The sequence below is a fragment of the Humulus lupulus genome, chromosome 8 (genome assembly GCF_963169125.1).
Source record: "Humulus lupulus chromosome 8, drHumLupu1.1, whole genome shotgun sequence".
NCBI lineage: Eukaryota > Viridiplantae > Streptophyta > Magnoliopsida > Rosales > Cannabaceae > Humulus > Humulus lupulus.
In genome coordinates, this window is record NC_084800.1 from 20,744,433 (window position 1) to 20,815,658 (window position 71,226).

At 33.7% G+C, this 71,226-nt stretch overlaps 9 protein-coding genes and 1 long non-coding RNA gene across 12 annotated transcripts in view; 6 read left to right on the forward strand and 4 right to left on the reverse strand.

The window, feature by feature from the left end:
• The window catches only part of LOC133795896 (kinesin-like protein KIN-13B), a 5,033-nt gene extending 892 nt beyond the window's left edge, over positions 1-4,141 (reverse strand). The window contains exons 1-11 of the mRNA XM_062233362.1: positions 3,649-4,141; positions 3,235-3,426; positions 2,565-2,753; positions 2,259-2,360; positions 1,984-2,061; positions 1,803-1,884; positions 1,431-1,590; positions 1,053-1,355; positions 607-825; positions 165-501; positions 7-72 (exon numbers count right to left, since the gene is read on the reverse strand). Coding sequence (XP_062089346.1) covers positions 7-72; positions 165-501; positions 607-825; positions 1,053-1,355; positions 1,431-1,590; positions 1,803-1,884; positions 1,984-2,061; positions 2,259-2,360; positions 2,565-2,753; positions 3,235-3,426; positions 3,649-3,810 — 1,890 coding nt within the window. The 5' untranslated portion in view covers positions 3,811-4,141. The remainder of the gene's footprint in view (positions 1-6; positions 73-164; positions 502-606; positions 826-1,052; positions 1,356-1,430; positions 1,591-1,802; positions 1,885-1,983; positions 2,062-2,258; positions 2,361-2,564; positions 2,754-3,234; positions 3,427-3,648) is intronic.
• An 8,762-nt stretch (positions 4,142-12,903) lies between these two features.
• Positions 12,904-14,193, forward strand: LOC133795902 (pyridoxal 5'-phosphate synthase-like subunit PDX1.2). Its single transcript, XM_062233368.1, has one exon. The coding sequence runs from the start codon at positions 13,105-13,107 to the stop codon at positions 14,008-14,010; it is 906 nt and encodes a 301-aa protein (XP_062089352.1). The 5' UTR covers positions 12,904-13,104; the 3' UTR covers positions 14,011-14,193.
• Positions 14,194-14,952: 759 nt separating this feature from the next.
• LOC133795901 (mitochondrial arginine transporter BAC2) lies at positions 14,953-17,748 on the reverse strand. Its single transcript, XM_062233366.1, has 2 exons — positions 16,759-17,748; positions 14,953-15,837 (listed from the first exon to the last, which is right to left on the reverse strand). The coding sequence occupies exons 1-2, from the start codon at positions 16,993-16,995 to the stop codon at positions 15,106-15,108; spliced, it is 969 nt and encodes a 322-aa protein (XP_062089350.1). The 5' UTR covers positions 16,996-17,748; the 3' UTR covers positions 14,953-15,105.
• Positions 17,749-31,219: 13,471 nt separating this feature from the next.
• Positions 31,220-32,777, forward strand: LOC133795908 (uncharacterized). Its single transcript, XM_062233375.1, has 2 exons — positions 31,220-31,572; positions 32,379-32,777. Exons 1-2 carry the CDS (start codon positions 31,315-31,317, stop codon positions 32,565-32,567), a joined length of 447 nt encoding a protein of 148 aa, XP_062089359.1. The 5' UTR covers positions 31,220-31,314; the 3' UTR covers positions 32,568-32,777.
• Positions 32,778-33,231: 454 nt separating this feature from the next.
• On the reverse strand, positions 33,232-34,805 carry LOC133795909 (uncharacterized). Its single transcript, XM_062233377.1, has 4 exons — positions 34,651-34,805; positions 34,467-34,522; positions 33,622-33,663; positions 33,232-33,524 (listed from the first exon to the last, which is right to left on the reverse strand). Exons 1-4 carry the CDS (start codon positions 34,664-34,666, stop codon positions 33,444-33,446), a joined length of 195 nt encoding a protein of 64 aa, XP_062089361.1. The 5' UTR covers positions 34,667-34,805; the 3' UTR covers positions 33,232-33,443.
• Positions 34,806-38,024: 3,219 nt separating this feature from the next.
• Positions 38,025-40,487, forward strand: LOC133795122 (uncharacterized). Its single transcript, XM_062232571.1, has 2 exons — positions 38,025-38,472; positions 38,521-40,487. Exons 1-2 carry the CDS (start codon positions 38,025-38,027, stop codon positions 40,485-40,487), a joined length of 2,415 nt encoding a protein of 804 aa, XP_062088555.1.
• Positions 40,488-40,759: 272 nt separating this feature from the next.
• On the reverse strand, positions 40,760-43,070 carry LOC133793549 (uncharacterized). Its single transcript, XM_062230875.1, has 4 exons — positions 42,520-43,070; positions 41,704-42,441; positions 41,123-41,625; positions 40,760-41,026 (listed from the first exon to the last, which is right to left on the reverse strand). Exons 1-4 carry the CDS (start codon positions 43,030-43,032, stop codon positions 40,885-40,887), a joined length of 1,896 nt encoding a protein of 631 aa, XP_062086859.1. The 5' UTR covers positions 43,033-43,070; the 3' UTR covers positions 40,760-40,884.
• Positions 43,071-45,026: 1,956 nt separating this feature from the next.
• On the forward strand, positions 45,027-48,161 carry LOC133795915 (G-type lectin S-receptor-like serine/threonine-protein kinase CES101). The gene is made up of 6 exons (XM_062233383.1): positions 45,027-46,267; positions 46,359-46,639; positions 46,721-46,931; positions 47,031-47,268; positions 47,374-47,524; positions 47,615-48,161. The coding sequence occupies exons 1-6, from the start codon at positions 45,103-45,105 to the stop codon at positions 47,921-47,923; spliced, it is 2,355 nt and encodes a 784-aa protein (XP_062089367.1). The 5' UTR covers positions 45,027-45,102; the 3' UTR covers positions 47,924-48,161.
• Positions 48,162-49,627: 1,466 nt separating this feature from the next.
• Positions 49,628-50,734, forward strand: LOC133793550 (uncharacterized). The gene is made up of 3 exons (XR_009874871.1): positions 49,628-50,040; positions 50,212-50,417; positions 50,518-50,734. It is a non-coding gene; the product is annotated as an uncharacterized LOC133793550 (long non-coding RNA).
• A 17,875-nt stretch (positions 50,735-68,609) lies between these two features.
• LOC133795921 (uncharacterized) overlaps positions 68,610-71,226 on the forward strand; it is a 3,366-nt gene continuing 749 nt past the window's right edge. Inside the window, exons 1-6 of one of the 3 annotated variants that reach the window (XM_062233393.1) lie at positions 68,610-69,099; positions 69,186-69,318; positions 70,101-70,207; positions 70,342-70,486; positions 70,597-70,746; positions 70,976-71,226. The exon at positions 70,976-71,226 is cut by the window's right edge and continues 749 nt beyond it. In XM_062233393.1, coding sequence (XP_062089377.1) covers positions 69,059-69,099; positions 69,186-69,318; positions 70,101-70,207; positions 70,342-70,486; positions 70,597-70,746; positions 70,976-71,226 — 827 coding nt within the window. In that variant the 5' untranslated portion in view covers positions 68,610-69,058. Of the gene's footprint in view, positions 69,100-69,185; positions 69,319-70,100; positions 70,208-70,341; positions 70,487-70,596; positions 70,747-70,969 lie in introns of all 3 variants that reach the window. The other 2 variants (XM_062233391.1, XM_062233392.1) reach the window with 2 other exon arrangements.

The following is a 71,226-nucleotide window of genomic DNA, read 5'->3' on the forward strand; positions in this document are numbered from 1 at the left end:
ATATACCTCTTTAACAATATTCATTGTATCCTCCACTTGCTTCCTGTGAGCATTAACAAGGTCTTCCTCTTCCTGCAACGAGTGACAAAATCATGTTAAAAAGGCTTGTTATTGCTTTGATCACTGATGACGAATGAGAACAATCAATATTTTCCCATAGTCACCTGTAAGAGGACATTCAAATCATCGTCTGAATGTGAGCTTTTGGAATCAACCTTTGGCATTTCTTTCCATTTTGGCTGACCATTGGGTCTCCGTAATTTTTCTTCTGCATTTGAAAACCCATACGATTCTGGCTTCCCGTTCTTTTTCCATAATGATTTTGGCGGCTCATAAGTTTCTTCTGGAGCATCAAAATCATCACTGTCAGCTTGTTCATCCTCAAATGTAGAGGAAGTTTGTAAAGCAGAAGATAGGGGCACTGTTGTTGACTCCTTAAGGTTCAAGGTTGGAGGTAACACATCCTTCTTTGGGTTGCTCCCCTTTGAGAGGCTCTTCACTCTGGATTATTTTTTTTCATAATAATAAACATTAAAAGGTCAGATATGACATGCGAGTAAAATCAATACAAGAACCAAAATGATCAAGGTGATTTATTTTTTTTACCTATCTGCATATCTGAGTGTATTGAGAGTATGTTCGCATGATCCTGAACTTGGTGATATGCACGACACCATCACAGTGCGTGAATTACCCATGAAAGAATCCCTAAGAACTTCAGTTAATTTACTGCCTCTGAATGGAATGTGACCCTGGTCATTGTCAAGAGCTCTTATGCATTCTTTCAATGCAAGCAAACTCTTATTGATTTCAGCACCTTCCATTCTGCATCATATTTTTTAAACAACTCGTATTATAAGTAGACTACAGACAAAGAAAGAAAAGATATTAAGGGATAACGTGACAATTGGAAATCACAGTACTCCAGATCATTAAATACGATTACAAGTGATTCAAGGGCACTAGACAGACATACAAATATTAAACATACCATCCTATTCCTTGAGATGTTTTATTAAAGTACAAAATAATAGCAGTGATAGGGATAATACCTTGTCTGTTTATCATTATCTGTAGTGTCAGCACCACGTTCACTTCCAGCAAGGTCAATGAATGAGAGCTTGCCAACAAGACGGGGAGGCTTTGATTCACTGCCATCAGCTGATCTCTTTATAGCAAGCTGAAGTATGGCATGTGAACGAGAGGATTCTTCATTTGCACCAGTTGTACCAGTACTTCTGGTGGCACTTCCTCTCTCAATGAGCTCCTTTATTGTCTCTACATCAGACACCCTGTATTCTTGCAAGCCCACAATGCAAACTTGCTGCTTTCCATCCTCTCTCATACAAAGTTTTCTGGTGGAAATAGTGTTCTACCTTTAGGGCCAATCTTAATTAAAATTTTAAAAAATCAATGACAAAAAGGCTTACTTTCGTTCATTGAGGAGATCAAAAAGCTTTCCCCCGTATATTTCAAAAAAGCTCACAAACAATTGAAATCCATGGTTGCGGTATGTGTGATGCATCAACCTCAAGATATCTCGTGATGCCTTAAGAGGCAATGGTTTCATCGTGTAAGTCTTTCCACTACCTGAAAGGGATCCAAAGAAGAAACCAGAATATAATGTGAGCACAATTGAATTCATTATGGAACTCAAAGATGGTATAAAAAAGCTACATCCAACTAATAAAGACAATAAAGATCTCTAACTTTCAGTAGAAAAATAAATATATATATACAAACAAATATTCACAGGTAAAAAAGTTTTGTCACGTGTGTGCATCAAACTGATTTGGAATTACCTGTTTGTCCATAAGCAAAACAAGTTGCCTTTGTGCGTTGAAAAATTATTGGAACAATAGGCTCCACAGTCTCACGGTATACCTAGAAGTAAACAAACAGCATATTAGAATGTTAACATATCCGTACATCTAAATTCCATATAATGTTCATTACTATAATTATCTAAAAGTAGGATATTACCTCGTCATTTGATACCTCCTCATTCAGCACTGCATCAAAAACAAATTCATGCTTTTCTACATATTCTGTAAGGTCAACCTGCAGAAAATTGAGAAACATGTAAAGCCATGGACTATTAAGGTGTACAATACAAAAATAAAAATGAACATAGAATTTGAAAAATATCAAATTCTGAATATAGTTCCAAATTCTGAATTTAGTTTTCATAATCTTCTCACAAAAATTAACATACCAAATACACTATCATTGCAAATCCACCAGCATGCAACATTTACCTTGAGCTTAGTCTCATGAACTGTTAGAGAATTAGAATATGTATCTATGATATCTTCCTCATTCTTAGCCAGCTCCTTTTTGTTAAGTGGTCTCTTCCGAACCTGTAACCACAGCATTAGTGTATTAGATGTCGAAATAACAGTGGGACATATAATCTTTCGTATCCAAATTAACCCATATCATAAGGCAGATTAGAATACAGAATTTGGAAACCGCCTCTTCTTACAAGGAAAGCAATCCATTTAGATTGGAATCACATCTCTCATTTATGTTAGGAACTTAGTCGAAGAACAGAAAGGACATACCACAACTTTGATCTTTGCTACAGCACTGGCTTTCTCCTTGTCTACAGCAAGACTTTTCAGGAGGTTGTTTTCTGGCAAACCACGAGCTCTGCCTGTTTGCTTGGTAAGGTATGGTTCAGAGTCATCAAAACTTCGGCCTCGAACAGGATGATACAGAGAATTACCATCATACAAACCAGAGACTGGCATCTACCAATTACATATAAGAGGATGTAAGCAGAAAATATAACCTTAATATGCACTTCCTATTTTAGAGGGAGGGGTAAATAAACTCACTATTCATGATTAACTTAGGAAGACATAAACATATGTGCATGAAGAAATGAAACTTTTCCTAGTCAACGATTAGACATAATGATGATGAGAAAGAATCTTACACTTTGAGTAGGAAAAGCATACAAGCACTTGAGTCCAAGAACGGAGACCATTTAAATTTTTAAAGATATAATACTAGTTACGACCTTTCTTAATGGATTGAACAAATTACAATGCAAGTTATTAATCATAGATATTTCAATTAAAATCAACTCAAAATATTTATCGACAGAACTACAGAATCAGTTCATCAAATCAAATGTTTGAGTTCATGCATTACATATACAGAAATATTTAAATCAAACCCAGAAAGCAAAATGCAGTATTTCCCAGTTAATGAAATGCAAGAGACCACCTCAGGAAGAAGCTCGGTGTCAAAAGAATGCAGATCCAATAGTCCAGGACTAAACTCATTGGGCGAGTCATCACCGTTCTTCCTCCTCGGAGGGGTAGATGGCTCCATGTAAAAGTCATTGAAGCCCCTCTGGGCATTCCGATACATTCTAGACCCTTGTGCTCCACCAACACTACCATAGAAACCAAAATCCTGCTTCCAATTTGACCATCAAAGTAGCACAGTCAAACAGCTGAGATACCAATTACAGACTCAGATCTCAAGATCAAAAAACCCTTTGTGTAACTGTAAACCCATTTCCACACCAAAAAATCTCTATCTATCCTCAAAATACGTTCTTTCACTAATACGGATTTTCTGGGTAACTAAACACAGTAGCAAAATAAAAAGAGTGCCCAAAAAAAACACTTTTACCTGAAGTGGAGGATTAGCACTCGAAGACTGGAGATGTTGTAGACCAGCTGACTGAAGCCATCTCCCATTAGAAGAAGACTCCAAGAAGTTGTCTGAGTATTGACGCTGGTGGTGCACCCCAGTAGTACCAGATCTCTGCCCTTGTCTACCCATACCGTTCATATCCTTCTCTGAAGAAAACCCAACTCAAATCTCGACCGATCCGACTCTCTCTGAGAATCTTGGATCGGAAACCTTATACCTTCTCTCTCTTTCACTCAACGGCAACAAATCGCTCTCAGATATTATCAATGCAACAAAAAATGTAAAATCAAAGAGCTAAAGCCTCCTTCAGATTGAAGTTGACCCCATTTCTCATACAGAAAATTTTTCAAAAATTATAAAAGAAACGAAAAAGCAGAAGCAGTAATAGAGGCTCAGCTTGATGATTGAGTAAACCCAAAGATATAGGAAGAAGAGATAGAAAGAGAAAGAAAAAGAGGAGGAGGAGAAGCTTTGAATTTTTGAAGAAAGCTAGGCACGTGCGAGTGTGTGGTTTAAATGGGAGGAGGAGGAGGAGTAAATAAACGACGACGTGTCGTATGGGATGGGCCCTCCTTCTTCTAGCATTTGAACTCGGCCCATTTATTTATGCTTTCCCAACGTCTCACGTGGTGGGGTCACATTGGATATTGCCTATTCACACATATATATCATTATTTTTTTTAATTAATTGCGCGCTTGGACTTCATATTCAAATTTCGATCGCCACGTGTCATGATAAGATAAGTTAAAATGTATGAGACACGAGTTTATGGATCGGACGGTGGAGTTTGAATAATATTACAATCACAGCGGCTGTATCGGCGAAAGGCCAAACCAGGTTGCGGCACCCACCTCTGTGGCACTATACATTTTTGTGCACTCCACAAAAAATACGAGAAAAAAAAAGTTAATTTTTATATTCACGGGCATAAAACTCCACAAGTAAGTAAAAAAAAAAAGTTAAAAATATACAAATCTCATCCAATATTATAAACATAATACCATAAATAAAAATACTCTCAGTTTTTTTTTTTTAAAAATCATGTAAAAATATTTTTATAAAATATAAATGACAAATAGATTAAAATTATAAAAAAAAAATATCAAAACATATTAAAACTAGTTACTAATGCGGTATAAAAAAAATATTACAAATATACGGTAAAAAAAACTCTCATATAAATGCAAACAAAAAAAATATGCCGTATAAAACTGTCATATTCTTGTAAGTTTTAAAAAAAATCACATATTTTGTATAATTTCCCTGTATTTTTCATCTTTTGTGGTGTGTTTGTTTTGTTTTGTTGGACTTGGAGTTGGGCCAATTTATGTGTCTCGGTTTTATTGGACTTAAATTATGTATTATTAAAAGAGAAGTTATATATAGTTTCTAAATTTATGGGAAAAAAAATAATTTTACAAAATATGGTAAGTTTTGGAAAAAAATTTTAAAATATGGTAAATAAATTACCATATCTTATTTTCTCTTCTCTCCTCACGATCTCTCTCTCTTCATCTCATTTCTTTCTTTCTCCTCCCCATTTCTTCCTCATTTTTTATTTTCTTCCTCACGATCTCTCCTCAGATTTCTTCCGGCGATGTTACCGACGACGACGACGACGAACTAATTTTCTTCTTCTTCTTTCTTTCTTCTTATTCGGTCTTTCTTATTCTTCTTTTTCTTTCTTCAAATCTAGTTTTATTCTTTTTCTTCTTTTTTACATCTGATTTTGAACTTCATATTTGATTTTTCTGGGTTTTTTTTTTTCTAAATATGTTTAAGTAACCAGGTACTTGACTTCATATTTGATTTTTTCTTGGTTTTTTTTTTTTTTTTGAATCTGTTTAAGTAACCAGGTACTTGACTTCATATTTGATTTTTCTGGGTTTTTTTTTTCCTTTCTAAATATGTTTAAGTAACCAGGTACTTGACTTCATATTTGATTTTTTCTGGGTTTTTTTTTTCTGAATCTGTTTAAATAACCAGGTACTTGACTTCATATTTGATTTTTCTGAGTTTTTTTTTCTTTTTAAATCTGTTTAAGTAACCAGGTACTTACTTCATATTTGATTTGATTTAAGAAATGTACTTTAGAAAAGTTGACTGCTATTATTTAGTGTAGACTAGGGTAGTATAAGAAGGTAGGTAGTTGAATATTTTATGGTACTTTTAACATATGAAAGCTTAGGTTAGCTGATTAGTTTTTTTGGTTGAAAATGGCAAAAGTTGTCAAAAGGTTATTCTCTGTGATGTTTAGATCAATTGGATATAGGTTTAGCAGCTAAACGTTCATCAAATAAGGTTCTAACATAAATATTTATGTGTTTATTAATTATTTAAAGAAATAGAACTAGAACGTTTGCTCAAAAAATGTATCGATAGGTTTACAAAATTTATTTAGAATACAAGTACAAGAAATAAAAAACAAGCAAACAAAACTTTTGATTTTTCTGGGTTTTTTTTTTCCAAATCTGTTTAAGTAACCATGTACCATGACGCCTGAATCATTTTATCTATATCAGATTTCTTTAAACCTAGGCGTAACCAGTTACAATAGCAATTAATTTAGATTTTTTTGTTTAGATTTGATTTTGTTTTGACACTTGACTATGCAACCAGGTACCATAGCAATTAATTATTTTTTTTAGATTTGATTTTTTTTTTCAAACCTCGCTGTAATCGGTTACCATTATAAAGTGGTACGTGAGCATTCAGTAGGTCGCGAGACAGATATGTCCATATCCGGTGAACAAAACAAATTACACTTTGTAAAAAAGTATAAACCCTTTATATATTCCTTTTATTTATTTGGGGAAGAGAGAGACTTAAAAGTGCGGCAAAGTGGCCATTACAGAGGATATGGCAAGCCTCCATTAATAGTAGAGGAATTGACGACAAGGGAAAACTCCCCCATTCACACGCTGAAAACCCATTACAAGGAAGAAAAAGGGGTGCAAAAATGGTGGACGAAACTACGACTAGACATAGGCGAGTTGGGGTGCAAAAAGTGTAATTGTCTTCTTCAACGCCGCATCGCACCACTTCCAGAGAAGAAAATCCATATATGTATTAAGAAACAAAAAGCTCCCAACAAAACGCAGAGGATCCTTTCGGGTCTCCAGCCAGAAATTGTTGCTGATTGTTCTCCAACTGGGACTCATCATCCATGGCCGTGGTTAGTGGTGGCACTCACGGTTGCCGACGTAAACAAGATCAAACTCCCCCATCATCCCGGTCTATAAAGCTTTGAAAATCGATGGATCATTAAGAAGATTTGAGGTGCTGCCGGAAGTGAATACCGTAAAAATAAAAAAAGTTTGAATAGTATAAAAGAAAAAAGTACCGTCTAACCGTATTTTTGTTTTATGTTTTTTTTTTTTTGCTTAAAACAGTTTTTTGTGTAAAATTCCCAAGATTATTTATATAGCTTGTCTCTTTTTTATTTGTTTATTTGTTTTAGTATATTAGACTCTCTGTTTCTCCCTCTTTCTGATATCTCTTTAATTTTTAAGTTAGTAATAATCATGTCATTTTCTTCATTTTTCTACATCAACGCTTCCTTGATATTGTTATTCTTATATTAAAAAAATAGTAGTTTATTGAAAACATTAAACTATTAATTTAAAAAATATTAAAGAAACAGAATAAATACAAAGGTATAAACTTTTTCAGTCTTCACATTTTGGTTGACTGCTGAGAAAATTGATGAGAAAGAAAAAGTTTTTCAGTTGTCTTGGCTGTTTTAGATGAATTTTCGTTTAAAGCTTTTTCATCATTAGAATAGAAGGAAAGTATGAAACTGAGTCGAAAGAATGGATAAAAATTAACACAGATACATTAAAATAATAAAAAATAGATACCAAAAAAAGTATAAAAAATAAAATATGGTCTACAAATATATGGAAAAAAAACTCCCATAAAAATATAAATAAAAAAATATGCCATAAAAAACTTTAAAAAGAAAACTGCCATATTTTTCAAAGTTTATAAAAAATTCTCATATTTAGTGTAATTTTCTCTTATTAAAATTATATTAAATCTAGCAAAATTAAAAGAAAAAAGGAATTACTCTTCTTCATACAAAAAATATTTATATCTCACTTTTATAGTAATTTTTTTTATTTATTGTTTTTAGTACAATTTTTATTATATTTTCAGTAATTTGGTTACATTTTTTAAATATTTTAGGTTTACATAACTTTTAAATGTAATCGTCAAATTAAATTAAAACGAGATTTTTTCTTCAGTTTTAATTAAAAAGGGAAGTTATTATGGTTAACCCACAATTTTCTTCCTTACCATGTAGTACTAACTTATGTTCTTAACATTTCCGACATTAATTCTTGTTTTACTATATTGTTTGATTTATCTGCGATTTAGTTTAAGTTTACATGTGTTTCAATAATTAATATAATCCTTTCGGTTTATATCCATTTTATTTTTAAAATATATGGAATTTGATTTTAGTGTATGTTTTTGTTACTTGGATATTAGGTTTGATTGACTAAACATTTTAGATTTAAAATTTGATTCATGCGAGTGGAGAAGACAAAACTTTTTGTAAATATAATAATCTTGCATTATATTCAAGTTTAATTAAAATAATAAATTAACTTTATTTACACATTTCATAAACGAAATGATTTTAAAATATTTTTATTTAATTTTAAACTTATTATTATAGTTGTAAATAGAAATTAACTATGTGGTATATTAATTTAATTTCTCAATGCCTAACAATATGATTTATTCCCATTAAAATATAAAAGAATACATCATCAATGATTTGGCATGATATTTAAATCTGAAATCGAACTATAAACCAACTGGTTTATGAATTATAATTGTAGTTGTAGTCAAGTATTGCATATTATAATTTAAAATGATCTATTTCATACATTTAAAAATACTAGCCTACTGTTTGTTTTCCCTCTTCTTAATAGTATAAAATTATAATGTGACTAATCATATCATTATATCTAAATGTGACTAGACAAAAAACAACTTATATGCATTATTTCTAATTGATGATAAGTAAATAAAAAACTAAACAGTTTATAATATTTGACATTAATAATAATAAATGTTTATTTTTACATTATATTTAAATGAGATGATAGTAAAATTATAATATAACTTAGTATGTATAGCCACGAGAGCCATATAGAGGGATAGTTGTGAGTATCGAGCTCATGAGAACTCCCCCCATAGTTCATCATCATGTGGACTTTTAGGCAAAGAACAAGATGAGATTACACTCTCATCCCTCCAAATGACCTCATTCCTGATCGAGTTGCCTTAAAGAGGCCCATAAGAAGGAGGTTAGGTTAAGCCAACCCATGAAAAGGTAACCATCTCGCTCTACAAGAAGACACCTGACAAGAACGCGGTGGAGGTCCCTCGGAGAAACAAAGTGCGATTGTTGGTTGAATCCCTAAGATCGCACTAATACTATGCAGAGTTTACATGTGAAGACCTGCCAATAGATTGTGATGACAGTAAAAGCAAAAGACATGTCTACTTGTATTTCTTTCTACTTTTCTACTTTCTACATTGTTGAAAAATATAAAAAAAAATATATCTGGAAATATAATTTAAATAAAAAGTGCATCTAGTTTAGTAGTTAGTCTCTTAACTACTAGGGAGGAGATTAAGGTTCAAATTCTCATCTTCATTTTTTAGACTTCCTCCTCAAATGTGGGTCGGCAAGGCCTAGCTCATATTTTTACACGGGCCGCCCCAAATTTTTAAAAAGTACAATAATATGGATGTGCCGAGCTGAGTCAACCCACATTTACAACTCTTACAACTTATATTTTTTTTTTTCAAGACTTCACGATGAAATGAGTATTAGTTGTTATTCTCAAAGTGCAAGAAGGGGAATGAGTGAGTAAGATAAAGAGAGATATGCCTACGATACTTTACTCAACTTGAAAAGAGGTTACTTGTTCCTTTTGTTTATGAAAATATTGATTATTGGTTACTAGTTAGTTTCAACGAAGCTAAAAAGATTGCTCGTTAGTGCTTAGTATCATATTCATTAATAAAACCAGCAACATGTATTGTTGTTTATTTTATTTTATAAAAAAAAATATATTATCACCAAAAGTTACTTACGGGTATTTATATAATTTCAAGAACATAAATAGCAACAAAAATTACTAGTTGATTATATAAATATAACTATATATTAGTTTCAACAAGGAAAACATAAACAAATGTTACTGGTAGTTATTTATCTCAGTTGATAACCCTACTTCTAGTAACAAAAGTTACTTGTTCGATTTTTATCTAGTTTAGCAAGAAAATCATGAACAACCTTCATTTAAATATTAGTTTCAACAATCCAAACCACTAAATCGTAGTGGTTGATTTCATATATCAATTCTAGCTTGAGAATTATGAACAAAGATCAGACACATAAAAATTTAACAACCTGAACTAGAAACAAAGATTATTGCACATATATATTTTAACATTAAAATCATAAATAAAGGTTATTATTGGTTGGTTTTTCTTATCAGTTTTAGCAACTCGAATTAGCAATAAAAAATTGAGATTTTTACATAAATTTTTTAGTTTTGCTAAAAAATTACAATTTTACGATCAAATTTTGTCTTCTTTCAATTTGACTGTTATAAGGAAACTTTTGTCTTTTTTTTCAAGTTATTTTTATGTAAATATATATACATTCACGTGATAATTATTATTAATTCTACAGCTTTCCAAATGTCATCTAATAGTTTATTTATATTCTTATTATATATAAATTTATGATTTGATTAGTATTAAATACATTAAAAACTTGTAATAAATATAAATAAAAGACAACTGAAAACATTAAAAATAATAAAAAAAAATACCATTAAAACTTAGTTATCATAATTATCTTTTGTGGAGTGCAAATCTCTTTGGTCAAAGTTGAGATATGATAATATTGTGAGATTAATTTTGATTGATTGTCAAAAAATTACTTTGGGTAATAATTAATATTAACATAATAAATATGATTAATTCTAATTGATTTTCAGAAAATCACTTTGCATAACTGCTGATATTACAAGAATAAGTATAATTAATTCTGATTAATTTTAAAAAATTAAGGCATGTTTGACATTGTTTTCTGTTTTTTGTTTTCAAAATTGCGTTTTCAGAAATGAGAACAAAAAACATTTTTTTGTAATTTAAAAAAAAAATAACAGGTGTTTGGTTAATGTTTTCTAAAAATAATTTTTTAGTTTTATTTTTAAAAAAAATAATCTTAAATAAAAGATTAATAAATATATTTATAAAGAGAATTTTTTTTTAAATTTTGTAATAATTATGAGATAAAGTAATATGAAAGAAAAAATGATGAAAAATAAGAAGAGAGAAAGTAAGTACATAAATTTTGCAGAAGAAAAATTGAGAAAAGATAAATTGATGCAAGAAAAAAAATGAGAGAGAAAAGTGATGAGAGAGAAAATGACAGTATAAAAAAAATGAGGAGAGAGAAAATGAACATATAGGAAGTGATGAGAGAAAAATAATGAGATAATACGTGATGAGAGAGAAAATACGAATATCAAAAGTGATGAGAGAGAAAGGGATGAGAGAAAAACTAATGAGAGATAAATTAATGAGAGAGAAAGTGTTGTGAGATAATAATAATTAAAAATGTTATGTGAGAAGAAAAAAAATTACAAAAAAAAAAATTTAAGAACAACTAAAAACAATTTTTTGTTGTTCTCAAAATTTTATGTTTTTTGTAACTTTGTTTATAAAAATAGTTTTATGAAGACAATGTCAAACACCCTTACTTATTTTCAAAAAACAAGTTTTAGGTTTTAAAACAAAAAACTGTTTTTTAGTTAAGGAGTCAAACGCCCTCTAAGATTTCAGATTTGTTGGATATTTGAGCATTAACACGCATTTTAAACTTTTCATGAAGCCTATAAAAAGATGTTTCTCCTCTCATTATAGGAGACATGGATACATAGTATCTCACACAATAGTCATAGTCTCTTTCGAGTTCGCCTTAGGAGACAGTGTTTTCGTCTTGCTTGATAGTTGTTGTATCCTAGGAAGTAGTTGCTCACGAATCATCTAACATCGTTCAGGTAAAATGAGCAAATCTACTATAAGGAAAGCGCATTTTGCGTGGCTCGACTTTGATTTATTATTTCTATTGTATTTTTTGCATTTATGTTATTCAATTAAATATATTAATATATATTTCATTCTTCTCCATTATATTGGTTGAATTTAGTAAAAATTTTGGTGTTGTTTGGTAGCACTTAAAAAAATAGTTATTTATTTAAAAATTTGACAATTAAACACAAAATAGTATTTAATAACTCTATTTTTATTTATTATTTTTTAAAATTTTAATTAAAAATCATTAAATTTTGAAAATAAAATTTTCTCACTTTCAAAATTTTTTTAAATCATTTTTAACTTTTCATTTTTATTTGGTGTTGTTTGGTAACACTTTAAAAAAATAATTTTTTATTTATTTAATTAATTAAAACTTTTTTTTGTAAGTATTAACAAACAACTTCATTATTTCACCAATATATTATTTCTAACAGATTTTAATGGTAGTTTTTAGCCCATTAGTGGATGACTTGGGTGGTGTCTTTGGGTTTCATCACTTCACTAGTGGCGAGTTTGGTTACCAAATTCATTTTTGTCTTTTTATTATGTCTTAACGTCTTTTTTTACGTGCTACATGTTGATGTGTTCAAATCTTTATGGTTGTCTAATGGAGGGGTTTTTTTTTAAAAAAAAAAAAAGAGTAATATAGGTTTTAATAATTATATTTAGGACTACAGTCCCTTTTTTTATGGTTCTTTAGCATTTATATTGTTTGAATTATGTTTTAAGGTTTTTTTTAGATTTATAATTACTAGATAAACATTTTTGTTCCTTAAAAAAAAATAAACATTTCCGAATTATAATAAAAAAATTATAAAGTATTATTACGAGGGTGCTTAGTAACACATATTAAGTTTATGAGGACCATCACACTTATTAAATTATAATAAATAAAACTTAATTTTAAATTTAAAATAAATGCCAATTTATATCGTCAAGTGCCTTGTACCATTAATCAAAACTTTATTTTACACAAAATTTCTTTTTTCTTATATAAGAAAAATCTCTAATAATATATTGATTGATTGTGTAATTTTATTTCCCAAGCCCATGATGCCTTTATGTAAGAATGGGATGGAAGATTCTAAAGCTTGCACAAGCTATGCCACCGACTAATCTAACCTAACCCAACGAAACTTCTCGAACTCACTCAATTATACCGAAAGAGTTTTCGTCCAATCTTCTTCCTCTCTTTTTTTGTTTTTATATATTTTACCCAAATTATCCTTCTCACAATCGACTCTGTTTTGCATTCATCCAATTCCAAATTCTTCTGCAATATCACACACTCGCCCATGGCTGAAGACGGCGCCGTTACGGTCTACAATACCAACGCCATTACCGATGCCAAGAAGAACAACCCATTTTCCATTAAGGTTGGATTAGCTCAAATGCTTCGCGGCGGAGCCATTCTCGAAGTCGCCAACATCGACCAAGCTAAGCTCGCCGAAGACGCCGGTGCCTGCTCTATTATTGTATCGGAACCGGTCGTCCACCGAGGCATTTCCCGAATGGCCGAACCCTCTCTTCTCAAGGAGATTAAGCGAGCTGTTTCGATCCCTGTTATGGCGAGATCCAGAGTTGGGCATTTCGTCGAAGCCCAGATACTAGAAGCCATCGGCGTCGATTACATCGACGAGAGCGAAGCTCTGGCTTTGGCGGACGAGGAGAATTTCATCAACAAGCACAATTTTCGAACCCCGTTCCTCTGTGGGTGTCGAAATCTAGGGGAGGCTTTGAGGAGGGTTAGGGAAGGCGCCGCCATGGTAAGGACTCAAGGGGACTTAACGGGTTCTGGTAACATTTCCGAGACAGTACGGAGCCTGAGGTCGATAATGGGGGAGATAAGGGTTCTGAACAACATGGACGAAGACGAAGTCTTTGCGTTCTCGAAGAAGATAGCGGCACCCTACGATCTGGTTGCGCAAACCAAGCAAATGGGTCGTCTTCCCGTCGTTCAATTTGCCGCTGGAGGGATTGTGACACCGGCTGACGCTGCGCTGATGATGCAATTGGGCTGCGACGGAGTTTTCGTGGGTTCGGAGATTTTCAACTCTTCTGATCCATACAAGCGTGTTAGGGGCATAATTCAGGCTGTTGGGCACTACAATGATCCCCATGTGCTTGTGGAAACGAGCACTGGTCTGGCTGATGCCATGGCTGGTCTCAACCTCAATGAAGACAGGATCGAACAGTTTTAGCCATGGCGGTCTCTGAAGCTATATACTTACAAAGTGAAGGGTTCCTTTGCTTGTTTTTGGGCAGTAGAGCTAGTTTTACTGTATTCGATACTTTTATATCAGTTTTACTTCAAATCTGATCATAAACTTGCTTTTTATATTGTGTTGAAGATGAGTGAGAATAATATTCTGGTTTTGTTCATAGATCTTGTGGTTTAATCTTGTTCTCTAATAATTGACAAGGTACCAAACTTTTAGTTCTATCAAACGATTCATTGTTTACTTACTACAATCTAGTGTGATTGATTTGGTGGTAAATTGCTTTTGAGTCATGCTTTTAACTTTTTAATGTAGTTATCATGTATGGAAATATTAAGATGGTGCTATTTAGAACAGCAAAAGATGCTACTAGTTCACTAGATTGTAACAGGAAAATTCACAGGATTTAAATCGGCTCTGAAAAAGATATCAAAAGAATCTAGTGAAAGGAGACGAGGATATTTTATTTTCAGAGAACACGCAGTGCCTTATAAGTAATATATGTATCAGCTTTAAAAATAAAGGACAAATAATAGGAATAAAAAAAGGAGGAAAAAAAAAAGACGGACAGGTACGCTTATTTATAAATGTTTTCAGAAGTGTTTGATGTTTCTGCATTATGCTTGTGCACAAGAGATCTGGTCACTGAAATAATTTCACCTAATGAATCTTTCTTCTACATTACTCAGCATATGGGTCAACATGGTGATTGAGTGATTCTACTCATAGTATACCCTTGCTTACATTTACAGCAGCAGAGTAACATTAGAAAACTGATGTAAAGCAGGAAAAGATGTTGAGATTCCTATCACTTTTTTTTTTGGTTGCTAGAACTTCGAAAAGTATCTTCTATAATTTTTAAGACAATGAATCAAAGCAGCCCAACAAAAACAACTTTCAGATGAATAAAAAAGCATAAAGGCATCAACTGAAAATCATCCATTTCCTTGATCTGTTTGGTGATAATGTATTACAAATCTTATATCAAGGCATCAAGTAATATTGCAACTGAAATTATTTTTATCCTTTTGAAAAATTGTAATCATGCATCAAATAATGAACATAAGTTATTGCAAATTAAATCCCATTAGACAATTTCTCTTCTTGCTTTTCAAAGATTGTGGTATCTGCTTCAATACTGCCATTGTTGAATAAGCACCTCAGAGCAATCTCATAAGCAGCAAAAATGGCACCATTCACCACAAATGCTCTAGAAACTGCAGTACCTAACCCTCGCCATAGCACATTGATTCCTTCACGTTTCACACTCTTCTGAAAACAATCAATAATACCAGTATACTTCAAAGGAGTAGAAGATGGAGACTGAGCCTGTAATCTGGTCTTGATAACATCTAATGGATAGCAGCAAATCCAGCTAGCAACTCCAGCCAGTCCTCCAGAGACCAACATTGTCTGTAGGCTTTCTTGGCCGCCTTTTCTGCAGCCCGGATGAAGATGCTCTCTCATATACTCATAAGTCGAAAAATAAACACCATGGGCAGGTGCATCTCTAAGAACAGTTATGGTAAAACCTCTATACATTCCTCTCAAACCTTCTCTTTTCATTATGCTTTTGACAACACTTACAGGGCCTTTATATGGTTGAACTTTCTTTGTTTTCGCTTGGCCTGTGCCCTGCAATTGAAGGCGAATCTTAACAAGTTCTACAGGTGCGAGCATTAGACTTTGAAGCGCACCAGTACCAACTCCTCCTAGAGCCACTCCTTTGTAAGAAGGAGGGTCCTTAGGTGAAATGGATGAGTCAAATGCTCGAGAGAGGACTGCATATATCTGGAAAACCATGGCATTCTGAACATAAAGATAATTTGTCAGTTCGGTGTAAGGCTACTACTACAATACTTGTTGAAAATACATTATTCACAAGGATGGAAAACTGAAAGTGGCTACACATAAACTGTTTCTCACATAAGAGAATGTCGCAACATATCAACAAGGTTCCATGTGTGACATATGGAAATGGAAATTGTAAGTGTTTGGTTGAAATTTTTGGGACTTTAAAGATCCGAAACGGCTAGTTAGTAAACAACACTGGCTCTTTGTCTCTACCCTTCTATGTCTCCCATCTTTGTTGTCAAAACTTTTCGTCATCAAGACAGCTTTCATGCGTTGATAAATATAAGATGCCACACACAAATGAACACCACAGTTTTATTATTTTGGACTAAACAGACATAGATTCTTGTAAGAATATAGAGTAACGAAGGTTTTCAGTATGACATGTATAGTGTTATTTCAGAGATGAAAAAGGAAAGCACAGAAGTTTCTTCTAGTGTTGGTTTTGTCGCAGAAAACAGATTGCTTTAAGCTCGCGAACCATTTACCAAGATTTTTCCAAAACAATATGTACAGACAGACGTACAGTAATATATTCTTTTGCCTCTACCTTTAGAAAGATAATGGATATTATGTTCTGGTAGCTAGGGCTTCTTTGGCCAATTCTTAAAGATTCTTTCAATCAAAACGCTCATAATAAGCTGAGAATAACCCTTCACTAAACCCCCTCGAATGCATACTCAGCCCCCGCTACTCCAATAAATTTCACAACAAAAAAACAATAAACATTGTACCTACCAATCCATCAAGATAGATAAAGGGCAAGGCACAAGGAAAAATATATATATATTGAATTTAATACTGACACAAGAAAATATTTTGGAACAAAATCAATCTGGATACAACAACAAAAGAGAGAGTGACACTTGAGCTGACCTGAAAAGTGACAGAGGCCAAAGGTGCTGCCATGCCCCTGTAAAGGGCACCAGGCCCTTCGGTGGAGACAACATTTCGAAGGATGCTAAAGGCTGAACCCGTGTGCAAGTGTTGCTGTTGTCGAATTCGGAGTGTGTCAAGGGGATAACCAGAGATTATACCAGCAATGCCTCCAAACCCTCCAGCCACAAATTCTCTACCCCAACTGCTAGCAAGAAACTCTGGCCAAAAATCCATCTTCTCCTTTATCCCATTAAGCCTTTTGGCTTATTTGAGAGAAACCCAATCCTTCTTTTGCCTTAAGGAGCTTTAAAAATGATTCCTTTTGCTTGCACGGCTCAAACTCTTCCTATATATATCTTGTGAACAGCATTTGGGTATGGATTATATTGACTATAAATCTACTTACCAAAACAATTTCCATCAAAATTTCTTTTGAAGGCTTCTTTGTGTCACCAAATGCTGTATATTTAAGTTATTTCATATATATATATATATACATATATTTTTAAAAAATCACTTCTTAAAGAGCAAAAGAAAAATCCCATATACCTACCATTCTCTCCTGAAAAACCAAATAAAACAACTCTCAATCTTCCTCCACTTCTTAAGACCCTTATAATAGACTACTCCTAGAAAAAAGAAAATGAAAAAGAAGGAGAGAAGATTGAAAGAAAAGAGAAAAATAAATTCCAGAATTAACAGACACCAGAGGTTTCTCTCCCAATTCTTAATTTAGAACGAAACAAAAGCCACCGGTTGCTATTTTGTTGGTAATTGTAGTCTGGGAAATTGGAAAGAAACGGCCAAGTGCTGTTTCAAGGGTGATATATGTGGGGACACGTGGACCAACACAGACTGTCCACGTTTCAGTGTCAGCCCTCGTGTGACCCTACTTCCGACATAAATATATACTTTTAAGAGGAAAAAAGGGAGGTGGTTTTGTGATTCCGAGTCACTCCAATCCAATTTGAAATTTTTTTTAGTGGTGGTTTGGTGAAGATGCAATGGAAAGTTAATAACATAAAAATATCATGGGCTCTTATTATTGACAGGGTGCAGAGTGGTGTGCCCAACCCAAGTGGGGTCTTTGTCCTTATCTGTCTTCGTAGGTTGGCTTTGTAGTCACAGAGTTTGTAAAACACACGTCTCTTTTCTATTAATTGGGTTTTTAAGAAAAAAAAAAAAGAAAAACTCTTTTTTTTTTTAAATTGAGAAAAAGGTTTTGAGTGTTACGTAAATTGGAATGAAAAGACTAATGCAAAATCAAGTCATTTTTTCTTCACTATAGATCTTTGGTAATGAAAAGTGATGCAATATTTGGTTGGTGAGAAGACATTACGTGTGAAAGTCAATCACATGTCCATGTATTGGGCACGTGTGGAAGAGTTTAGAATAATGATAAGATCAACTCACGTTAAATATATTTTAGTCTCATCCTCAAATAAATAAATAAGATAATGACTAACTCCAAAACAAGATGATAACCTATTAATCAGTACAAAATTTGTGTTTTAATTAAATAATGTTAGCCTAATTACCCGGAATCAAATTCTATCGTCTAGCCTAAAAATTGAAAATGATGTTTGTTTTTGTTTTTAATTAATACGATATGCTCACTCATAAACTCTCTCTCAAGTCTAAATCATTCTAGTGAATACAAAATTGATGGGCAGAAAATATCATTTAGATTTTTTTTTTGGTTCAGCTTCAAGTATATTAATTATATTTTTCTTCTAACTCTGTGAAAATGTTACTATTTAGCAACACTTTAAAGTTGTCATTTTATAAGTTTGTCCAATATTCCTTTCAATCTCACATTTAAAGTAATGAGTGAAAATAAACAAAAATGAATTTAATTGCTGAATTGGGAGGGAACAAGTTGGAGGGGAAAATATAGGTTTTCTTTTTTATTCAGCATCAAATCAAGGAAGGAAAAATCATATTCAAAACCACATCAAAACAGTATCAGAGAATATAGTGATCCAAATTATGGGCTTCACTCATTGTCAGTAGATGCATTAAAAAAAATTGGGATCTGACTTGAAGAATGAAACTAAGAATCTTAAAGAAAAAGATGATAATTTAAATAATGATACTTTTTATAGGAAAAGATGCCCTATGCTTGTATTGTACAATTATGATAAGTTGTTGAATTGTTCACAACCGATATTTTTATACTAATGTTCTACTTTATTTTTTAAAATATTTCACTAAAACACCACTATATTTATTTCACAAATAATTTTTACATTTCACCATACACTATTATATTTTCTCCGTATTATTTAAATATTATATTTTTAATATTTTTATTCATTATAAATATTTTATCTTATTAATAATAATATCTCTATATCTTTTAACATTTATCTATATATAATATCAAAATATAATTATACTTCTTTTACATTATTCCAAAATAAACTAAAATATAAAAAAAAATCTCAATAGAATAATTATAACAAAATACAAAAAATAATATGTATATAAATACATAGGCACACAAACATATATATATATATATAAGTTTTAATTTTTTTTAAAATATATAATATTTGTTGACTGGTTTTTTCGCCAACAATCAAAATAAAATAAAAACTTAAAGAATAAGAAATAAAACACTAGATTTTATATGGTTCAAGTTATTAATTAACCCAAGTCCACGAGTCACTTATATTAGGATAATGAAGAACTTGCAAAACTCAAGTTCTCTTAGTTTTCAAGCAGCGTTTGTGCTCATTCTGAAAAATGGAAATAAAATATTTTACAATGTGTGACCATAACCCTATTTATAGGCAGTTAGCAAGATTAATCTTATTAATTGAAGCTGATTACAATTATCTTCTCTTAATGAGGGTTGTTATTACATAAATAAACATTATGCATTTACTAAGCTCGTGGTCCCCAACATATCTTGGGTGGGCCTAGTACGAGGAGTCTTAGCCCATTGCTTTATTGGGGAAAACACCTTTGACAGTGTCAGGATGGTAGCTGCACGTTTTTCCATGTCACGCGGTATCGTGAGACATCCTATTTGTCACTTGTACAAGATCAACACCTTGATATATGTGACAGTTGGGTGTCAGAAAATTGTATGTGGTCCAGGACGTCTCTTTGCCTGACACCTGGCAATTGTTCTCTTGGTCCGGAGAAAGGTTCTCGCGTGCTTGGAGAAAGTGATCATGGATGAAATTATTACAACATGAGACTTGGAGCACTACTCTTTGAAAAAGGTTCTTGGGAGGAAATGCCTTTGGAGGATGTACTCCTTCGGTGGTGGTAAACGATCATGAAAAGTGGACTCAGTTCCTGTGGAAATATAGACAGCTTCCGTGGAGCCTTAAACCACTTCCATGGGGTATTAATCACTTTAATTTTTTCCACGTGTCAATTGGTGAAGACACGGACAACAATATTATTTATAGTATCAAATATATATATAAGTAAGAAAAAAATAATAAAATACTTATAAAAGAATGAGTAGTTGTCTCTACATATAGAGAATGATTAGTGTATTGAGCTAAACAAAATTAGAGTAACTCATTTGATCATTTGATGGAGAGGCATTTCGTAATGCCCTGGTTACTCCAAGACTGTTACTGTGAACTTTAAAGAGTGATTAACTCGCTAAATGATTCATTAGGTTATAAACGTGCATCTAGGTGTCATTAATAGGCCGAGGTGAAATTTCGGTCAAAATGAATGGATATATTTTATTTAAAACATTAAACTGTACATGAGCCCATAAAAACGTTTACAAGTTATTTACAATCCAAAATGATCATTACAGTATAAAAATTACAACCTGCTGACCTAAGCGACAAAATATAGGGTTAATCCCTAGTTCCCCTGGAAAACACCTTGGCCGTGGTGGTCAAGCGGCCACATATGTACACATCACCACCTAAGCTCTCCACTCAAGGCTGGGTGAGCTTTTCTTTCCCTTTACCTGCACCACATAGCACCCATGAGCCAAGACTCAGCAAGAAAACTTATTACTGCATGTATACAATATCAATAAATGATTCTGATAATCATACTGAGGCTTGCAGCCCAATCAGATAAGTGAATATCAATAATGATTCTGGTAATCATGCTGAGGCTTTGTATTGCCTCAAATTTCCTAATAAGGTTTAGGACCTTGATTAGGAGGTCGGGAGGGTCATAATTGATTTATTATGGAATTAAATGATTATATGTATGTTTATGTGTATTAAATATGCATGTGAACCCATTTCTGATTAATTGGGTGGTTTTCATATTTTGGTCATTTTGGGCATATTTGGCATATATGTGGCATGTGTGTGGTGCTTCATTATTATTTGGTTATGCTAGGAGACAATCCTAGGAGGTAAGCTAGTGGAAAGTCACAACGGGATTTATACTTTATTCGAAGTGAGTCAAGGGGTATTTTGCACATTACCGGGTTATTGGGTAATGGGAATAAGTATTTGATGATAAATTATGAATTAGTAAGATCAGGGGGAAATTCAGGACGTTTTGACTATTTTACCCCCGGTGGTGTTTTTGGGATCCCGAGCTTTAGGATTTGCTTGAGACTACTTAAGCTTTAAGTAACCTGTTAAGAAATAAAAAGAATGTTATCTCTCCCTCAAAGTTCCATTTTCGACACCCGATCACATTTTCGAAGGAAACTTGAGTTTTAGGACTCGGATTCAAGCGAGGATCGAGGCATAACGATTCTAGGGAAGATTAGAAGCTTATTAGCTGGAGGATTTAGCTGGGAAACAACTCAATCGGAGGTAATCCAAGTTTTAAGTTCTAAGTTTTTAAAGTTTTTAAGCTTGAATTGGATTTTTGTGTTTTGATGAGTTTTTTATTGAATAGAAGCTTGGGTTTTGTTGGTTTTGGATCATGGGGATGTTTGTGAACTTTGATTTCGGAATTTGGAGATGTTTGGGTAGGTTTTTGGAAGGTATTAAAATGGTAAAAACGAGGTTTTGGCTGGGTTTCGAGGTGGGGTTGCGGCCCTTTTCTTGGGCATCGCAGCCCGAGCTTGGTGCAGGTGAGTGGTGCTGCTGAAGGGCCTGGGGGCCGCGGCGCTTGGGGAGGCGGGCCACGACGCTTGGGGCAAGTGCTTGAGGCTGGCGCCTCTGTCATGGCTAGGGGTCGCGGCGCTTGGGGAGGTGGGTCGCAGCGCTTGAGGGCATTTGTGGTCAAAGTAGTGTTTTGATCATGGGAACTCAAACCTTAGGCCTTGGGATCGTTCCTACTACCCGGTTTAGTAGGATTCGATGTTCCAGAGGCTAGGTGTAATGTCCTACTTCTTTAGAGTCGTTACTAAGTGAGTTTAAAAACGTGCTTCCAACTCGCTAATTGAGGTTTTAGGTCAAACAGTGTAATTAAGCCATAAACAAAGGAAAAACTTTAGAAATAATAATTTCCATAGAAAATCATAAAAAGTTTTACACTTGGGATCCCAAAATACAGTTTAGAAATATTTACAACATATAAACTGAACCAAGTCGACTAAATGACAAAATCTAGGTTTATTTACAAGCATCTCCCAAAATCCTCTCGCTGTGGCAGCCAGGCTGGCCAAACATGTACACGCCGCCTCACGCCTGTTGTACTCATAGTTGGTTGACCTTCTCTTTACCCTTACCTGCACCACAGAGCATATGTGAGTCGAAGCCCAGCAAGAAAACCCACAAACAGATAATATATGCAACACATATATCAAGCATATAAACAGGCCACCAATGGGTTAAACACATACCGCCTAGCTGTCCCAGGCGTTTACCAAGCCCTGGGTTCGCGGACCACGCCGTGAGGATATCCCAGGTATCCTTTTAGGGACTCTCCCTGGCAACTCGCAGTCCACGTGCTCAACGCTGCTCCCGGCCCCTTGCCGTTCTCTGCCTTGCACTCAGCGTGCCCTTCGCCGTTCCCAGCCTCTGCCGTCCTCGGCCTACACCGTTCCCGGCTCTTGTCGATCATTCACACGATAGCATTCAAGGCATAACAAGCAAATACAGAATTCTAGCTAATTTAGTCAAAGGGCTACGCCCTGCAACTTAAGCACATTGGGCTCAGCCCTGCATACAAGTTATATGGGAACAAGGGTTTTCTCACCTGAGTCCCGAACTTTCCGAGTACTGATGCCTCGAGCACATTCCTCTAACTTGAGCCTCACCGAAACCCTAGTCACAACACATTAACAATATTCGTCCATTAAGTTATAATCCAATAAATAACTTCGAGCCATAACCCTAACCTCCGGGACCTTGAATTCTAGCAATCCGGGTGATAAAATCCATCCCGAGCCTTAGCCATTGAGTTCCCAAGCCTAAACACCCTTAAAAACACAAACTGGCACTAAGAGCCGCGACCCCACCCTCAAGAGCTGCGGCTAGCCTCAAAATAGAGGCTAGCACACCCCTGCAACACACACGGGCCGCGACGCGCATGAACTCCTCAGCCACACTCGGCCGCGCGTGCACACGGGCCGCGGCGCACCCCTCCTAGGGCCATGACCCTCACCTCCGAACCCATATTTTCTCACCATCTTTCCACACCTTTCCTCAAGCCAATCCACCCAAAAGCTGACTAACAATCCTAGATAACCAACACAGTTATTTCAGCTCAATAACAACACCAAGACCCCATTAAAATATGCTCCAAAACTCAGCTAGAATACCCAAAAATAGATCAAGCTTAACTAACATGCAATCCCTAATAACCAGTAGAAATTCAAGACTAAACCTTAGTAATTAGAACTTACCTTGCAGAGCTTAGTCCCTGAGTTTGATCCTCAATCCTCAATCCCCAAGCTTCAAGCTCCTAAGTTTTCTTAGCCCAATTCCTTGCTTAAGCTAGCTTACACCAAGATTTCCTTGAGTTATTTCTTAGAGAGTGAAGGAGAGAGAGATAAGGATGGTGAGAAGCTATCCTTAGTTCAGAAGGAGGAGTATAGGTCGGTTCCTTAAGTGTTCTGTATAGTTCTAAGGTTTGTCTAATTCAACTTATGTCTATGTGGTTACCTCAAGGCTCGGGGTACCAAAACGTCCCCGAGGGCAAAATGGAAAATTTCCCAAATATCCCCTCCTAGACATTCTATCATCAAATACATCTCCAAATATTTATTTTCATGTCCCGATAACCCCATAACACCTAGTACTCAAATTACCCCTCGACTCGCCCCGAGTCCGAATCTCAACCCTGTTGTGACTTTCTGGCTATCCGCTCCCCAAGACTGTCTCGGATCGTGCTGCACAGACATAACACATACATATCGCATTTATCACATTTATACCCCTAATATCCAGACGGGGCCCACATGCACATTTAACCCAACTAAACGTGCATCATTATCATATATTCACATTAATTCACACATTAACATATTAAAGCATTTATTGCCCTCAAGGCACACTAATCAAGGAGCCCGATTAGCAAATTCGGGTCGTTACACTAGGTCTTGGTCTGGGAACTTTTTATTACTCATTTTGATGAGGTTTTATATTATGGTTGTGACTAGGGATTGAAATCAGGATCGTGCTTGTGGCTCATTTATTGGTAACATGTGCTTTGACCAAAGGTAAGTAAACTGCACCCCATATGTGACATGCATGGTGATTCTTGAGGCATGTTGAGTTTAATGCCCCAAATTTCCTAATAAGGTTTAAGGCCTTGATTAGGAGGTCAGGAAGGTCATAATTGATTTATTATGATATTAAGTGATTATAAGTATGTTTATGTGAATTATATTATAATACAATGTTAAATGCATGCATATGGGTTCACATTTTATTATAAGGGTATTTTTGTAATTTGGAAAATTGAGGGCATAATTGTGTATTTTGGTGCATGTTTGTGATTAATTTATAATGCCACATTACAATGTGGATTTGTTCGAGCCATTCGGCATGAGACGATCTTGAGTGCAAAGTAGCAGTTTAGTCATAACGGGATTAAGTTTGGGGCTCAGGGTGAGTCTCGGGGTGATTTTAATGATTAGAGCATTGTCGGGAATTAAAGGGTAACGAGATATGGATTATTAGTGTTTGAGAATTTGGGAGAATAACGGGAATTGGAGGGTGTTAATTATGATTAACGAAATATGTGTGAAATGACGATTGTGCCCTAGACCATCTTAGATCGTGACTTAGACCATCTTCAATGGATGGTGTATAATTTGTGCCAAATTTGGCCAAAAGTATGTGTCAATGATATATTTGGCCCATTTTATGCATTTGTACTCCAATACACAAGGTGCAAACTAGCTAAAAAAAGTCAATATAACTATTAATGTTTATTGAAAATATATAAAAATATTTAATTTTTTTTAAAAGATAAATAAAAATTAATAATTTGTATTATTGAGTGGCAAAAAAGTTATTAGAAAATGTGATATTTATTGTGAGTCAAATTTAGCACATGCTATATTTTGTGTCAAATTTGACCCATATTTTAGACGATGATTGAAATTCAATTTTATGAATATGGGCTAAAAAAAAATTATAAGCTACTTTTATGGCACTCCATCCATTAGAGATGCTTTGATACTTCCGTCCTCACTCAAATTTTCAACAAAATAAGATTGAAATATTTAGGTGTCACTAAATTAGTAAAAAAAAAAAATTTATTGATTGGTTTAAATACGGTTGATATATAATATTAACGACTGCAATAAATAATATAGCCGATGATGAAGGAAACTTATAAATCCGCCTACACTATGTAAATGGTTAAAAAGACATACATAAAAAATTTGCTACAATTATTATAATAATATTTAATAAACATTATTATTTTGTTTATTAATTTAAAAATAATTATGATTTATTTCCATTTTAAAAAATTCCTCTTATATATTCCTTTTTAATATTCATTTCCCTTAATTCACCTTAATGACCAATGACCACATTAAAAAGTCAAGTAATATGAAAAAATCTTTTTATAAGCTATGTTTTTAAATTAATTAACTTTTGATTGTTAATTGAAGATTTTGCAATATTTTTCTTTTGGGTATAAAAGTAAATAAAAATGTTTATAAATTAACATTATAATATTCCTAACCAGTGAATTATACATAAAAAATAAACTAATATGTTTCATAATAATACAAATTAATTGAAATAAACTATTTTGTTTATGTATTACATGTACATAATGATATTAAAATGTAAATTTTTTTGTTTAAATATTTATATGATAACACATTTTTTCTGATGATACTGCGTAATAAATAATTTTGTTTATTTATTTACAATTTATGCATCCAATAACTTTTGATAATTAAAATTGTTTATATTATATATGGACTATGTTTATTATTTTTTGCATCTTTATAATCAACATACTAATAAAATAAACAACTTTGAGTTTGAATTGTACATGTTAACAACTTAGTTTTGTTTTTTAGAGAAAAATAACTCAAAAAAAATGTTTATATTATATTTATATCTCGTTTATGTTTATTATTTTCGACATCATTATAATAAATAGACTAATAATATTCATAAAGTATTTACATCATTCTTTTTCATGTTTATTATTGTGTGAATAATTAGGATTAACGAACAAATAAAATAAACACTTTTGTCTTTGTTATGTATTTATAAACAACAAAATATTTTTTTACATGAAACTAATTCATTAAAGTGTTTATATCATATTTGGTCAATATTTATTATTTTGTATATCACTATAATCAACCGACTAAAAAAGAATACAATTTTGTTTACTTTAGTAAAGTCGGTCAACCTTAAGAACGTTTGTAATACTTTCAGAATTATTTTTATCAAAAAATATATATATGAAAAATATTTATATGTATATTATGTAATTGATGTTGGTGATTTTAATTTATTTATGGATATTTAAGGTGAAAGTACCTAATTTATTATGTTTGTAGCACTTGAGTATCAAAGTTATTTATTTTGCAACGAAAGTACATTGCGTCCATGTTTTGGTGCATTTTAATACAATGAGATTTTTTTTTTTAAAATGGCTTTTTAGACATCAATGTGCAAAAATATGAGAGTTAAACTTTCTTTAATTTGTATGGGAAAATTTAATTAAGAAAAATTTAGTTTATGAGAAAACTAATCCTATATTGGAAATCAAAATTAATCAAAACAAATAAGCAAAAGGAGGAGAACTATGGTAATTAACATAGCCAAAACTCCTTCAGCCAAGTCCATCTTCTCTTTCATTTTGCCCTAGCCGCCTCACCATCTCCACCATAGCCAAAACTCCTCCACTTGGCTGCCTCACCATCTCCACCATCATCTCCGGCCACCCACCCTCACCACCTACCAAGAACACCCCAGCCGCACCTCCGTGAAACCCAGCCACTCCTCCACTCGGCTGCCTCACCATCTCCACAATCATCTCCGCCCACCCCCTTACCACCTGCCAAGAACACCCCAGCTGCACCTCCGTGAAACCCAGTCACCTTCACCACCTTAGGCGCGCACCTCCATGAAACTCAGCCAAGAACACCCCAGTCGCACCATCGACGAACACAAACTCAATTCGCGCATCTCTGCGCGATTCCATTCGCAAGCCCCCAAATCCAAAACGATGGGGATAGGCTGAGGTGAGGGATGTTCTAGTGGTGGTCGGAGGCGAGGAAGAAGGGTGGCGCTTGGGCTGTGTGCGATTTGTGGTGCTTGGAGCTGTGCAAAACAACGAAGATGGCTGGGTTTGCGACGGGGTTTTGCGCGTAGGGGATGGGGGTTTCTGGTGGTGGTCGGAGGCGAGGGAGGAGGTTGGTTCGTGGTCAGATCTGGTTTTTTTTCTTTCTGTCTTGAGACCTGTGGTAACTGGTTACCTTCACGTTATTTGTTTGTATATTTTAGGAGGTAACTGGTTACCTTCACATTCTGATGTGTGTGTATATTTCTGGGTTCTATATGGTAACTGGTTACCTAGGTTACTAAATCATACTTACTCTTCTTTTTTTTTCCTTCAAATATGATGTTTTTTTTTTTCATTTCTAATATGAGTGACTCGCCAACCTCTTATGATAACTGGTTATCCCTCTTATGGCAGTAAGTTACTAATCGCGCTGTAACTGGTTACCCCTCCTGATACATGTTATTTAACCTCTAAGATTATTTTTTACATAAATGTGAAAAAACACCAACAAGTAACTGGTTACCCCTCTAGATAAATGTTATTTAAGCTAGCTGTAGGATTTTTTTTACATAACTTTGATAAATTAATTAAGTAACTGGTTACCTTACCCAGGTTTTGAAAAAAAAAAACGTACAGCCTAAAAAAAATGTTTACAATAAATAAACACAATTCATATTACAAATAAAAAAAAATTTCAAAACAGCCATGGAAAAATTAAATATAAAAATAGTTATATAAAATTAATATAAAAAAAAATAAAATAAGCTAAAATAAATAATCAAATTACAAACATACTCTTCCAAATTCATAAAACTTGATTAAGAGTGAAAATATGGCATAAACAAACTTTTATAAAAAAATATGAGAAACTAAACCCATAAAAGTGAAATTAAAACAAAAAAAGCTACAGATTAACTTTTATTGAAAAAATGCCATATTTTTGCACAATCTATTAAAATTCTCATATAACATGTAATTTTCACTTAATACAACCGTCAATTCTCACCATTAAGTTCTATTATAACATGTAGGTGAAAGTACCCAATTAAATAAATATTTGTAGTGAAAGTACCTAATTAAAGGGACATTTGTGGTGAAAGTACCCAATTTAATATATATTTGCAGCGAAAGTACCAAAGTTATAAGTAAATTTCACGACATGGTGGCAGACTTAACGGCGAAACAAACAGATGCACTAAACTGCACCAAAACATGGACGGAATGTACTTTCACAAAAAAAAAAAACTTAAGCACTTATGTGTTACAAATACAATAATTTAGATACTTTCACCGCAAATATTTCATTTAACTATATGAATATGAATATCTAAGCCTGACTAAGGGTGGGGCAAGCGGGCATATGCCCAAGGACCCTCGATTTGACAAGACTTCAAAATTTTTAAAAATAGTAGATATATGCAACAAGAAAAATAAAATATATAAAAGTAGTAAATAACATGTCGCAAAACTTGGTTAGGAGAGTTGGCGAGAGACAAATCATGAATGCCATCCACTAAATTTTCCTTTTATTAATCAAAATAGTATATGTATATATATATAGTCGATAACAAACTTCTTTGTTAAGTATCGAGTAGTATAATTGTGTGAAAATTTTTCTTCAATCACGAGGTCACGTTCGAACTAGACTTGCTAAAATATATGTTCTTAGGATATGCAGTGAAAGTAACTAAATTATTGTGTTTGTAGCACTTAAATATCTAAATTATTTTTTTGGCGACGAAAGTATATTCCGTCCATGTTTTAGTACAGTTTAGTGCAGTTGTTTGTTTCGTCATTAAGTCCACCAACATAGTGTGAAATTTGTTTATAACTTAGGTACTTTCACCGCAATAATCTCTTAAATTGGATACTTTTGCCGCAAACATATTCTAAATTATATACTTTTGCAGCATATATATCTTTAATTTGGTGCTTTTGCCTACGTGCTACAGATGAACTTAACAGTGAGAATTTGCGGTTGTACTGAATTGCACAAAAACATAGACGGAATGTACTTTCGCCGTCAAAAAAATAACTTAGGTACTTAAGTGCTACAAACGTAATAACTTAGGTAGTTTCGTCGCAAATAACCATTTTTTTAATAAAGAGAAGTTTACATAAATATGAGAAAAAATTGATAGAGTTTTTATATTTATGGGCAACAAATAAATGCTACAAAATATGGTGAAATTAAAAAAAAAAAATTTAAAACAGGGGAATCGCATCAAATATAAAAAATAAATTATCATATTTTTATACTAAACTCTTTCACATTTTCTCATCCTCTCATTTCTCTCTCACGTTTATCTGTTTTCATTTTCTCCTTTCTCCATCTTTCCTTCTCCACTTGGTTCTTTCTTCTCATCCCTCTACTGCAGACACAGCCCCCCACCCCAAACGATGATGCAGCTCCACCGTCCTTTGGTTCTTTTTCTTCTTCTTCTTCTTCTTCTTCTTTCGTTGTCGTTGCTACTGGTTTTAATGTTATTCTTTTGGTTGTTCTTGTTGCTCTTCTTCTTTTTCACATTTGATTTTGCACTTTAGATATGATTTTTTTCTTCAAGCCCTAGCTGTAACTGGTTAACATCACGAGTTGTTTTTTGTTCAAATCTGATTTTTTTTCAGACCTATATAAGTAACCAGGTACTATGGTAACTAATTCTTTTTATTCATATTTGATTTTTTTTTTAGATTTACTTGTAACTAGTTACAATAACGATCAATTTAGATTTTTTTAAATATGATTTTATTTCCAGATTTAGATAAGTAACCAGTTACCATTGTAACTTTTTTTTTTTTTTCAAACATAGCTGTAACTTGTTACGATTATGATCATTTTATATTTTTTGTTTGGATCCTATTTGTTTTCAGGTTTGACTAGGTAACCGGTTACCATCGCAACTATTTTTTTTTCTTCAAACCTAATTGTAACCAGTTATCTTCACGATCAATTTAGTTTATTTTTTTCATATCAATTTTTTTCTCCAAATCTCACTAAGTAAGTAGTTACAATTCACCTAGTATTTTAATAATAGTACATTACTAACAAAATTAAAATGATTTTTATAGTTATAACCAGTTACTACAACACCACTTAAAAAATAAAATTGATTTTTATAGATATAATCACTTACCACACATTACTAAAAAAATTGACAGGGGAAAATGATCACTACCACAAAAAAAAATTAAAATTATTTTGATAGTGGTTACCAGCGGAGAAAATATTGATTGAAGAAGATAAAAAAATAGAAGAAAAGAAGAAAACAAAAGTTTTTTAATGTCTAAACAAAAAAGAAATTAAAAATAATACTTACAATTTCTAAAATACTCTCACAAAAATTCAAAATCAGCCAAAATAATCTTATATAATTAAATATGGTAAAACTAATAAATTATTACACAAATATGGGAAAATAAATCCCATAGGAAAGTAAGAAAACATAAAATACCATATAAAATACACAAAAAAAAAAAAAGTCATAATGAAAGTTTAGAAAATTTTCTCATGAAAGTAAATTCTTCTTAAGTAAAAGCATCCTTCTAAATCTTGACCCGGGCCCCTCAAGTGCTTGACGGCCCGTGAATATCCTTCATTTTCTATATATTTTGTATAAATAATTTTATAATTATGTACACGTAAAAAATGCCCCATAAAAAAATGGTAAATAGATGTAAATGGCTCAAACTTTTCCATTATTCCACAATTGGGCTATTTTAGGCTTCATGGAAGGTTGTAGGCCTTGCAAAGGTTTTATTAGTGGGCTCAGTCCAGTCTGAGGCCCGGAGTGTTAAATTACATTGAAAGGTCCAACTGATAGAGGATTCAAGTTCCGATCTACCATTTACTTCCAAAATCCACAGGCGGTGTGGGTTGTGTGGTTGGTGTAGAGAGAGAGAAGACAGAACGGAAGAGAAGAGAGAGAAGCACGAATCCCAACCCTAATGGCGTTGCGGAGTCTCGCACTACCTCTGGCTTCAGCTCCTGCAGTCTCGCCAAGGTCTTCTTCTTCATCATCATCGTCGTCGTCGTGTTTTTCTCCGTCTACCAACAATCGCATAAGTTCTCTTACTCCAACACCGTTCCATGGCCGCCGGCAATTCCCTATATTATTTTCCAACCGTCGATTTCCAAGTCATGTAGTTCGAATGGCTCCCGAGGAGGAAAAGATGACTCGCCGCTCTCCGCTTGATTTCCCTATAGTAAGCGCTTTTCCCCCTATATCTATTACCAACGTATATGTTCTGCGTTTTTACTGGGGTTTTATTATTCTTTTGATTTAGGAGTATGTTGTTTTCGTTAGTAATATTCATGGTCAATTTGCTTACCTTGTAAACAATGAAGCAGTTCTTGATATAGGGTTTTTATTCTGTCTCCAAGTATTGGTTGAAGATGTAGCTGAAGCTTCAGGATTGTTTTTCATATAGAGCATCATTGATTGGCTGCGCATATATTAAGATTCTCTGTTATCATACCTTAATAGCTATATTTGAACTATGGCCTAATCTCTTATCCTGCCAAACAATTACTCTATCCCAAATCTATATCAAAAGTAGAACCTCAAGGTTATAGGAACTATTAACTCTGTTAATTTCGAAACTAATTCTCGTTATTTAACATATATGTTACTCAAGTTTTGTGCTTTTTTCCCTTTACTTTCTTGATGAGAGAATTGAAATTTTAGCTTATACTAATTATCGTTTTAAGCATATTTGTTACTCAAGAGTTATGTTTTTTCATTTTATGATCTTGATTGATAGAATGGAACGTTTGTTTTCATCGCTTTTCTTGGATAGGCAATCCGTGATTGTTTTGCATGCCTTGTTGCATTATTATCCAACAAATAGATGAAGACATATGCAAATTCAATTACTTGTTGGATACTTGGTAATCCATTATCATAAAAACGTATTGAACCAAAATGTTGGAATGCCAATTTAATGGAATTTGACCGCGTGAAACTGTATTATGTTCTTCTCATCTCATCCAAATTTACTTGACATTACAGGAATGGGAAAGACCCAAGCCTGGAAGGAGACCTGATATATTTCCCCAATTCGCCCCCATGAAAACACCTATGCCAATTCCAATGCCAGCAGATCCTCCTGAAGAAGATGAGGAAGAGGAGGAAAAGAGAGAGGAGGAAGAAGAGGAAGATCCAGACAGGGAAAACCCAGACAACCCAGATAAGCAATAGAATAGGTCCATAAAATAAGAGAGTTTTTGAACTATATTGCAGTCTCCACATTCCGACTGATATAATTTTAGCTTAGAGTATCTGAGTTTGTTGCCAGCGACTTGAAGAAAGTCCTATTTTTGCATGTACTTAGGTGTAATGTCCTCTATAAGCAACTCTATTGATGTTCATGTTCTATAATTTATGTGAATTTGAGGTTGGTTTTGCTTACTTTAAAGATCCATATATGTCTGGAATATTGACAGCCTGACCATACCCTTCTAAGGGCAACTCGAAATCGATGGAAAATATAATTTTGAGGAATTCTCAATGATAAGGACATGCTTATCCAGCTATGTTGGGTCACTTCGCAAATTTTGCATGCAATTTCAGCGCTTACCAAACAATTTCTTTGACAAAATTGTTAAAATATAACCATTCTATATTTTTTTAGACAAATATACCTATTCAAATAATTCTACTATAAAAATAAAGTTGCTTTTAACCAATAAAATATAGCTCGTCTCTTTAAATTTCATTTGTTGTAGGGCGATTTTTTGCATCAACAATCTCTTTCATTTTTTTTTGGTCCCTCAATTTGTTTAGTTTACGACATAGGCAGTTGTACTTTTCGTTTTTACTTTTAACTCTATAGTCACACGTATACTTGTGTTGAAACAACTGATGCAGTGAAAAAGGCAAACCATTTATTTGATGTTACACATTTGTCACTAGCACAAAGTTAAGCAGCAAATTCATTAAAGACATAGACCATCACATAAATGATAAGTAAATTCGAAGGACGTCATCGTGATTACTGACAACGATTCTATTAATACATCAGCTCACGAATGCAGAATACTATTTCCCATTCGAATCAAGGTACAAGACCCCCTCTTATTTCTTTCCACTTTTCTTGAGTCCAGAACCTCCAAAAGCTCCCTTCTGTTGTGCCTTGGCTTTGAGTTCCCTCAGAGCCTAATCATCATCAAAAGAATCATAAAATCAGAAAATGCTATTCACAAAACATAAAATTACAGAAAGGGCACACGGTTAACCAGACTAGAAGTCTCACCTTTTCCTCTTCCTTCTTCTTCTGAATGTTGGCCAAGTCAGTCTGATCATAAGAATACAATCCAAACTATTAGAACAAGATTCGAACAGCATATTACCCGGTAAATAGAAATGCTTATGCCATGGTGTACATCAGGGGTAAAGAAAGGAGTAGCAAAAAACCCAAGAGACAGAAAGAGTCCCTTGCAAATAGCTAATGTTATTTAACCTAACGATACAAATAAAGAACACTGAGCACGATAATGCATAACACTTTTGAATAACATATTTGATAAACAGGCATGTGACAACTTTGAAACTAAAAAATTAGGTTCGAATCAACAAGAGATGGATGTCATTAAGACAATTTGTATTTACACTAAAGAAATTTATTATAAAACTACAATACATTGATCTAAGGAGTGACAAAGTTATTAAAGTAATCGAACATTTACTAGTAAAAAAGTCTTAGTACACCCATAGTCAATAGAAATAATAGTTATAAATCAAGATAATTCGATATTCGACAATATTCTATTCACTTGCTGAGATCAAATTAAGAAAGAAACGACATAAAGACAAACACTATGAAGTTGATTAAATATGGACAAACTTCAAATTAAGCGACAAAATAAAAAGGCCAAAACCGGAATACCATGATGGTCAACAAAGTATTCAATTAACGAATTCGATTATTTTTTTACCCTTAGAAACATATATACTGATATAACATAATAAAGCTTAATCAAATAAAGCAAAATCAATCCAGATAATCAGATTAAAACAAAACAAATCAACTCGGTTAGCAAGATCTTGATACAACCGACCACTAATATAATTGACAGAAATTTCAATTAAAATAAATACCTCGTCGTAATCTTTCTGGTCCTTCTTGGGTTGCTTCAAAGGCTTAGCTTTTCCACCTAAAATATTTTTTAAAAAAATTAAAAAACTCAATTCATACTATTTTCGAAACCCATTCATGGATGATAAAAATCGAGCTTTACAAATAACAAAGACAAAAGAATATAGCAAGAAAGAAGAAAAGGACCTTGCTTGGAAGACATGGTTGTAGCTAGGGTTTGTGATCGGAATCGGAAGGCAAAGGGAAAGCTCCGCTGAAAGAGAGAAACACAACCCTAAAGCCTCAATAATACGCACCCTTCGATATTTGTTTTAGTGGACGACAGGTCTCCCCTATATAAAGACCACTCATATTAGTGCACGTGCTTTTCACGTGAGCATCTTTTTTTATTTTGTTCTTTTTCTTTTATTAGACCAATTATCTCCATTATACAATAAAACACTAATAAATTAAAAAAAAAAAAAACCTAATTTGATTTATAATTCAAAAAATTAGTCACCGGTAAAAATCTGTGAATGTTCTCCCTTCAAAAAAAAAATTGAAATATGTGAAACTTTCTTTCAGCTAATAACATTGCCCCTTAATCAATCATGTGTTTTCATTTTCAAAAACAGTAGCATCATAAATAGTTTAACTTTTTTTTTGGCAAAACAATTTATTTTAAATAAATGATCAAAATGTATATTTTTATAGTCATTTTGCAAAGCAGATCCACAGAATGTAATATATTTGACAAAATATTTAGTGTATTCAACAAAGAGTTTATACTTTTTTGAACCTGTGTTTTGACAAATTATTTTTTAGACCCTATGTTTTGTAAAATAGTTAAAATAGAATAATAAACTCAATTTTGATGAAAAAAAAATTGAATATAACAACACAGTTTTTAAGCAGAATGATTTTATTTTTGTTCTGAATTATTAGTTTAATAAATTATTTGTGATTTTAGTTGAGAAAATATTGACCAAAATCAGGTTTAAGGTTCTATTTTAACCATTTTACAAAACATAGGGTCCAAAAAATAATTTGTCAAAACACAGAATCCAAACAAGTAATGGAAAAAAACACAGAGCCCAAAAATATATAAACCCTTCAACAAAATGTTGTATGTTTAAATACCTAATGAGTTTAATATACAACATAGCTATAAAAAATATTTTATTTTCCAAAAAAGCCGTTCATCAATATTTGTTGGGGTAAAATATTATGTAACTTTATTTTGTCAGTGCATAATAATGTTTTTTACACATTATACAATATGGTTTTAAAATTTGTTTAAATTAGGGCTAAACATCGGTCAATTTAGGCAGTTTATTCATATTATTAATTTCAAATTTTGGTTTTCAGCTTGGAATGGTGCGATAAAAAAACCGACCGACCAAACCCATTAAAAAAAAAACCGGTCATTTTGGACCGCGGTTTGGTTGGTTAAACCGACCAAACCGAAGTTCTTTTTTTTTTGTTAAATCCATAATTTTTTAAAAAGTTTTATTAAAAAAAAACTTAAAAATTTGGATTGTTGGAATCTATTTTTGTGCTTTTTTAAAACATAAATACATAAAATATAATTATATTCACAAATTTAAAAGTTTGAAAACATAATTAAAAGTCCATAAGCATAACATAACCTACATATATTTATAATTTCGGTCGGTTTCGGTTCAAATCGGTCGGTCCACACAGATCAACCGAATAGTGGCGGTTTACACCGTCAACGGTTTTTTCGGTGTTCGGTTTAATTGGTTTTGGTTTTTTCGGTGTTCGAAAAGTCGGTGTACTCAATTTTTTCGGTTTTTCATATTTTATGCTCAACGCTAGTTCAAATATCCCATCAAAATAGCAATTGATCGACATTAGTAAAAAAAAATACAAAACTAGTTTCCATATAAAATAAATTAACCTAATCTGTGATATAAGACCATCTCAGATGTAAGTTCTGCACTAAATTTGACACAAAAAATAAGTCAATGTAATATTTGATTCAATATTTGTAATTGTGCTCCAATGCACAAGATACAAATTAATTAAAAAAAATTATCAATTCATTTAATATTTATTGATAATATAAAAAAAAACAACTAATTTTTTTCACTTTTTATTGTAAAAAAATAGTTATTAAGTTTTAATTAATAAATTAGTGGTAATATAATAAATAAAAAAATGATATTAAGTATTTTGTCAAATTTAACACAAGATATATTTTATATCAAATTTGACACATCTTTTATAATACAATTAGAGTAAAATTTTTGCTAAAGTGTGTTAATATAAAAATGCACCACTTTGGCACGCATATGCTCTAACTTATAATGATATTTTGTAATAAATTTGGCATTCATTATACTATAATTGTTGACCTATATCAAATTTAATATAACTTTTAGTATTAAATTTGATGTTATTTATAACATTGCATTAAAAAATATTATTTTCTTCTAATTATATTGGAAAATAATCTTTAACTTAGACAGATAAACCCAAAGTAAAGTGCCCATGATACATCGGGCCTATGAGATCTGTTCTGACTCCGCCGACTTCTCCGTTCTAAATGATCCAACCCAAGCCGCCTTCGAGTTAGACTTCTCAAGGGGGAACTCCATGAAATGACCCTATTTTATAGGGTAATACTAACTCCAACCCCACATTAATGTTTCTCATATTTTTAACCTTATACCCATGTGAAAAGACTAGCTTACCCTTATTAACATTAGGCTTCTTCCTCCCATTTTTTCCCTTCCCATTTCGTCTTCAGCCCCTTCTCTCTCTTCCTTCTCTCTCATAAAGAGAATAAACACTCTTCCTTCTCCCTCTCTCAAATCATCATCAAAGAGAATCATCACAAATTTTCTTCTCACGAAGCTTTGGAAAATGATGTAATCTATCATAATTTTTTTTTCTTCTCACCCAAGTTGAAGAAGATTGAAGATTCTCAAAACTTGAAGAAGTTTGAACATTTGATTTGATAATGAGTAAGTATTTTTTTATTTATAGGTTATGGGTGTCTTGTGTAATAGTTTAAATAGAATTTTGGAACTACTATACACTAAAAAATCTGTGAAAAGAGATAATTTTATGTTGAGATGACAAATTTTCGAATGATTTTCGCGATTTAAGTCACTGTGTTCACACTTTGTTCACACATTATTCATACTTTGTTCACACTTGGTTCACATTTTCGCAATTTTGGTCACTGCGTTCACACTTTGTTCACACATTATTCACACTTTGTTCACATATGATTCATACTTGGTTCAGACTTGGTTCACGAGTACTTAACACATGATTCACACATGATTCACACTTGGTTCACACATGATTCACACTGGGTTCACACACAGTTCACACATTGTTCACACACGTTTCACACTTGGTTCACACATGCTTCACACATTTATTTCTTATTTCTTTTGGTTAGTTTTACCTAATAACCTTTGGATTTCGAACCTTTTGTCATATGTTATGCAGGTCAAACACATATAAATATTGTGGTGTTATATAATGGATCGTGGGAACAAGTTTTGAACGAAGGTTGATCATTTAGTGCTAAACAAAGCAAGGGTATGAAGGTGCCAAAGACTATCACTTACAATAGTCTTGTTGATCAATTGTATACTTTAATCGGAGCTGACAAGTCTCGTATTGATCTTGACTTAAATGTAATCTATCATTTTGGAAGTAAAGGTATCCCTCCATCTTTAATTAGTAATGATGAAGATGTTGCTTTTTTTCTTGATGAGATAGGAACATCTATCAATCATCGGACACCCCTATGTGTGTCTACTATAGAGAAGAGAAGTAATGATCCTTTGGTTACTAAAACACGTGAGTTGTATACTATTCCTCCAGTTGAAACCAAAGTGAATGATGATTTTTGCATTGATGGCAATGAAGACAGTTGTGATGATGATAATAATGATGCAGATGGCAATGAAGAGAGTTGTGATGGTGATAATAATGATGCAGATGGCAATGAAGAGAGTTGTGATGGTGATAATAATGATGCAGATGGCAATGAAGACAGTTGTGATGATGATAATAATGATGCATTAAGCTCAGATGATAATGAAAATATTGATAGGTCTACCTGCAATGATGTACTTGTGAAGCATAATTTACAACAGTCAACCTCCAATGAAGTATTGAAGAGCCATGATTTCTCAAATAATAGAGGTCGTAAAGTAAGACAGGTTGGCGAAGATAATTTATGGAGTACTCCACTTTTGTTGAATCAAGGGGAAAAAGGCTCTACTTTAGCCTCAACAGCTCAATTACTGACATCTTCTTCGAATATCAATTCGTGGGAAATAAAAGAGGGTCAAATATTTGAGAACAAGCAAGAGTTGAAGATGAAACTCCATCTTTATGCATTAAAGAAAAACTTTGAGTTTAAAGTAAAGAAGTCTGCGAAAAATATATGGTGTACAGTATGTGTTGATGATAAATGCAAATGGAGGTTGAGGGCTACAAAATTGGTTAATTCCAATATGTTCGAGGTTCATAAATTTTTCGGTGAACACACATGCTCATTGGATGTTCGACATAAAGATCACCGTCAGGCATCCCCATGGCTTATTGGACATGTCATAAGGAGAAAATTTGAGGGTGATGATGTTAATTACAAGCCAAGGTCAATTGTAAAAGATATGAGTTTATCATATGGAGTTCATATGAGCTATGCTAAAGCTTGGAGGTGTCGAGAGCATGCATTGGCTTACATAAGAGGTACACCAGAATCATCATTTCAGAAACTTCCCTCATTTCTATACATGATGGAGCAAAAAAATCCTGGAACTGTTACTCATTTGCAGATGGACAATGAAGGTAGGTTCAAATATTGCTTCATGGCCTTAGGTGTTTCTATAATGGGGTTTAAAACATATATTCGCCCAGTTATATGTGTAGACGGAACCTTCTTGACTACTCGGTGTGGAGGTACTTTGTTATGTGCCATGGGACAAGATGCTAACAAGCAAATATATCCAATTGCATTTTCAGTAGTTGACTCAGAGAATAATGACTCATGGTTGTATTTTCTACTGAGGTTGAAGGAAGCGATTGGTGAAGTGGAGAATCTAGTATTCGTGTCTGATAGACATACTAGTATAGCAAGTGCCTTGACTAAAATTTTTCCTGAGGCACACCACGGTGCTTGTATACATCATGTTAGCATGAATATCCGTGCGAAGTTCAAAACTGACCATTGCCATGAAGAATTCTTCCTTGCAGCGAAAGCTTATAGAAAGCGAGAGTTTTTACGCCATTTTGAGAAGATTAAATTCAAAGATCTTGCAATTGCTCAATACTTAGAGAATCAAGTGGGTTTTAAAAAGTGGGCTCGTTCTTTCTTTCCTGGTCATCGATATAATTTAATGACTACAGGTATTGCCGAAAACTGGAACAATGTCATTGCTGAGGCACGTTGGTGGCCAATTACTTGTCTCATGGAATTTATGAGGCACACTTTACAAAAATGGTTTTTCGAGCGTCGAACTGCAGCATCAGCGGCTACAAGTCCTCTTGCCACAGAAGTGGAAGCTGATTTGCGAAAGTTAGCAGACAAGTCCACTACCTCGTTCTCTTTTCCGTCTAGTCAGTATGAAATAACAGTATTGGATGGTGATCTTGATGGAGATGTCGACCTGAGGAGGAAAACATGTAGTTGTAGAAGATTTGATTTGACAGGTCTTCCTTGTGAACACGCTCTAGCTGGTGCTCGAGATCGTGGCATTAGTCCATATAGTTTATGCTCCAGATTCTACACAGTTGAAGCGTGGTTGTCATCCTATGGTGGATCTGTATATACGCTGGGTAATGAAGAATCTTGGGTGATACCAAATGACATAGGAAGTATGATGATAGCTCCTCCTTTAGTGAAGCAGAAGGATGGTCGTCCAAAGAAGAAACGACGTTTATCAAAGGGTGAGAAGAATAGCAAACAACATAGATGTAGTAGATGTGGTGTCCTGGGCCACAATCGAGTGACGTGCACCACTGTTTGTCCCCCGCCGTCTAGACATGCTTAGTTTGTACTTTTATTGTTTTACTTTGTACTCTTCAATTGCGGAATTTGAATTTTTAGATTGGTTCAGTAATACGACTTTTTGTGTTAAAGTTTGTTGTTTCGAACACACCTAATTCATATTCACACATAATTCACACATATTTCACACGCGGTTCACACATAATTCACACCTAGTTCACACATAGTTCAATCCCGGTTCACAAATATTTCAATCCTAATTCACACTTAATTCACACCCAATTCACACATAACTTAATAAGATAAAAGTGACAAAGATTTATCCATTCCACTATTAAGATGAAATAAACGAAGTCATTCAATACCATTTAATGAGATGAAGTTGACATAGTTTCTTCATACATTCAAAAGTAAGATACATATATTTAAATAAAAGACAACTATGGTTGTAAGTTATGGTAAAACAAATCTACACAAGTCTTTTTTCTAAAGAAATCCATGTTGTCGTCATTCACTTCAAATAGCGGTTTTTTGGCTAGCAAGTACTCCAGATATTTGATGACATATACCCCACAATCGCCACTGCAAAGGAAATAAAGTTTTTTAATTATTGGAAGACCATATTGATTATTGGAAGACCAAAGTCTTTTAATATAAATATGGTTAACAGAGTTATACCTAGTTTTGGTCTGTGGCACTTTTTCTATGCCAAGTCTTGTGAACTCAAAACGCACTTTCTGTGCTTGTAGTTGGACATCTTTCCTATGGCTTAACAGCCCACTGGATTGAATTAGAAATTGTAGCATTTTTCCCCATCTGCTCATTTTATTCTCAAACTCCTTGTTGGAGACCACAGTGATATCAGAGTCATAAGCTTTTATAAGACAGTTTGTCAATGATATTTCTAACAACACCCAATGTGTCCCAGAAAAATTAATTGGGGTAAACACTTCGTCAATGTCTTTCCAACTCCTTTTGAAATTGTTATCATCACCTACCAAGTAAGCAAGCACTTCTTGTGGCCAAATGTAGCTTGATTTGATTTTCTTCTTGTTGAATTGTTCCCAATGTGGTTCGAAGAACTGTTGGAACATAGAATCCACGATGGTGAATCTTTCGGAGTAAGTCTTCTTGTAAGTGTACACTCGTTCTTTCATCAACCCTAAAGCTGCATCAATGTGCTGCATGCAAAATATTATAAGTATATATACATTCAAATTATATATATTTAAAAAAAAAAATTATTTCAGTAGTCTTACCAGTCCGTCCAGCCATGTACGTGGTGTAAGTAGCTGAATAAACCATTTCGCAGTGCACGAACCAACCAAGAGAGAAATAGGCTTATCATTCTTTTTTAAACCAATTACCCATTTCTTAAAACGTCTCATTTGCTTTTCGTCATATGGCTGTAGGGGATTAATTTCACAAGGATCAGTTACAATTGTCTTTGCTTTCTTTTTCTTCTTAGTTGGATCAGTAAACTCGGAACCAAAAATTCTTTTCGTTGGAACCCTCCTTCTCTTGAATTCCACCCCAGCCATATCTCCGGGAGATACCACCTTACAGCTAGGGCTATCTTCTCCAACAACGTGCTCCATAATAAATGTACGGTGTGGTGAAGCAAGATGCTCATCTGATAATGAATCCTCAGAATCACTACCTTTACGTTGCGAGAGCACTAATTCAATTAGATAATCCAACTTCTCCTCCATTCTTTGTTGGTTACTTTTCAAAGTGTCAATATCAGCTAACAACTTTTCATGGTGGGTGTTAATTGGAGTTGGTATCTCTTTCTTGTCTTGCTCGTGACGATGCCCATCTGCTACATCGGGCTTTGTGGGAGATTCCTCACGTTCTTCCCTTTCAAACTCCAATTCCACATCATCGTCTACAAAGCTAATAACACGTCCCATGAGTAGTTCATCTGGTCCTTGAATAATAGAGTCATGAAATTCTTTCTCTTCGGGTCTTGGATTGAGCGTGGCCTTCACAAGATTCTGCAACAAAATAATAAATTAATAAAGTATAAACATTACTTATAAATCACAAACTCAAATAAAATCTTAACGACTTACACTTTTTTTCTTAAATACACCTTCAATATCTTTCTCTTTCAGCATTTTATGCGCTGACCAGCTAAGCATTCTTGGAAAGGCCAGGGGTTGTTGATCAGCAAATGCAGAGAACTTTGTGAAAATTTCATAGGCCCAATATTGCAGAGCAATGGCATAACCATAAATTGTGTACTGAGGTGCTGGTCTTTTTCTCTTTTGCTCAACATTCTTCAAGTATTTATTCCTTAGCCTTTCCATATCTTTTTCCAAGCCGAATAATGTCTTCTCGTACGATAATCTCCCCCAAGGATAGTTGAAGAAGTCATCTTTATTTTCCACGATGGAAAAGACATCAATAAAGCATTTCTTCTTTGGTTCACTAGGTAATAAAAGAGAGTCTACCAAAAAACATAGACCTAATTTCCATACGTCTTCTTTCACATCGCACCTTTTGAATCCATCTTCCAACTCTTCAGAAGACAAACATTCTTTATTGTTCAAGTATGTCTGGAGAAGTCTTTTACTCTTGGTCATTTCTTTATACTTTTCCTGATCCGGAGAAATTCCACAATTCAATCCAGTGATCAAACCAAATTCACTAATTCCAAACCTTGTATTCTGATCACAAATATTAAAATTCAAGCAGTATTCGTTCTTTCCTCCACCAACAACTCTCCTAAGCAGTAACTGGTGAATAATAACTCCAGAATATTGTAGAGGCGGAGCTAAGAAGAATTGCTTGAATGGTGACTGTTTCGCTCGTTCCAACAAGTCAAATGTCGTGAACTTCGCTATTATTGTACTCATAATGCTCCCTCCCCTATACGCAGCCTTTGCTGGATAATGCCTTTCAGTAGGAAGCATGAGGAGTGACATCTGAAAAGGTAAATTAAATAAGCGCTTAATACATAACTTAGATATATTCACACTTTCTTCACATACGGTTCACACATTATTTACACATGGTTCACGCATAGCTCACCCAAATTCACACCAACCTCACATAATTCACACACAGTTCACACATAGTTCACACACAGTTCACACACAGTTCACACATACTTCACACACAGTTCACACATATTTCCTCAAAAGTTCCCAAAATACAGTCCCATTCCTCATTCTAGTCAACCTTTTCTTGGTTATATTAAAGAAATATATGTATATATATATATATTCATGATTTCAGCCGAGGCCATACCATAATACACATCACTTAGAAATTATTTCAACACTTCAAAATAAGACAGTACAATTTGATATTGTCAGTATGTACAAGTTTCTCATCATACTCTTGCCTCACTACAAGGAAATAAGTCTAATAATGGCTTATTATAATCAAGAAAAGGTTCAAGAATCACTTTTAATAAGGTTAGTTAGTGTAGTTTCCTTTTATAATTCACACTTTATTCACCATAAGTTCAAAACATGGTTCACACACCATTCACACCAAATTCACACATGGTTCACACATCATTCTCACATTGTTCACCATAATTTCGGAACATGGTTCGCACATCGTTCACACACTATTCACACCAAATTCACACACTATTCACACTAAAATCACACATGGTTCACACCAACTTCACTTCATACATGGTTCACACCACAATCACACATGGTTCACACCAATTTCACACATTGTTCACACTGAAATTACATATGGTTCACAACAACTTCACGTCACACATGGTTCACACTAAATTCACACCACAATCACACATGGTTCACACCAATTTCACACATTGTTCACACTGAAATTACATATGGTTCACAATAACTTCACTTCACACCAAATTCACACTAAATTCACTCCTTATTTCCCAATTAAAACATGCTTCAAGTAGTTAGAAATTTAACCAAAGTACAAATTCAAAATAAACAAAGGAGTCATAATAACAACAAGGGATCCCAACAACAATACCTTGGGCTAGGGTATCGGGCTTGCAAGGGGAGTGTGGGGTCTTAGGTGTTGTAAACCTTTGGCTCCGGCGACGTGGGCTCCGGCGACGTGGGCTCGACGATATGGCTGAAATGTGGGTGGGTTCGGCGTGGGGACTAAGCGGAGGGGATGGGTTCGGGACCAAGAGTGTAAAAGGGGCTGGTGGCTGTGGAGATGATGACGCAAGTGGGAGGAGGGACGAGGTGGGTGCTGGCCGGAGTACCACCGCAGCTTTGACGGGAATAAATCTGGGTTTGGGAGAGAGGGTTTTCAATGGACGGGAAGGGGGAAGGAGAAGAAACCAGAGTTTTATTTGGGTTGTTTAACAAAATGGGTAATTTTGTCTTAAATGTTAAAAATGTGAAAAACTTTAACTAAGAGTTAAAGTTATAAATATAGTACTGAATAAGGTAAGTTTGTGGAGTTCCCCACTTCTCAAGGTACCTTTTTGTTTCTATTTTTATCACATCATCCTTCCCGGTTTGAAACGTTAACCAAAAAGTCAAGAATCAAGAATACATTCTTGACTTTTGGTGTTAAATGGACAGAATATACTATTTTAATCATCACATAATAACCGGTTATATGGTAGTCAATGAGACGTACCCGAACGCAAACGCAGAAACATTTCGAGTCCCAAGCTCTCAACTTTTCTATCAATGGCGCGCAGAAAAAGAAACCCATCATTTTACTTCTTCTCGTTCTGCATAATCTTTATTGGGTTTTCTTATTCTCAAACAGACACCATAGAACAGGGTCATGAGCTCAAACATGGGATGCAGTTGTTCTCAGCTTCTGGAATTTTCAGGTTAGGATTTTTCCAACTTGGGTCCTCAAATTTTTATTACGTAGGAATATGGTACAATTATAGAGATAATGACAAGCCAGTATGGGTCGCAAACCGGAACAACCCAATCATGGACGAGTCGGGAACACTCGGAATCGATCAGTACGGAAACTTGAAGATTTCCCACAGCGCCGGAGACCCCATTATTACGCTATATTCTGCTCAAGCTCCGATAAATGCCACAGCGACTTTGCTCGACTCTGGAAACTTTGTTCTACGAGAATCGAGTCACGTAAATCAAACGGAGCTGTGGCAAAGCTTTGACTATCCTACTGATACCCTTTTGCCAAAAATGAAGCTCGGATTTGACCGGAGAACTGGGCTCAATCGGACTCTGACGTCTTGGAGGACTGATGATTTTCCTGCTTTGGGTTCCTTTACTCTTGCTATAGATTCCATTGGTTCGGAGCAAATGATCATGTGGTGGAGAGGCAGCAACTATTGGGCTAGTGGGCCATGGCGAGATGGGTGTTTTGACTCGCTAAAAGACGAGTTCTGTAACCATTACAGGTATAACTTTAGCTATATATCCAACGAGAAAGAGACCTACTTCAACTACTCTGTCAGTAAGGAAATCACCATTTTCCCTAGGTTCACGCTGAGCCCAAATGGTGAAATCGAGGGATATGGGATGAATCTCATGTTTACAGAAGTTTCATGTTTGAGTTCTTCTTCTTTACCACCTTCTTTGAGATTTGGTTGCGTGAAGCAGAAGCTACCTTCCTGCAGAAACAGTAGTCGTTATAATAAATTTGTGTCCAAAGTTGGAGCCATGTCTCGAGCTGGGTTCAAGTTCAATGAAAATGACAATCTGACAATTGTTGATTGCTGGGAAAAGTGCTTACAGAATTGTTCTTGTGTTGCTTATGCTTCTACAAATGACAATGGTACTGGCTGCGAGATTTGGTCCAAAGATTCGAGTTTTACTAATAACAATTTGGCTAGTTTGAGAGAGATTCGCATTCTTGAATCCGGAGGTAATTGTATAAATCTCTTTTCTTGCTTCACATGCAGTAGTAATTAGTTTTATAAAATTTAATGAGAACTTTTATTGGTCCATGCACGCAGTACGAATGTGGTGGATATGGCTAACGATTCTAATAGGAGGAACAGCAACTTTCCCATTGGTGATATCATCATTGTATGTTCTGTTGAAAAAATGTAAGGCCAGAGGTAATAGAGAAAGAACGGAACATGACTTGTTATTGCAAGAACTTGGCGAAGCTGGAAAACGTCAGAAAGGTGGGAATGAGTTGCAGTTATTCGGCTTTGAAAGAATTTTCACTGCTACAAATGGTTTCTCTGCTTCAAATAAGCTAGGAGAGGGCGGCTTTGGACCCGTATATAAGGTATACTGGCTTTACATTTTTCTTATGTACAGATATAGAATCAAATCAACGACTTTTCTGATGAAAAGATGCAAATTTCAGGGGAAATTTATAGATGGACAAGAAGTAGCAATAAAAAGACTTTCGAAAAGTTCAGGACAGGGGCTAGTAGAATTCAAGAATGAGGCTTTATTGATTGCAAAACTCCAACACACTAATCTTGTGAGGCTTTTGGGCTTTTGTATTCAAGGACAGGAGAAAAGTCTCATCTATGAGTACATGCCCAACAAAAGCTTAGATCTCTTCCTGTTTGGTAATTTTCCTCTTCTATAAGAATTTTCTATTTTGGGTCATTTTGAAAAGAAAACAAAAAGAAAAAAGAAGCCTTGCACTTAATCATTTGGATGTTTAGATGATAGGAGAAAGAGTTCGTTGACTTGGGAAAAACGGTTCAGCATTATTGAAGGGATTGCTCAAGGACTAGTATATCTTCATAAATATTCAAGGTTAAAAGTGATTCACCGAGATTTAAAAGCAAGCAACATATTACTTGATAAAGAGATGAATCCAAAAATATCTGATTTTGGCATGGCTCGCATATTTGGGTTGAATGTATCAGAAGAAAACACAAACAGAGTTGTTGGAACATAGTAAGTAGTATTCTTATATATACCGTTTTCTTCCTATCACCATAGTAGTAGGCATGTTTTTCAAGTACCTTTTCAATAAACTAAGTCAATGTGATATTACTTCAGTGGATACATGTCGCCAGAGTACGCCCTCAAAGGCATTGTATCAGTAAAAACAGATGTCTTCAGCTTCGGAATCTTACTACTAGAGATTATAAGCGGAAAAAAGAACAACAGTCGGTATCATTTAGAGGACCACCTCAATCTTATTGGATATGTAAGCCTTGTTTATTAGTCATGATTTTAATATATGTAGTTGACAGTTAACAATGTATATGAATCAGGGACTATGCAATTGTTTTTTCAGGCGTGGCAGCTGTGGAGTGAAGGTAGAGGTTTTGAGTTTGTAGATCCAGCACTAGTTGAATATAGCTTTAGTGAAGCACTGACTGCCATCCATATCGGGCTGTTGTGCGCACAAGATCGCCCAGATGACAGGCCAACCATGCTCGATGTCGTTTCGATGATATCTAACGATACTAGTCTACTACCCCCACCAAAACAGCCGACGTTTTTCATCAGAGATGTACTTATGGAAGATATAGAGGTTGGAATGCAGAAAACAGAGAATTGTAGCTTAAACGACGTAACTATGTCAGTGATGGAAGCGAGGTAGACAGTAAAACGACACCCGGATTGAGTTTGGATACTTGAAAAGTTTTCCAAAGTGGCAATAGAAATCTAAAACCTTGAAAGCACTGATGAATATCATGCCACTAGTCACCCGATCGATGCGGAATATAAGCAGAAAACTGTTTGATGGATTTTTTTTTCTTAGTAAAATTGTTTGATAGATTTGAGTATGTTGATTAATTTGAAAAACGACTGATAAATTTATACTATTTTCAATGATACGACATGTCTTTTTTTTTTTTTTTTTTTTGGGGGGGGGGTGTGTGGATGTAAAATATAATAAGTAATAATAGTGTGAAAGTTGACATTTTTTTTTAAAATTACGAAATATTTTATGATTTTAAAATAATTAACTCTTACAACAAAATTAGACCTTTTTTGCCGTCTGAGAATTTGTAATTTTCTCCAATTTTATCTGCTTTATACATATTTTTTTTACTTATTTACTCAAAAGTCTACACTTACCTTGATAACTTATAGCAGCTCTAATTGTGGCTAATCCATTAATTGCTTAACATTTCTAAATCATTCAAAAATATAATTTTTTATTTTCTTTCTCATTCACATCATTTTTAGCAACTTTTTTTTATTAAAATACTTTAATGCTAAGCCACAAAAAAAAGTTACATTTATATATATATATGTACAATAATAAAAAATAAAACCACCACTGCCTAACAGATGTTACGCAACGGTGCTTAAATATTAAAGTTCTCCAATGCTTTAAAAAACAACAAACTACAGTGCTTATCAGAAAATAGTCAATGGGCTACTTAATGAGCCACCCCATTATGACTGCTCTTAAAAAGTTCTAAATTGTCAACTTAAAATTTAAAGTTGTTGGTGAAAGTTGGGAATTTTCTGAAGTAGTTTTTGAAAAGTGATTTTTTAAGTCTATGAACTATTAGATTGACTCACACATTTGAATAATGAACCATAAAGTAAAGAACATTGGAAAGTTTTTACAAGGTTCAACATACTAAACTTTGTGACAAAGACTAGGGCAAAATACCTCCACTATAATCAACTTTGTTCTTTACAAATTACAAAATCAACATACTAATTTGACAAAAAATAATCTAAAACTCATAGTAAGATTTACAATTACCATAAGTTGAGTATCCCATTAAACTTTATAGACTTCTAGCTCCTTTAGAATAATAACTGAAATTCCTTTAGCACTAAGCCTTCAGAACTCCTAAAACAGATCCCTTTGTTCTTCACTATGTAGAATCTGAAAAACTCCAAGTCCTAAAAAAGAAATCTACAGAGAGAAAACAACAAGAACAACCAAAACTCTTGTAACAATGAATTGGTTTGCTACTCAAGCCCTAGAACAAACTATACAATTAAATATACAACTAAGTCTAACAGCACCACCAACAACCTCTAAACATAATTAGTTAAACACTAACAAAAAAACTAATCCCACGTGGCAATTGAAACTACAAAAATCTCTAGATGCAACCAATACACAACCGCGATGCATCTGTGATCATGATTTGCCAAATAATAATACTTGCTTATTTCAGTTTTTAACTGAAATCACAATAGTAATAATAAGATGTTGACAGGTTAGTTTTCTTAATTTTGTATGTATAGAAGTGAGTGATAGTTATTAGAGCTATACTTATTTTACGTTGAAATTAGGGCAGAGTGAGGGGTTGTCTTGTCGATAGGCCCAATGTTGGTAGCATACAATGAAGCCCCAATAAAAACTAGGCTAGGTTGAGGGTGGTTGTATAATTTTTAAGAAGCTGATCTCTCTTTCTCGTCTTGGGTTTCTCAGACCAATTTGATTTTGATGATCTCAGTGATTTACTTACAGTTTGCACATTGCCTTTAACACGTTGAAGCCTAGTTCTGATCATCGATAACATCTCAAGTTCTCAACTTCTAAACCTCAAGCAAGATCACCCATTATTACAGCTATACTTGATCACCCAACCAAACCAAACTTACCTCTCCACTACTATCTATTATAGCATTTTTGTTCAAGAGTAATTTGAACCATCTTTCTTCTTCTTCTCAATGCCAAGATTCACTCATTTTCACCATTTTACCTCTTCTTCCAACTCATCTCCTCCTCTCACAACCATGGTAACTCATCTCTCTCTCTCTCTTTAATACAATTAATTATTAGTTATGTTATCGTAAATGATCAAACAACTCATCATAAAATTAAAAAAAAGTCATTAAGTCATGCATATAAGTAGGGTAATTAATTGTACACAATAAATTGATTTTATTGTCGTTTATTGGGTTTTTCAGAGTGCAGTGATGCCGTTTATGGTAGAATCAGTGGTGAGACTTGTGATGGGGCTGGTGACTCGACCAACGGCGACGATCACAACGTTGTTATACTACAGTAATTTGCTACCTCGAAATCTCAACTTAGAGCGGTTGGTCCAACATGAATTTGCCGACCCACGAAATTATTTTTTCCATTTTATCATCAGCGTCCTCAGATGTTTTTGGTACCTACTTCTCAATATAATAGTATAATTATTACATGTGTCTTGTATTTGATAATTAATAATTTTCGTTATGTTGATTTAATCTGTTTTTTTTTTTCAGATCCTACCCAACTTACTCTCAATTCGGATGCTTGTTCATATACTTTACAACAGTCTTCTACGACACGAGCAGCTAGGCTATAGTATAGCATGTAATTTAACAATAATGCTCTTGTACATGTCTGCCACTGAGTACTTCTCCCTTTCTTCTTCTACTTTTTTTTTTGAGTAAAGTTGGTCTGTTTCATCCCCCAAAAAAATTCTTCTCTGGTTGAAACGACCGATCATTTAAAAAACGACAATATTATTTAAAAACGACAATATCATTATAAAACGACAATATTATTGAAAAACGTTAAAAAGATTGACACTATTTTTTTTAACAAAATTGTATATAGTCTAGAAAAGCTCCTCCGGGGCATTTGTATTAAGAGTTTAGTGGCTTGGGAATTTGCAAACGCCCCCTTACAAACTGCAACATGACCAAAAACGACAATACTTGACAAACACAATTGTGAAAACGACAACATAATTTTTTAAAAATAAGAAGTGATGAACTGAAAATTGACAGCATATGAGGAAACGAAGACATTTCGTAAAACGACAAAGAAACTTCATTGCCGTTTGTCCGTCTTATGCACTGAAGAATCTTTGAAAATTCTCAAAATCGACCACCAAAATAAGCAGCATTAACAAGGCCACAATTCTCTCCATTAGCCATTACTGGACCTTGCTAGCTCTGTTTCGGAATGGCCTTTCTCTATCATATGCGTGCTCTTATTTATTTATTAAATAATATATTTGGTATTAAAACTTAAAATGTATATTTAAAATTAAACAAAAATTAAAAGTTTCATTTTTAAAATCTAACACAATAATTCAAAAATGAACTTTTCAAAATTGTAAAAATATATAAAATTACTTCAAAGAAATCATTTTTTTAGTTAGGAAATGAGATTTTTTTTTTGGTTTATTTATTCTTTTATACAATTAAATTCAAACCCATTTCATTTTTTAAATTAAAATGATTAATGCATATATTTCTTTACATTCTGTAATTGCTCAAGGTGAATAAGAATTTATTATGATGAAAACAAAAAATGGTCAGCTCAGCTATTCTATTTAATTCGGGGTTACAACATAAATGAAAATTACTAGGAAAGCTGTTATTATTATTATTTATTAAAAGAAATCGTCTTTCTAGCATGATAGCTGTCGTCACAGATAAATGTGGACCAATAAAAATATAGGGGGAGTTCTAATGTGGGAACCCTGTTTTTTCTACACCCGTATAGAAACTTTTGTGGTGGTCCATCAATGATCAAATGGTTTTTTTTTTTTTTTTTTTTTGAGAAAAAGGTCTCATTAAAACCTCAAGAGTAAACCCTAGGGGTGAGCATCGGTCGGTTTGGGCGGTTTTTTCACAATAAAAAATTTAAAATTCGGTTTTCGGTCCGGATTGATGCAATCCAAAAACTGACCGAACTAAACCAGTTTAAAAAAAAACCAATCGTTTTGGACCGCAGTTTGGTCGGTTAAACCAACCCAACCAAATTGATTATTGGTTTTTTTTTTTTTAAGTTTTAGTTAAAAAATTAAAAATTTTGGATTGTTGGAATCCATTTTTTGTGCATTTTTAAAACATAAATATATAGAATATAATTACATTTACAAATTTTAAAGTTTGAAACATAATTAAAAGTCCATAATTAAAAGTACAAATTTTAAAATTTTTAATAATTAATAATTATATAATATTATATTATTATATTATTATGTTCGGTCGGTTTCGGTTTTATTGGTCGGTTCACCCAAAATTTCAAAACCGACCGAACAGTGGCGGTTTGCACCGTCGGCGGTTTTTTCGGTTTTCGGTTTAAATGGTTTTGGTTTTTTCGGTGTTCGGTAGGTCGGTGTACACGGTTTTTTTGGTTTTTCGGATTTTATGCTCAGCCCTAGTAAACCCAATGGGATAAACCTCAAGAGGAAAAAGAGTGCCTATAAAATATATTGATCAAGTAATGTCATCCTGAATTACAACATTGATACACTCGGGGTATTCAGGCCACCAAACAAAATCATAAGAAAGAGATAAAGCAAACTTAGCCAAAGAGTGAGCAACACTATTGGCCATCCTAGGACAAAAAGTAAAGGAGATACTATGAAAGGAATTACAATAAGCAAGAATATCCCTAATAATATATCCTAGATAAGAATGCTCGATCTTGTGACTGTTAATAGCACGGACCACATTGACACAATCAGATTCAATGACCACCGTAGGATACCCAAGTCTTGAGCACAACAAAATACTGTGGTAGACCGCCAAGGCTTCAGCAATAGTAGGGTCCAATAAATGATCCCATGACCACGTACTAGAGGCAAGGACCATGCCATGAAAGTCACGGATAACCGCCCCAGCACCAACCTTCTTCGCAACATGGTCAAGACCAGCATCACAATTAATTTTGACAACACCATCCACTAGTTTCTCCCATCGATGCACTTTCGGAGCTTCCCTCAAGGACTCACTGGCGGGGAGAGGACCACCATTGGCATTCAAGTGACGATCTAGAAAAGCCAAGCTCCATTCAATAACCATCTGATCAGGAAGAATAGTCTTCTCATTAACAAAAATATTACGGCGATACCAAATACGCCATAAGCACACAATGAGTTTTCCAAAGTCAGCTACAGATAAAGAATCTAAGCAATTTAACAAAAACTCATAAATGTCCATTCCAGTGTAAGGGGGAACATGCATAATATTACCAACCGTATGTCTACAGTTACTCAGTTTATCACAATTCCATAAAGCATGGATTGCAGTCTCAGGACCCTTCAGGCAAAAAGGGCATAAAGAAGCAACAGGAATACCTCGATTGCAAAGATTAGAAAAGGTAGGCAGCCAGTTATTAGCACCTCTCCACAGAAATTGCCTCACTTTCCCAGGAATATTTAATTGCCAGATTTTAGTCCATAACACCGAAACTCCATTAGAACCTGAAGCCTGGCCCATCCCCAACAAACGAATGGCCTGCCAATAACCACTTTTGATGGTATAAAAACCTGAAGACTCAAAATGCCATATAACACAATCAGTAACAGGAAGATGATTGCGAGGAATAGAAAGAATAGCAGTCGCCTCTTGCACATTAAAAGCCTCATTGATCAAACCAGAGTTCCAATTACCGTCAGGAAGAAGAAGGCTAGAGACCATTGCATCTTCAGGAAGAAAATGATCCGAACAAGACCTGTCACCATTCAGGCGGGGAATCCAGCGGTCATGATACACAGAGACATTATTTCCATCTTTGATAAGCCACCTAGCCCCAGAAAGAAAAAGCTCTTTACCCCATATAATTGATCTCCAGATGAAGGAGGATTTTTTTGAGCTAGTGGCAGTAAGCACTGAGGAAGTAGGAAAATAGAGTGCTTTCATAACCTTTGCAACAAGAGAATCCAGATTAGAATAAAGTCTTGCGGCCTGCTTAGCTAACAAAGCTTGATTAAACAAGGCAAGATCTCTGAACCCCATTCCACCATCCGACTTATGCCAACAAAGTCTCTCCCAAGTACACCAGTGTAACTTCTGTTTTTCCACATTACCACCCCACCAGAATCTAGCACAGAGTCGATGAATTTCTTTAATGAAGCTGGCAGGTAGCTTAAACAGGTTCATAGAATAAGCAGGGATAGATTGGATAACAGATTTAATAAGCACCTCTTTCTCAGCAGCAGAGAAGGATCGAGATTTCCAGCTAAACAATTTTTTCCAAATACGGTCTTTGAGTGATTGAAAAAGACCTTTCTTACTCTGCCCAGCATAACAGGGTAAACCAAGGTACTTCTCATGGCAAACAACCACAGGAACACCAAGAATAGCGGCCATGTCAGCAACATCACTAGAAGAAATCCGAGAACTAAAACACGTGGCAGACTTAGAAAAATTCACAAGTTGACCAGAAGCCTTACCATACCAATCCAGAAGCTGCTTAAAACGGTGACAAGCAAACATTGATGCTTTGAAAAAGAAAATGCTATCATCAGCAAAAAGGAGATGGGAGACCTGGGGACTAGTACGCCCACAAGAGAGACCCGAGAGTGAGCCATTCACACAATCACGCTGAACAAGAGCAGACAAACCTTCAGCACAGATCAGAAATAGAAAGGGTGACAAAGGATCACCTTGTCGAAGACCCCTGCCAGGTATAATATTACCCAATAATTCACCATTCAGATTAAAAGCATAGTCACCCGAAGAAATACAAGCCATAACTAAACTGATCCATTTCTCATGAAAGCCCAGTTTCCTCATAAGGCTACATAAGAAACCCCATTCAACACGATCATAGGCTTTAGACATGTCAAGCTTGAGAGCAAAAGCACCGGTTTTACTTTTAACACGCCATTTCAAATGGTTAACACACTCAAAGCCAATCATAGCATTATCAGTGATAAGACGTCCAGGGAGGAAGGCACTCTGTTCATTAGAAATCACTGAACCCAGAATCTCACGTAATCAATTAGTCATAGATTTTGCAATAATATTGTAAAGCACATTACACAAACTAATAGGACGAAAATCAGAAGCATGTTTAGGATCATCAATTTTCGGGATAAGAGTGATAAGAGTAGAATTGATACCTTTAATATGCCCACCCTCATTCAAAAAACGGAGACAAACAGCGTTAACTTCAGGACCAACAGTATCCCAATACTTCTGATAGAAGCCTGCAGACATACCATCCTTGCCAGGACTTTTAGAAGGGCTCATTTGGAAAAGAGCCTTCCTCACATCCTCGCCAGTATAGGGTCTAGTCAGTTGATCGTTCATACGAGAAGTGACCTTGGGAACAATAGCATTAAGAACAGGATCCATATCAGCACAAGTAGGAGACTCAGACTCAAAGATAGACTGGAAATAGTCTTGAAAGACACCCGCGAGTTTATCTTGTCCGAACACTTCAGTATCATTCTTATAAAAAAGAGAGCCAATAAAGTTTCTTTTTTTCCGAGCAGTGGCACTCTTATGAAAATACGCAGTGTTGCGGTCACCCAGCTTGAGCCAATTCTGCTTGGAGCGGGGTGCCCAATATTTTTCTTCTTTGTCATGAAGCACATCCAATTCCTTCTCAAGAGACACATAATCTTTCAAATTAGCAGCCGAGAGAGAAGCATCCAAACTTTTTAATTGTTTTTGCTTTTTCTTAATATTATTATGATGCCTTTTAAACACAGTATTGTTCCAACGACCAAGATTAGTGGCAACATTAGCAATTTTAGTAGCCAAAGTCTCAAAGTTATACCCCACACCACTATTCCATGCCGAACAAATAATATTCCCACATTCCTCATCCTCCTCCCAAGCAGTCTCATAATGAAACCGAGACTTAAACAACACATTCCCTTTAATGCCCTCATTAGTATGATTAAATTGGACATGAAGAGGTCGATGATCAGAACCCCAAAAGCTAAGATGAGACACAGAAAAACTAGGGAATAAATCGAACCATTTCGGATTACCAAGCATGCGGTCAAGACGTACCTGAGTGAACGTGCTATCTTTGTGCCGATTACACCAAGTAAACTTCGGGCCCGAGAAACCCAAATCAACAAGATCACAATCAGATAAAGCTTGTTTGAAGTTCCTCATGAGGTAATTGGGCCTAGACGCCGCACCATCTTTCTCACTAGCAATAATAATTTCGTTCAAATCACCCCCGCACAACCAAGGACCGTCAAAAGACGAAGCCAACATACCCAAGAAACGCCAGAAATCCTTCCTAAGGCTAGCATCAGGTTGACCATACAACCCCGTAAAACGCCAAGAAGGGGAACCAACAACATGGATAAACACGTCAATATGAAACTTGGAGAATTGGATAAGCTCAACATCAACGGAGTCCCCCCACATCAGACAGAGACCACCGCTACGACCAATTTTCTCAACAACAATCTTACCACAAAAACCAAGGCGAACTCGAAGAACTTCCAATTGAGACTGTGAACTAAGAGTTTCGGACAGAAAAATAAAGTATGGCTTCAACATCTTAACGTGGCCACTCAAAGCTTGAAACGTCCGGTCCTAGCCTAGACCTTGAACGTTCCACACGAGGCAATTCATAATGCTCGGTGGCCTAACTCCACCGCTAGGTCCGCCGTTGAGGTAGTGTCAATAGCTTCATCGTCAACCACTCCCAGTAGAACATCCGAAGCAACAGAAAGAGGGACCAAAACCTCATCAACCAAAGAGCTCAAGAGCTGAGGTTCCGCTTGGCTCTTTAATTTCCTTTTAACCACACGAGATGGCTTTTGAACAGCTAAAAAATCACCACGGGATCCCGTATGGATACCAGCTTTGCGTCCCCGGCGGCTACGCGAAGCAGCGACAACTCCAAGAGAGGCAGGGAGTATACGTCTCTTGCTTCCAGCGGCATAGGAAGGAGGAGGAAGAGAGCTGGTCTGTGCTGTAGAACAAAAAATGACTGCACTGTTTGACTTCTCGATGGGGATAGTCTCATGCACGTAAGAGTGTTCTTCATGTAATCTACTAGCACGTGAGGGAGGGTCCCTGTTCAAGTCCAAGACAGCATCACTATTATTTAGTGAATTAATAATAGGTACACCATTTGTCTTCTCAATGGGATCAGACCCATGCATATAGTATTCCTCCCCATGCAAATTAATGTTACGTGAGGAAGTGTCCCCACTCAAGTCCAACACAACATCATTATTATTTAAAGGATTAAAAGCCAAAGGAAGACTTTCAACAGTAGGGTCCACACTACTAACGGTAGAGGAAATCAAACCTTTGCCAATATTGAGAGATTTAATACCCGAGCAAATAGAGGGACATAAAGGAGGAGAATCTTCAGGAATAACTTCTTTAAGAGCCACAAAATCAGCATTCTTCCCATTAATATTATCTTTTCCAGTAGCAGATTTTTTGCCACAGTCAATCACGGGTACACTATCCTCATCAATAACATTTCCATTAGACAGAGAAGATTTCGGGATAGCTACAGCTGTGACAACAGGTTCCGAAAACGTTGCCTTCCCCTTCCCAGAGTGCTGGCGTAAATCAGGGCGTGGTGGGCGCACGTTACCAGTCGGAGTTTTTTCCTTCCACACCGGATCAGCAGCAGCCCTTGCCGTCACACCATTGGGCTCCGAACCAGAACCACGATTACCGACCACACGAGAACGTTTTACCGGGGCATAATGTTTCACAGAGGACAATGCATTGATCCATTCTCCATACTTAAAGCAAGGTTTTCCATTCACACTAAAAACCTTGGCTTTACATTCTCTAATCGGGTGCCCAATAATACCGCAATTAAAACAAAGATCCGGAATGTGTTCAAATTTCAAAGCAACAAGATTTTTATCCATACCAGAGAACCAACCTTTACGGCACGGGGAAGGGGTTTAGTTGTAATATCCAACATTTTCATAATACATTTATTTATTATAAATCAAAGTTTTAATACATAAAATGTACAAGTTTACAAATTTAAGAAATAGTAATGGAAAAATAGTGTTTAAAATATGATTTTATGTTTTTAATGAGATTAAAGAGAGAGAAACTTGAGTAGTCAAGTATTGGACCCAAATGTCATATAATTTTAATTGGGGATTTTTATAAAATTAAGAAAGTTTTGCTAAAGGGCTTATTTGAAAAGAATTTTAGTATTTTGGGTCCAAGTGTAATTTTAAAAATAAATTAAAAAAAAAAGGCTTCAGCCTTTCTTTTTTTACCCGAGCCCCTCTCTCTCTCTCCTCAGAAAATCTCTCTCTCTCTCTCTCTCGCGTGCATGCGTCTGCCCGACCACCAAACGTCCACCGGCGATCACCGTTTATAGCCACGCGCCGGACCGTTGGATTCAGAGGCCTCCGAACTATCGACCCATGCGGGAATCTAGAGCTCACTCGCCGATTAAACACCTCAACTGGTCGATTTAAGTTCGGCCACCCCGCAACTTCAAAGTTGCGATTCGGCCACCTCGGGCATCCGTTTGCCGATCCGTCACCACCATCGTGTTCCTCGCGTTGTGGGCTTCAAAACCCAATAACTGGTTCCTACATCTACCATAGTTGGGTGGTGGGCCCACCACGAGCCACCGCGATCCACCGTAGATCGACGGTCGAAACTTAGTGTTCGAGGTTTTGAAGTACGTTTTGAGTCTCAGAAAATCATCGTTTGACTTGTTGTGGAACCCGATCACTTTGGTATAATTTCTTTGACCTATATATTGTGATTTAATTGTGATTGATTAGAATAATTGTTATTATGTGTATTTATAGTATATAATTATATATTCTTGATATATGGAATATTTTTCTGTAATTATACTGGCTGTCTGGGATTATATGTATTTTTGATACAGGTTTTGATTTTGGAATTGTCCACTTTATAGCCGTTGTGCTGTCAAATTTTCTAGAAAATATTAAATATTAAATAAATTATAAAAATACATATTTAATTGATTTTCCATTAATATGGAAATTATTATAATTAATTAATTTTAATTATTATTGTTATTGTTTTGTTAAGTAAATCAAGAATACAGATTCATATATATATATATATATATATGAAAGTGTGATTTATAATAAACCTATTATTTAACCATTATTATTGTATATTAATATTTTTATTAATATTTGAATATTAAAATAATATCAAATATTAGTTTCTTACGGTTATTGATATTTGTAAGACCAGTGAATTTTGGAGAAAGTATATTTATTATATCACTAGAATTGATATTATGACTAATTAATAATAATATAAATATTTATATTTATATTATTATCAGTATATTGATTATTACAATTTTATGTTAAAAATATGATTTCTTTTATAAAATGACTATTTGAATATATATACATTCATATATGTATTGTTATTGAGGTATGTTGTTATTATTATTGAAATAAGTTTATTTATAGATGATAATTATTATTGTTGTTGTTGTTATTATTATTATTATTATCATGAGAGTACATTATTAAATGAGCAATGTTTTATATGAAAAGTTATTTGTATTACGTTGATAATAATTATTATTACCATTCATATAGTTTATGGTATTGTTAATATACACTATCAATAGTGTATATTTACGATTTTGATAGAATTTAATAAATGGTGTGCCTTGAATAGGATTTGTATGGATTTGATTGATTGACTCTTGTTGAGCAATTTTAAAATAAGCTAAGGACCTAAGGTAAGTAAATCTCACATTTTGTGCTTAAGTGTAAGATGCATGACTACATTGATTGTGTACATCTGATGAGTTAAGTATGGTATAGTGATGATGCATATGATAAGTATGTGAAGAATGGTTATATGAACACCATAAGGGTATTGTGTGATATGTAATTGATGAATTCCGTGATATGTGAAAGATGTCTTACTTGGTTAAGAATGATATGAATTATGTGCAAGTATGTGTTCTTATGTTGATGGATATGTGGATTACTTTATGTTCCTGATTTGTTATATGTTATGATATATGAAGCGTTTAAGTTTTTAGGCTGAAAACCTTAGACCTGAGCCATAGCTCTACGTTAAGGTATAACAACGCCACCAACCCAAAAACTTAATGTATTATGACTAAAGATGTTTTGAGTTATATGAGATGTGATACAATGCCTTGATTGAATACCATCAAACATGAATCATGAACATGAACATTGGCATTTCAGCATCAGCATGTATGCATGGCATGTACAGTTATGTGATACATTATTATGTGATATAAGACCATGCATATAAATATGAGGAAAATTGTGAAATGCCTTGAAATGTCTTATGTGAAGTGAACATTTTAATGACACAAGGCTTAAGCAAAGTGATAATAAGATGTTTAAAAAGGGTGCCACTGTTTTGATGAAGCAATCAAGTAAGTTCAGTAAAGAAGGCGGAAGTCTCTAAGACTTATAGTGGCTGCCCACTAGTGTGGGCTAGGTCAGAGTTGACCATTCAGATATGTTTGCCATGTTTCTGTCTTTCTCCTCCATATGTGTAATAAGTATGGCAGCTATGGCAACGATGAAATGAGTGTTATGATAAGTCTAGCTGTGATGATGACTAGCTGGAGGAGAACCCATGAGATTCTATATGATATGTGTAACAAGCCCTGCAGGCATTGGCCGAATCAAACAGTGTGCACAAGTGATATTGGGCCCATAAAAATGTGAAACTAAAAGAAGGAGCATAAAAGTAAAGTTTGAAAGTGCATGAGCAATAAATGAAATGCATAAGTATATAAGTCAGCATATTAGTATATGTGCACTACAAACTCACGACATTCATGTGTATGTGTATGCATGAGATTTGCTTACTGAGCGTTAGCTCATTATGTTATTTTCCAATATTTTTCCAGGTGTGGCTTTAGCTGTTGAGCAACTTGTGGAGCACGGACTCAGTAGCAATGCAATAATGGTTTAGAGTTTTCATATGGCTACCTTAAATTTAAAGTATTCATACGTGTAATAATTTTTACTAATAAGTTTATATAAAAGTTTTAATTTTTTCTGTATTTCTTCGTATCATTTTATTTAATTCTTTTGGTCAAGTGCCTAACATACTCGTAAACTCTAGAATTACGAGTATGTGGCGAACGTACCCTACCTTAGGGACGTTACATTAGTAATGTCAATGGATATCCGTACTCGGAGAAAACGACCCAAATGATCACCAAAAGAACCAGTCACCACCTCAATCACAGGGCCAATGAGCGCACCAACTTCATATCCAACCTCAGTCGAAAGACAGCAAATCGGTAAGTTATGCAACTGAATCCAGAAAGAAACATGATTAAAACACAGATCTGAGTAGTTGCCAATCCCAGTTGGTTCAGCCAAAACCAACAAGGAGTGCTCCACTATCCACGGTCCGCCTCTCAGAACACGAAGACGATCGTCGTCAAGAACGAACTTAAAGAGAAACAGATTGGGTTTGAGAAGATCAACTTCCACATATTATTAGTTGAAATCACAACAGCCTCACGGGGTATATTACGTGCCGAAGTGATACATCCGACAAGAGAACGAGCGACCTTCTCTAACCCCTTAGAGATAACGTTCACATCAAGATCTCCTTGGATAGTTTCATCAGAAGTATCAACATCTAAAGCGTATTGAAGCGCGGCTAACTCATCGGAATCCATAACGAAACACGACCAAGAGACCACAATCACCACTTCGAACTCAAACACTAACGGTGACAGAACTTCAAAGGAGAATAAGGACAACCGAGAGAGAGAGTGAAAACTTTAAGAGTTTTACTCTTTCTTTCTTTTTTGCTTAATGATCAAATGGTTGTTATGCATATGAAACACCATATTTATGAAATAGTTATGCACAAGAAAATATACACTCAATTTCTTTTTCTTTATTTAATTAATATTTTAATAAGAGTAAATAACCGTTAAAATACTTAATTTTTTTAATATGTTATACTTTTATACTCAAAATTTTACACTTTTATGCCTAATTTTTTTGCAGTAAATATACCTAATGTATTTAAAATATTTCACTTTTATACCTATTTTAAAAATTATTTTGAGAAATAATAAGAAAGTGAATGAAATATATATTAAACAAAATAATTAAACTTATATTTTTTTTAAAAACTTATATTTTAAATTGATGAAAATATATAAGTTTTTAATTATTTTAAATCATTTTTATTAATTTTAATAAAATATTTATTAATGTTTAATTTAAAATAATTATTTTAAGAAAGAGTAAAATAGATAAAATAATTCAAAATTTAAAAAATAATTAAAATTCTATATATTTTCTTTACTTTCTTATTATCTATCAAAATAATAAAAAATAAGTATAAAAGTAGAATATTTTAAAAATATTAAATATATTTACAATAAAAAAAATTAAGTATAAAAATATAACATTTTGAAAACATAAAATATATTTAAAACAAAAAAAAAATATAAAAGTACAATTTTTTTTAAATATTCAATATTTTAGCACGCATTTACTTTTAGGATTATTCCAATACCTAAAACACATTAATAATGTACCCCAAAATTAATTTGGTTATACCAAAATGGACCCACCATGTCGAATAACATAAATGCGATACTATTACCATGGACTAAAGATGAGATTCAGTGAACCCAAACTCAATACTAGCTTCAATTCCAAGCTATTATATATCATTATCATTCGAATATATAGAAACTAAAATGTTTAAACGAAAAACGACAGATCAAACAATATGAAATATGATGAATAACCTACTCACACTCTTTTGCTCTTTCTCCAGCTGCCTCTGATAATGATTTCTTTAAAATTTGCACCTGATTTTGAAACCCAACTGAGTGCTCCTATGTATGACTTGGCCAATTCTTTTTTATTTTGACTAAAATGGCCGTCTTTCTTTTTGATATCTAAATACATCTTTCCTTAAAAGAATTATATTATTTAACTTCACTACATGTCTAAAACGACACACAACATGTCCCACATATGCTATTGTACACTAAATCAACTCTAATAAAATCTAACCCCACCGTCCAATGTATAATTATTAATTATTATGTGACCGAGCAAGTATCTCAATTATTATTTTTCTTTCCATTTTACTTTATTTATAGGAATTATTTTCCCAGAGAAATAATTGTTGGTCAAATAAAGAAAAAAGAGAGAAACTTCAGTTGAATTGTTGAAACGTCACTCGACCACATTAGGACTAGTCAGACCCATTTCAACTTGTGTACAGTGCAGTAGTCGTTATTCCATGTTCGAATGTGCCTTAATTAGGATTTATGTTCATTTAATTATACATTGGTGTTGTCAATTAGTTTTTTATTTAATTAATTAAAAATTTGATAATTAAACGTATTTGGTAACTCTATTTTTTTATTAATTTTTTAAATTTTAATTAAAATTCATTAAATTTGAAAATAGTATTTTTTTCACCTTCATATTTTTTTTAAACCGTTTTTAATTTTTTTTCTTCTTCAAATCAATATTTCATATTGTTAAAGAAAAAATAAAAATAAAAATTATTAAAGGCGTTTATTATTTTTTGCTTTTGAAAACAAAAACAAAAATAGTTAACAAATATATTTTTATTTTTTAAAAATAAAATAATATTTCTATTTTTGTGTTTAAAAAATTCAAAAACAAAAATTTCACCAAACACAACTAAAAATTAAAAAATGTTTTTTTAAAACAAGTAAGGTTATTTGATATTGTTTTTAGAAAATAATTTTTATAAATAAGTTACAAAAACTAGTAAATTTTGGGAACAATAAAAAGTTATTTTATGTTGTTCTCAAACATTTTTTATTTAACTTTTTTTTTCTCACGTTACTTTTTTAATTATTATTATCTCAAATTAATTTATCTCTCTTCGCTTTCTCTCACATCACTTTCTCTCTCTTCGTTTTCTCTCACATCACTTTCTCTTTCATTAATTTCTCTCTTATCACTTACTATGTCCTAATTTTTTTTTCTCAAATCATTTTTGAAAACACAACTTTAAAAACATAAAACAATGTCAAACACACCCATGTTCTTAGCTCTATGACTTCAAATAAAAACATAAAAAAAATGTGTATAATTGCAAAATTTCAACTGAATCCCATTGATTTGGTTTCTCTAGTACAATAAATTATAGAACTTCCTCCAACAGTATTAATGCTACTTGATAAGATAAAATTATCTAATCTTTATTCGAAGTTGACACCTTAACATCCTCTATTTGTTCTATAAATATATCACTCGTTCTTTTAGCTATATATTATCACAATATTATTAATAGTGATCCAGTACAGTGAATATATAAGAATTGTACTATCTATTTATATAAGTAAATATAAATATATATTCAAAACAATATACAAAATAGACAGCATAAAATAATACAAACATGTAAATATTACAGAGATACGTAAATACAATATTAAAACCATTAGAGTATTTACAAAATGCGTAGCGAAACAATAACTATAACATTTGGATAACCTAACATTTTGTCATTGCTGAATGCTAGGTATTGCAAATAATCCAAATCGTTTTGAAACAAAACCATAATCTTTCAAGTTTTTCTCTAAAAAAACTTAGTATTTGTGTAGGCAAGTCTCAACACATGAGCAGAGAAAACTAAGAGAGAGTGGGCGGCTAGGTATATAATATTATGAGTGAATTTTTACCTCGTCAAATTCATCTGACCTAATGCATTCTATAACACTATTATATATATGCAATTAGCTAGGACATAAAATAAGCTTTAATTTTCCATTTTACTTTTAATTATATCAATTAAATATTTGTCAAAATTAACCAATTATAATTTTGACAATTATTTAATTTATTTTATTAACATTAATATCAATCTATCAATATTAACAAAATTATCCCGGATGACTATAATACAATCTTTTTGATACTTTGCAATAAAAACCTCAAAGTTGCTTTTATTTCTTTTCTTACAAAATATCAATAAATAATTTAATATTATTTATTTTCATTGACCTAGTCAATGTGATATTTTTATAATTAATTATTCAAGATTGCCAGGTTCATTTTTATAAGAGATGACATGAGGACCATGGATCCATGAACTCAAGCTCCAATAAGTTACCGCCAGTTTATATAACAAATAAACTCGTTACCTTATTAATTCTTCGTGACTCCACTATAGACTCAAAATTGCACTCTTGGATTCATAGAACAATTTACACCAAATGTAAATACGTTATTAATTGTTATAACTATAATTGTCATTCAATCATCTATATAACTAATAAGACGGCTGCAAATTATCGTTTTATCCCTCATTGATATTTTATCCTTAACTCCCACTAGGTTCCTTGGAAATGATATTTTCATAAACTTAATTACAGAAATGAGTACTCTATCATTTAATACTTGAACCAAGCTATAAAGAAATCATCGTTTCACTTCTAAAACAGAAGCTATAGATTTCATGTCTATGATAAATACTCATACTCAGTTATACTACCAAATCTACAATATGTAAGTATGAGCTAGTCCGTAGGGTAAATTAGTAACGAACAAATCAAAACACTTGAATAATACAATTAGTAGAATATTAATCACTCATAATTAAGATTGAATTGACATGTGGTGAACGTTGTGATATGATTCGATTAGATAATAACGATACTTACTTATCTTATCAATAACCAATATAGGTCCAATCCAATGTAACAAAATACATCTGATCTTATCTACTTGGTCAATGTCTTGGATATGATATCACATTATATGTGTAAGTAGATCTTATTATAGATTACTGAATTAGTAAAAATCCAATGTACTGATTTAATCTTAAGGCAAAATGCTTTTGAACATATAATTACAATTATAATCAATTATGACCGAGTCACTATAATTGTAATTATATATATGTTCGGGATTTTCTAAACATTTGTATTAATAATAATTAATCACGTAATAAAACATGCGCAATTTGATTGAACAAAATGATTTATACTACTTTATTGATAATAAATAAACTACATAATAAATACGGTTTTATAAAGGCATATTAATGTTATTTGATAAGATAAAATTATCTAATCTTTATTCGAAGTTCACAATTTAACATCCTCTATTTGTTCTATAAATATATCACTCGTTCTTTTAGCTATATATTATCACAATATTATTAATAGTGATCCAGTACAGTGTATATATAAGAATATGTTGAATATTTTGACTTAATTTTCCTTAACATGTTCTGGTGTTTAGAGATTAAATGATTAAATCAAAACCGTTGGAGTCTCTTAATATTTTAGTGTTAATATAATTGGAGGTAACCGAAAAAATCAATTATAAATCTATTTTATAATATGAGAAAACACTTGAATAAGATTGAAACATATATTGAAAGAGCACATGTAAATAATAATTAGGTTGTTAGTATCCTAAATAGCTCTTAACCTATCATGGCAATAATATACGCAAATATATAAAATCAATAATATATATTTATATATGTACATGTATGTGTGTTTTAAGGAGAATAATCCTCAGAAAAATACAAAGCATATGATATTATGGTAGTTGAGGTAGAGGGGTGGCATGCGCCATGATAAGTTGCTTCGTTGGAGAAGCACTGAAATTGGGCATAATTTTACCTTATATTCTAAGAATATGCTAATGTTTTAAGCCATTGATACCTACGAATATGGTAAAATTATATTAAATTTGTACATATTCATACAAATAATTATATGGTTGCCCTAATAGCTAGATATCATAATTTATCTTCCTAATTCTATTGTTCATCTTTTGCCCCCTAAATTGATGCAACAAATATATGTAGCCTCTTTTTATGGTACTCATGACATACATTATTGTGTCCCTAACCCAACAAACATTACACTTTACAAGCTTGAATCATGCCATAATTCCCATATAAAGTTCTAAACACTTTCTATTATTTTCTTTCTTTATCTGACAGTCACAAATATTAAGCAAAAGTGGTATAATAAAGTAACCCCAAGATCGAAACAGAAATAAAAGGTCATTTAGAAGAAAATAACATAAACAATCACAAAAGGGAGTATTCAATGAAGAAAAAAACCACAAGAAGAAAAGGGGATAAAAATTGCTTGTGAGAAAAGATAAATCACATATACTTCACTTCTTAACAGCTAAGAAAGAACTCATTGGCATTTTTTACAAACAAACCAAATCCCAACATATCTGTATATAATGGAATTACCTTACCTTGTTAGGAAATAAAACATAGTATAATTTGGCTTTTAGAGTAAATAAATAAATAAAAATTTGTTGGTCACAGCTGTTGATTAGTAAGCAAACTTTTCTGCCGTTGGATCATTTACAAGCAACGCGCCCATGACACGTGGATTCTCAGGTGTACGACCCCTTTTTCCTGCCTCAAACTTACGCTAACCAGCCCCACCACGGGAATTTCAATAGACTTTGCCTCTTGTCAATGAATTCGTTTATTCCAGTTTATCATCTTTCTTTTTTTTTGGATAATTATATTAATATAATTAAGAAAAGCACACAATTACCAAACTACCCTTCTCCATATGAATGAATTTCAATTACGAGACTTTTCCATGTGACCCAATTACATTTTGTTTGGTGTGACAGTTGGAAGGTACTCCTAAATTTAGGTACATGGATTCATACCATGTTAGAAAAATGTAGCCAAACAGTTCGAACTTGACAAAGTTTACTTAGGTAGAGACTAGACCCCAAAAAAGAAATAAAAAAATAATTTTACAAGGTCGTCTACTTATCAAACTAGATTTTAATAAATTGAACGTGATAGCCTAACTTCTATTTTACTAATCATTGTTATAAAGTATAGAATGGTTAAAATAATCCATTTGGGCACAATTGTTAATTATATAGCACTTTTGTAGGGACATTATTGTCACATTCAAAAAATTTCAGCCTCCAGGCAGGCCCGTAAAGCCAGGGACAACTATTAATGGGTTGCGATGCGACCCTTTAAAATAATATATTTCTTTTAAAAAAAAAAATAGTATGAAAAAGGAAAAATAAATTAAATTTTTACCTTTTTTAATTGGGTTTAAATAAACCACTAAATAGATACTACTAATTAAGATTGATGAATGACTGCAAAGCGCAATTCAAATCAGCCGCATTCAAACTTTTAAGTTTTCTAAATTAAAGACTAGGACAGAAATTAATGGAGATTTGTTCAATAAACTAAAAAAATTTGTGACTCATGACTATTGGTCTTCTGGTGCTCTTTATTTTAATTAATTAATATATTTTAACTGGCCACGATCACAACCGATAAACTTGCTGTTTCAACATACATCTTTCTCCAAAATGCCCTTCCCTAATTTTAGATGAGTGTTCATGCAGAGTAAGTGGCAACTTAGGTAAATTTACACATTGACGGTACCCATTTTTGTAAAAAAGAAAAAAAGTCGCGCCAAAGTAATATGCATATCGGGATTGGAAGTTAGGGAAAGAGTCTGACGTGGCAGTTCTTTCTCTCTCCAAATTCCAGCTATCATTCTATCTTTCTTTCTTTTTAGCTCTTTTTTTAGCTGCCAAGTCTTTTTTTTTTAATAATTATAATTTAATTAAATATATATAAATATTAATGATTCTTTTTCATGTTCCTACAACATCTTTCTTCTTCATTATCTCTTATTTGACTCTGTAGCTTCCTCTCATTCTATGCCATTGCCTTCTGGCTCAGCCATTATTTGCTATAAACCCACTTCTCTCTAAATTTCATAATCCATTTTTGACCTTCGACTTCTTCTATATGGGTTTCTGAGCTTCTTTTATATTGAGAAGTTTCACCCATTTTTTCCAACTTCTTAATGAGTTCTCTCCGTCTCTCTCAAGCAGAACTTATTCGTCTTTCCTTCTGGGCTTTCTTCAATGCTGATTCTTGACGTGACCCAATTCCTGTTTTCGCTCTTACAGTCATTCTTTTCGTTACCGTAGTAGTTTAAAGAAATTCATTCATACAATCTTTTATTCTCTTCACCATTCTACATATAGCCGTCTTCATTCTTCACCATATTCAATTAAGTTTTCTGGTAAAGTCAGAAGTTGCAGAGATCAAAATGCTTGACGGGTTATTGAAGCCCAAGTTTTACTCCAAATGGTTGGCCTCGACCCCATATATATTCTTGGTGCTCTCTGTTTTTGTGTATACATTGATATTAAATTTCTGGGTGTTTTGAATTGTAGCAAAACAAATACAAAGCTCATTAAGACACGTCTGGAGACCATAAAGAAGAAGAGGAACGCAGTGCAGAAGTTTTTAAAGAATGATATTGCCGATCTTCTTAGGAACGGCCTTGACATCAATGCATATAACAGGGTATCTTTCCTTATCTTTGCTTCCTGTTTTCATTGAAAACTCTCATTCTTTATGATCTTTCATCATGTCTTATTCTTGTTATTTTCATGACCTGCTTCTTAACCTTGGTACCATCTTCTTGGATGAGAGTGAATTGATACTTTACTTATATTATTACTTTGCTTTTCTCTTTCAATTGTAGAATTTTTCTGAATCGTTTCATTTATTGCTTTTTTCTTTGTTATATACGCATCTGGAGATTGCCTTGAGCTTTTTAGTTCTTACAGAAGGCAATCTAAGCTATCCATGAGAAACTCATTTGATTAATCTGTCCTTTGATTTGAGCAAAAGATCATTTTTCTTAAGCTCGTGGACATGGTTTTCGTGAGGCGCATCCACATGTAGAGTTTCTTAGGCCTCTCTTCTTTGCTGGGTGTTGATTGAAATGGTCAACCACATAAACGAAAATGTCGTTTTAAGAGCTGGCACGACGCCGTCTTGTTTTTGTTTTTTTAGGCTTTTGTCTTTGGTCTTTTTCTTATTGTTTTCAGCTTGAAACTGTTTCCCGACACTCCTCATGGTTAGGGGGTGGGAACACGTAGATGCCATGTTGTTATCACAGTATCTGTTTTTCTGTTTATGATAACCTCATTTTATTTTAGGAACGAATGGATTATATATGTTAAGGATAACTAGTTCTCCAACCTTGTAGCTGATAATTAATGTTTCGTGTGTAACTATTTCTATTTGGCACTCTTTTTCACCAAAAACCCATCTAACTGGTGTAATCTTTATTGGTCTAGCAGGCTGAAGGACTTTTGGTCGAGCAAAGTTTGACGTCATGTTATGAAATGATTGAGATTTTTTGTGGGTGCGTCTCAAGTAATCTTTCTCTCATGCTAAAGCAGAGGTATGTGACAATCTACAGTTTATAAACTCAAATAACATGTACATGTATACACACACACTGCTCTTGTGTATGTGTGTGTATATGTTCCAATTTAAGTAAGTTCTAATTGGTTTTTTTTTTTTAAATGTCGATAGGGAATGCCCTGAAGAATGCAAGGAAGCAGTATCATCTCTGATTTATGCTGCAGCAAGATTTGCTGATTTGCCTGAACTGCGTGATCTCAGAAATATGTTCACTGAACGATATGGAAATTTCATCGAGTCTCACCTAAGTAAAGAGGTAGTGAGTTGCTTCCCACACTAAATTTTATATGTTTGCTTGAAAAATACGCAATTCTATTGAAGTCTTGTTCTTTTGACTTGACACATTTTAATATTCCTTTTGCTTAGTTTGTGGAGAGGTTGAAGCCAGCGCCTTTCACTAAAGAGACGAAGCTTCAGTTATTGCATGATATAGCAGGGGAATTCTCCATTGAATGGGATTCAAAGGCTTTGGAACAGAAACTGTATACTCCTCCTCCTCCTCCACCACCCTCCAAAGTAAGTCTCCTTATACATCAATTTAGGCCTTTTAAATCAAAATCAAGTGTTGTTATTGGGAGGAAAAAAAATACAAAGGCAATGGGATTCCTATGATTTGTGTTTATATACACAGTAGTTTACATGTTAGCCTTTTAGCAATGCTTTATTTGCTTGAGATAAAAGACATCAAAGGCTGCTTACTAATTTGTTTCTCTTTGCAATATGCCTAACCCTTGTGTAGAAGCAGCCCGAATATGTGTCTACAAGGAGCAATGTCAATGGATATCATGGATCAAACCGGAGAGAGGAAGAAGCTTTTTCCAGAAGAAATACTCATGAGCGTGGGAACAAGATGAGCAACATAAAGGATCATCATACATCAGAAAGAAGTGAACTCAACCTTAAATCTCGCTACGTGCAGAGCAGTAGTGAGGATGAAACATTTACAGATTTTTCCCATGATGAGAGGAAAACTTCTTCAAGTTCAGCAGGAAGCGT

Bases quoted from the DNA above. Each gene is read 5' to 3' on its own strand.
- LOC133795902 (XM_062233368.1), top strand. From the start codon at position 13,105: ATGGCTGAAGACGGCGCCGTTACGGTCTACAATACCAACGCCATTACC.
- LOC133795901 (XM_062233366.1), bottom strand. From the start codon at position 16,995: ATGGATTTTTGGCCAGAGTTTCTTGCTAGCAGTTGGGGTAGAGAATTT. The intron at 15,838-16,758 runs GTCAGCTCAAGT...CTTTATGTTCAG, and splicing joins TGGCCTCTGTCACTTTTCAG to AATGCCATGGTTTTCCAGAT.
- LOC133795908 (XM_062233375.1), top strand. From the start codon at position 31,315: ATGGCGTTGCGGAGTCTCGCACTACCTCTGGCTTCAGCTCCTGCAGTC. The intron at 31,573-32,378 runs GTAAGCGCTTTT...TTGACATTACAG, and splicing joins CTCCGCTTGATTTCCCTATA to GAATGGGAAAGACCCAAGCC.
- LOC133795909 (XM_062233377.1), bottom strand. The intron at 33,664-34,466 runs GTATTTATTTTA...TCTTATGATCAG, and splicing joins ACCAGAAAGATTACGACGAG to ACTGACTTGGCCAACATTCA. The intron at 33,525-33,621 runs GTGAGACTTCTA...GATGATGATTAG, and splicing joins AGAAGAAGGAAGAGGAAAAG to GCTCTGAGGGAACTCAAAGC.
- LOC133795122 (XM_062232571.1), top strand. From the start codon at position 38,025: ATGAAGGTGCCAAAGACTATCACTTACAATAGTCTTGTTGATCAATTG. The intron at 38,473-38,520 runs GCAATGAAGACA...CATTAAGCTCAG, and splicing joins TGATAATAATGATGCAGATG to ATGATAATGAAAATATTGAT.
- LOC133793549 (XM_062230875.1), bottom strand. From the start codon at position 43,032: ATGACCAAGAGTAAAAGACTTCTCCAGACATACTTGAACAATAAAGAA. The intron at 41,626-41,703 runs GTAAGACTACTG...TTTTGCATGCAG, and splicing joins GTACATGGCTGGACGGACTG to CACATTGATGCAGCTTTAGG. The intron at 41,027-41,122 runs GTATAACTCTGT...TTTCCTTTGCAG, and splicing joins GTGCCACAGACCAAAACTAG to TGGCGATTGTGGGGTATATG.
- LOC133795915 (XM_062233383.1), top strand. From the start codon at position 45,103: ATGGCGCGCAGAAAAAGAAACCCATCATTTTACTTCTTCTCGTTCTGC. The intron at 46,932-47,030 runs GTAATTTTCCTC...TTGGATGTTTAG, and splicing joins CTTAGATCTCTTCCTGTTTG to ATGATAGGAGAAAGAGTTCG. The intron at 47,525-47,614 runs GTAAGCCTTGTT...TTGTTTTTTCAG, and splicing joins ACCTCAATCTTATTGGATAT to GCGTGGCAGCTGTGGAGTGA.